At 48.2% G+C, this 60948-nt stretch overlaps 2 protein-coding genes and 1 pseudogene across 3 annotated transcripts; 1 reads left to right on the top strand and 2 right to left on the bottom strand.

Annotated features, from left to right (window-relative positions):
* Positions 1-8925: 8925 nt before the first annotated feature.
* On the top strand, positions 8926-19008 carry LOC136504158 (thiosulfate/3-mercaptopyruvate sulfurtransferase 2-like). Its single transcript, XM_066499024.1, has 12 exons — positions 8926-9147; positions 9223-9441; positions 9907-9966; positions 10288-10350; positions 11931-12055; positions 12239-12401; positions 12588-12647; positions 13011-13069; positions 17405-17486; positions 18084-18147; positions 18517-18584; positions 18663-19008. Exons 1-12 carry the CDS (start codon positions 8989-8991, stop codon positions 18759-18761), a joined length of 1221 nt encoding a protein of 406 aa, XP_066355121.1. The 5' UTR covers positions 8926-8988; the 3' UTR covers positions 18762-19008.
* A 158-nt stretch (positions 19009-19166) lies between these two features.
* LOC136505403 (L-type lectin-domain containing receptor kinase IX.1-like) lies at positions 19167-21181 on the bottom strand (annotated as a pseudogene).
* A 2370-nt stretch (positions 21182-23551) lies between these two features.
* On the bottom strand, positions 23552-26617 carry LOC136505499 (histidine biosynthesis bifunctional protein hisIE, chloroplastic-like). 2 transcript variants are annotated; one of them, XM_066500657.1, is made up of 6 exons: positions 26320-26617; positions 25980-26235; positions 24943-25188; positions 24757-24852; positions 24527-24678; positions 23552-24008 (listed from the first exon to the last, which is right to left on the bottom strand). In XM_066500657.1, the coding sequence occupies exons 2-6, from the start codon at positions 26199-26201 to the stop codon at positions 23807-23809; spliced, it is 918 nt and encodes a 305-aa protein (XP_066356754.1). In that variant the 5' UTR covers positions 26202-26235; positions 26320-26617; the 3' UTR covers positions 23552-23806. The 2 variants fall into 2 exon arrangements, with proteins under 2 accessions (XP_066356754.1, XP_066356753.1); XM_066500656.1 differs by having other exon boundaries at positions 23553-24008; positions 25980-26232.
* Between the last annotated feature and the right edge of the window lie 34331 nt (positions 26618-60948).

The following is a 60948-nucleotide window of genomic DNA, read 5'->3' as shown; positions in this document are numbered from 1 at the left end:
GTAGAAATAAAGCCAAAATTGAGGCTTTCATTGCAGAGGCATATATTCTAGAGGAGGTGTCGAACTTCACAGAGAAATACTACACTGAGAACATTCCTAGCATTTATAATCCACCCCCTCGTTACAATGCTGGCGAAAATAAATCGAACCTTAGCCTTTTCCAAGGGCAACTCGAAAGCGCAAGTGCATCGACCACTAAGCAATTGAAAAATGAAGAGTGGCGCAGTATCATGCTATATGTGTTGACCAACCTTGTCGAGGTGCAGCCGTTCATTGGGTAAGTTCTAAATGAACTTGTTTCATTTCACCGTATGTCCTTGTTTCTTCGTCCAACCCCCCTGTTTCTCGTTGGTACAGGGAATTTCTTCGTCAATCCTGACATGGATCAAGGCAACCTACCCCGCAAGAAAATGATACCCTTCTTTCATAGGGTGTGGGACCAGAGAGCCCCGATTTCATTTGTTGGTTCAAACAGAAAGCCCAAACTGATGCGCCTATAAGTGCCGAGCTGAGACAGGTTACAAACGGCTATGCCGTTAGGGTCAAGTAATTTACCGGTTATGACGTGAATGGATATCATTTTCACACAGCAAGCTACGAGTAGAGTCGGCCCAATCAAAAAACCACAAACAGCGGAGTTGTTACGCCCGACACTGATGGACTCGACTATTATGGAAGAATTGAAGAAATCTATGAACTATCATTCTATGGTTCCAAACCTCTTACTCCTGTCATATTCAAATGCCACTGGTTTCATCCTGGAGTAATGAGACGGACCCCTAAGCTTGGGCTAGTCGAGATTCGACAGGATTCCGTCTATCTAGGAAAAGATGTCTACATTGTGGCTCAACAGGCCGTCCAGGTTTATTATACGTCATACGCGTGCAAAGACGCAGAGCATCTTAAGGGTTGGTCTATTGTGCACAAGGTATCGCCACACGGTAAACTACCTATCCCAAATGATGAAGATTACAACTTCAACCCAAACACATATGATGGAGAGTTCTATCAAGAAGAGGGGCTACAAGGGAGGTTTGACATAGACTTAACCGAAGAGATAGGAATAGAAGTAGACAATGAAAGGGATGATGACGAGGACGCTGGAGACGAGGTGTGAAATCTAAAGGACATACAAATGCTTGAGCGATTACGTTTAGGCAATGACAATGAAGACAACATTCCTCCTTCGGATAGTGTTGATGAGTTGGACAATGTTGATAGTGACGACGAGACCTATGATCCAGCTAATCTCAATCATGAAGATTATTTCTAATACATGTAATACTATGTGTTTTGTAATTATGTTTTGTTCATTTTTGCATATATTTCTAATACATGTATTACTATGTTTTTTGTAATTATGTTTTGTTCATTTTTGCACCTATTTCTAAGTACGTCTTGTTTTTCTTTTTTATTGCAGGTGATTGAACAAAGATGGCGGGCGACCATCATAGGTCCGTGAACTCGATTTACCAAAGACCACGCTGACTACAGGAGGAGGTGGAGGGGGGCGGCGGAGGGATCAGACGGGAGGAGGAGGACCGGCAGCCGTAGGAGGGGGCCGTCTCCTCCCACGCCACGTGAGGAGCTAGAGGAGGAGGTGGTGCCCATGGACGAGTCGGGCAACGAGCTGGTTCAGCAGACGGACAAGGAGGAGGGGCCGCACGAGGACGATGAGGGGGAGGCGGCAGGCACGGGTTTCGCTTCCTCCGACTCCTCTTCGAGTGTCTACTTGCGAGGTCCCGCGAGCCTCCCACAGGTTCCGCTTCCTCACCGACGCCCAGTGATTCGCCCCGAAGGGCAAAAGTAAGTAACTTTATATATTATCACCACTACTTCATATGATATGATGAAAAAAACTAATAATTTTTCTTAATCACTTGTGCAGGAACTGGGTGGTTGTGTCGGGTGGTAGCGCACGGCTAGTCAACGGCATCCTGGGTCTTCTGTGCAGGCAACACTTCCCCTGCATTGTCACGTATGCATCGAAGACAGAGCCGGCCTACTCGTTTGACCACTACGCCGTCGCCATCGATGCGGAGTACCCCAACAAGGCGGCGTGGGTGAAGACCGAGTTTTGGGTAAGTCTCCCTCGCACAATATTGCTCAATACGTCGCATTCATTAGACTTTTCTTGAAATAATGAATGGATACATCGCTTTTGTATGCAGACTTATTACAGATACAAGGAGGGATTTAAGGCCAGGGTGGAGCAGGTGACTACCAAAGCCTGTAAAAAACTCGTCACCGACATGCATCACGAGGTGCGCATCCAGGCCATCGTAACCTACTATGGGTCGAAGCTTGGAGAGAGGAAAACCAAGAAAGACGCAAGAGAGATACAGCTGACCCGGGAGCAGTACCTTGAGGTAAATGAAGAACATCAATATTTATTCGTTTTAAGATTAAGTTGGTTTAATTTGATCTTCTTATATGTCCAATACTTGATGATGTGTAGATGATTCCCTGGTGGTGCCAAGCATATCCCGAGTGCTAGGCGATGATGGTGGAGAGGTGGTTCATGGAGGAGTACCTCAAGATGCATAGGGATACCTAGGACCGTCGTTTGCAGATGCAAGGTCCAGCACACCATCAAGGCAACCGCAGCCTCGCTGGATACAAACAAGCATGGGTACGTGAATTCATTTATCTATTGTGACGCTCAGTTCTGCCTGATTTCTAATCATCATGCTGTCTTTCTCGCAGTTGGCGTCACATAGTGGCTAGGCTTGCTCGGACTTCCAGGCATAGTGTATGGTCCACAAGGGCAAGGCGACGTCCGACGTCTCCTTCAACCTGGAGGACCCGCCCGAGGCATACACGAACCCGAGCGTCCACTCCCGCATTAGTGAGTACACTGAGGTGGCGAGGTCGCTCCATGGGTTAGACCACGATTCGAGCACCCAGGACTTCAATGGAGAGGCTGTCATGAGGGTGGGGCAAGGCAAGAAGCATGGGCAGTTCTGGCTTGGCGACGGCGTCATCGACATGGCCTCTACTCCCTCTCTCTCCCAGATCCGAGCACGGAGCACGAGCGAGAGCCTAGCCATTCGCACACGGCCGACCGCTGCACAGCACCGGGTCGACGCACTCGAGGTTATTCCTGTTTTACTCATCATACATTGATCTTTACACACCTTAATTAGCTTTGCATTACTTAAACATTGGAGTGAAATATTGTAGATCCGACTGGAAGAAGAAATGAGGCAACGTCAGGAGCTGGCGACCCAGTTGGACACCGAGCGGACCGAGCGGCAGACCCAGGCGCAGAGGTTGACGGACATTACGGAGTTCCTACAAGGGCTTGGGCAACATATGGGCTTCTCTCTGCCAGCTGGGCTGTTGGTTCCACCTCCACCTCCGCCTCCGCGTCCTACACTGCAGCTACTCCTATGAGTATAAAAGTTTTTTACTTTCGCTTGTGCTTTGCTTGTATGGCCTCTACCTTCCTAGATTAGCTATCCAAATAATCTTGTCTCACATGCAATCTTTACTTCTTTGTGTAGTCTCCATCTGACGGTAGTTCGAATAATACACCCCATGCACCTCTAAATGATGGAGCTAGGCCTTCACCACAGTCGCAGTGTCCGAGATGAGTGCACATTGTATTTTTTCATTTGTTGTTCACTTGGTGATATACTTGTGATGCACTTGTGGACTTTGATGGACTTGTGGATTTATTTGGATGGACTTGAGCACTTATTATTATATATGTGATATATATTGTGATGGATGTGATATGTGCGGATGGATGTGTGGATGGATGAGATATATATGTGATTGATGAGATATATATGTGATGGATGATATATATATGTGATATATGTTTGTATGAATTTATTTGTCATGATGGAATGTAAAAAAAATCAAAAATTGCTGTTTTGAGTCAATTTGCCGAGTGTTGCACTCTATAAAGGACCCCGTTGCCGAGTGCCATGGTCACAACACTCGGCAAAGCTGGAAAAATGGGCGCTCAGAAAACTGTTTTTCTAGCTTTGCCGAGTGCCATGATCATGGCACTCGGCAAAGAAATTTAAAAAAAATTCAAACTTTGCCGAGTGCCAGCTAGAGGGCGCCCATCAAAGATTTTTTTTAAAAAAAAATCAAACTTTACCGAGTGCCAGCCATAGGGCACACGACAAAGAATTTTTTTAAAAAAAAAATTCAAACTTTGCCGAGCGCCGGCCAGGGGCACTCGACAAAGAATTTTTTTTTAAAAAAATAAAAAATCTTTGCCGAGTGCCTGCAGGGTTAGCACTCGGTAAAGAGACCGTCAACGGGGTCGGCGCCGTGACGGTCACTTTTCTTTGCCGAGTACCCCCGGGGCTCTCGGCAAAGGCTTTGCCGAGAGCCCAATAAAAAACACTCGGCAAAGAGGCCTTTACCGTGTTTTCTATGATTTTTATTATTCTATTAGTTTTTAATTTTTATGTTTATTTTATTTCATTTTTGTTTTCTTTTTTCTTTCCTTTTCTTATTATTTTTTATTTCCTTTCATCGTTTTTTTATTTTTGTTTATTTTTCGTTTTATGTGATTTTCTTTTCTTTTTCTTTTTTTCTTATTCTTCTCATTTCTTTTTCTTTTTCTTTTTCTTTTCTTTTCTTTTTTTCTTTTTTCATGTCATGCTTCATTTTTATTTATATTTCTTTTTTATTTTATGTGATTTTTTATTATTTTTTTATTTTTAATTTTTTATGCGTCTTTTATTCTTTTTTGGTTTTTTTTATTTTCTTTTGTTTTGTTTTTTTTTATTTTCTTTCTTTAATTTTTTTTGTATTGTTCATGTAGTATACATGTGATGCTCTATTTTTTATGATGTTCACGTGTTATACATGTGGTGTTTTTCTGTGTTCACATGGTATACATGTGATGTTCTATGATTTATTTTATGATGTTCGTGTAGTATACATATGATGTTCACCTAGCATACATTGATGTTTTATGATGTATTATGTGATGTTCACATAGTATACATGTGATGTTTATGATGTTTTTTTATGTTCACATGCAATGTTCTATAATGTATTTAGTGATGTTCTATAATGTATTCTGTAATGTTCACATAGTATACATGTGATATTTGCGTAGTATACATGCGATGTTCTATAATGTATTTAGTGGTGCTCTATGGTTTATTTAGTGACGTTCACTCAATATACATGTGATATTCTATAGTATATTTTAGAATGCTTGAAAAGTATCCGAGTGATATTTTTTTAAATGTTTCTCTATTACGTGTTTTTTCTTATGCTTTTTTCTAGATTTTATTGCTTTTTATTTACATTATGTATATATTTATTTTTGTGTATATTATAATACTAATTTCATGAATGTAAAACTAAAATACTGTTCTTCTAAATCGAGAATATTTTTCTTACAAAGACGGAACATTGTTTTCTGAACCTAGAATATTGTCTCTGCTTAATAAAAGAAAATATTCTATCTTTATAAGATAAATATTTGTTAATAAGACTTTATCTAAATATATTCATGTGAGATTCTGTTTTGAAGGATTTATTGTAAAAAATCTGATGGTGTAATGGGAATTTAATTTGGATATTTGGTTTAACAGTTATGACTTTTTTAGTTCGCTATATTTTGGCTACGTGCTGGGCCATCGCGGCTGGGCCCACCTCACCCGCCCATGTCCGGCATGCACCCGTGTGCGTGCTAGTTAAGCTAGGAAAGTTTGCGCGCGATGTGGCCGGCTCAGGATACGGCTAGCGGACGGGGAAAATTGTTCGACGCGCTATTCCCGTCCGGCCGCACGACTGTAGCAGCCCCCGGCTAACTCCAGGGGAGAAGAGATTTTTGCAGTTTGGTAAGGCTGGTCGCAATAACTCTTAGTGTGATTGGTAATGGATGACTTCTCTGATTTGTAATCGATTCCAGCACCGGTGCCGAATGTGAACTTTGGAAGAATCTTGTGTTTGGTGATCAGTTGCGTCCATGTTTTCTTTTTTCTCCAACAAGACGACTATAGATAAAGGGAGAATTATCTATTTAGCACTGAAACACACCGGTGTTTTGTATTTGGCACTTGAAAATTTAAACTTTCTTATCTGGCATTAAGTTAAAATTTTCTTTCGTAAATGATACTGCCGTCCATTTTCATTGATCATTTGTTAGTGGACTGGTTTGACCGTGTCAGTTTTTTTCCCTATGTCTGATGTACCCCTCTGTTAATACACAGAAGACTAAAATTTGGCCCGAAATCCCAGATCCTGCGCCCTTCTTCCCCGACTCTATTGTGCCACTGTGCGTGGCTGCCCTGGCTCCATGGCCGGAGCGCGAGCAGGCCACCTCGTGGGAGGCCGCCCCTGGCCTCTGCTCGACGAGCCGCGTACCCATGCTGGGGCCTGCGCGGTTGCGCCCTCGTGATACTCTGGCGTGGACATCTCCACGGGCGCCATGGCCGCAGCTTGAGGCCTACAGGGTAGGCAGAGTGAGCGCGCCGGAACTCCATCGCTGGAGCTGTGGCCGCAGCGGCGGACGACGAGCAGCTACAGCCAGCCTCACCGCCGTCCAGGTACCTCACCACCTCCTGAATCATGGGTTGCGTCACGCTGGGTGAGAACTCCATGGACGCCACCATCTTCTTCGATTCCGGCCAGCTCCTATGCAGCGCCGTCAATTCTTCTTCGATTCCGGCCGGCTCATGTGGAGCGTCATTGATTCGCTCATCCTCCGTGTGTTGCCTAGACATAGCCGCCGCCTGCGCCAGCTCCAATTGTCGGCAAGGCCGTCCTGGCCCCTGCGCGCGAGATCGGTGGCGGCTCGGCAGCTCGCTCGCGTGCTTGCCTGGTAGCAGCGTGGTGGCCTGCTCGCGCGCGCTCGCCGGCCATGGCGCTGCTGCCTTCTCGTCCGATGGTGGCGCAGCAGCGGCGCAGCAGCACGCAGGCGAGCAGCTTCTTCTTGGTCTTCTCTGCTCTATCTCTCTCTCTCTCCGAGCTCGCGCGAAGCGCCGCCGAGCAGCAGCAGAGCTCCGGCCAGCCGCTGCCATTCTGATCTGCGAGCGCCGCCACAACCCCGGCCCAAGCTCGCCCCCTTGATCCACCTCAACCTGGAGCTCCACCCCACCATGGGCGCATGGGAGCTCCGCCCCGCCATGGCTGTGCAAGAGCTCCGGCGAGGCGCCTTCCCAACTGCAATTTTCACGGAGCTCACCTTCTCATCGGCGCCGCAAGGATATGCACACACCGAGAGGGCAGCAGCGGTGCCAAGACGCCTAGGGGAGGGACGGCCATGTGGGCGCCGTCGTGGGGGTCGTCGTCAGGGAGCGGGCGGCGGACCTGGCGCCGGCGCATCGCGGACTACCTCGCAGACGACCAGACCGACGTGTCGGACAATGAGTTCTTCATCATGGCGCACAACGACGAGTACGTCGCCGCCTCCGCGTCCGCCGCGGACGGGGGAATGCTGCCGGCATTCCTCGCGGACCAGAGCGACCTCGTGGAGGTGATGCTGGAGCTGGACGAGGAGTCCATGGTGGTGCGTAGCGTCACGCCCACCATCGCGGCGCTGTACGAGACGCCCACAACGTCGCTGCCTGGCGTAGGGGCGGCGCCACAGGCGGCGCACACGTCGGACGGCCCACGGAGCCTGAGCCGGTGCTCGTCGACGTCGTCGCGGATCCGCAGGAAGTTCGCGTGGCTACGGTCGCCTTCGCCGTCACTACGCCGTCCCCCTCCCCCGCCCGAGGCCGCGGCCGCCGCGGCGTCCTCGGACCAGCAGGTGGTGCGGGAGGCGGCGCTGGCGGCCCGCGAGCGGCGCGCGTCCAGGCGCGCCTCCTGAACCGATCGTGGTCCAGGGCCCGACGCGTGCTCAAGGGCCTCCGGTTCATCAGCCGCACCACCACCGACGCCGACGGCGGCGCCGCGCTCTGGCGCCCCATGGAGGAGCGCTTCAACGCGCTCGCCACCGATGGCCTCCTCGCCCGCGACGACTTCGGCGACTGCATCGGTACGCACGTTCGTTCGTTCGTTCGCCCGAACTAGCCATGAACTGCTGCAAACAAGGGTAGGGTATTCATATCTTTTTGTCAGTCACTTGACACCATTACTGTCATAAATGGACGGCAGCGCCATTTACGAAAGAAAAATTCAACTTAATGTCAGATAAAAAAAGTTCAAATTTTCGAATGCCAAATACGAAACACTGGTTTGATTCAGTGCCAAATAGATAATTCTCCCATAAATAAATTTGTGTCAATCTTGATGACAATAGAGTGGTCAATAAAGTTATCCCATATACAAGACAGAATCCTGTGTTTTTTCCATAAAAAACCTGGAATTATCCCTGAAATGCTTGGTCATCACTTGAGCACAAATTGTGCTATGATCTATAAAATTAATCAGCTTATAATTGGAAATGTGCTAGACTAGGCATCCGTGCCTAATGTGCAACACTAGTTAACACACACGCCCTCTCTTGCTCTCAGTGAAACTTAGACCTTTTTTTTTTTGCATACACACATCCACGTGTGTTGGAGTATATTAAAGAGATGTTGATACATGTGCACCTAACCATCTAAGCTCTATATTTTGGTCGTTTATTCGTTGAATGGCAGGCGATATGTTTTCTTGATGTAGTCTTAAAAACATTAGCGTCCTATTTGCTTAGCTTACGAGTCGTATTTTTTCAGTCAACGAATAATATTTTTCTCTTATAATAAATTAACCAATAGTACTTTTGGCTCGTTGATTTGTAAAAACAAAATAAATATTATGGACCCGAGTAATTAAGGTACAAATAATAAAATCAGAACAAACATTCGGTAATTTGGTCGGTAATTACGACCCGTGGTTTCTAAATCCAGGAGGAGGCTGCCCACCGGAGCCGCGGATTAACGAGGATTCCATTCACACCTGTCCAGAGCACCATCGCCACGTCGACATCAAAACCCACCCATCCCCACCCATCTGGCCATCTCCACCCCTTCACCTTGCCGAACCTTCCAGAAGCCCCGTCCAGAACCCTACCCATCCATGGCGGCCTCCCTCCTCTCCCGCGCCGCCACCGCCGTCGCGGCGCTGCGCGGCGTGGCTCGGCCGAACCACCTCCTCGCTCGGGCCTCCCTCCCAAAGGAAACCCTCCCACCTCCCCTACTCCTACTACTACTCCTCACCACCTCCACGCCCCTCGCGGTCGTAAACCCCGCCGCTTCGCCGCCGCCTCGATCCTCCCCAATCTGACGTGGTCCTCGGTTCTCGCGCGTGCAGGGTCGGGTCGGGTGGGCGGCGCGCACTGCGGAGGGCGCCGGTGGGTCCCGGTGCGGCCCGTCGCCGCTGCTGGGCGCGTTCGGGATCGCGGCGCGGTGGAACGCCACGTCGTCGTCGTCCGCGGTGTCGGAGGCCGCTGGCGTCCACTCGCTGGCCCGGACGGAGCCCGTGGTGTCGGCCGAGTGGCTGCACGCCAACCTCAAGGACCCCGACGTCAAGGTGCGCACTAGTTCTAGCTGGAGTGTGGCGATCTGTGCTTGGCCTGTGAATCATTACTTGTACATCTTGTAGTAACTTGCAATTCGTCAAGTCAGTCATAGTATCGGTACCTCTTGATTGCTATTTTAGTAATCTTAGCTTAGCTGCCTGATAATCCATGAGAATTGTGTCAATAGATGACGCTGTCTGTGCTGTGAAACCAGCACTTAATTTGTGGATGAATGGATAAATTAATTTGTGGACGAATGGATAAATTGCTTATACTACAACTTAAACAAAGGGAAAACGAAATCTGGGGCTTGTTTGACACTATGGTATATACTAATACTAAGCAGGATTAGTTATATAACATATATCCATGAAGATTCTACTATAACAATGGGATTTATTTACCTGATACACTTTGTTCTGTCAAATGTGCCTTTCTTTTCATTAAGTATTTCTTAAGCTCATACTTCTGTTTAGGTACTTGATGCCTCTTGGTATATGCCTGCAGAACAAAGGAACCCATTACAAGAGTACCAGGTATTCATTCAGCTTGTTTGAGAATTTTAGAATAGATGTGTTACAACTTGCTAGTATGCCATTGAACTTGCATTTCTCTGATGATTTTGTACACATATCAAATCCCTCCGCACCCCTCTTCTCAAATTACACATCTCAACTTCAAATTAATCCATCAGTGTGTCGTTCATTGATCACCACATGGCATCAGTAGGCTTACCTAACCACACCGACCTTGATATACTAGCGACTGTACCTAACTTGTCCATTATGGGAATTGCTAGGCCCATGATTTTGAAACTGTATAATGCAGATATTTTCATGCTTCAATCTTGTTTCTAGGTGGCCCATATTCCTGGTGCCCTGTTCTTTGATGTCGATGGGATATCTGACAGAACATCTAGTGTAAGTTCAGCTCTGTTGCTTGTACATTCTATTGTTAACGACTCAATATCATACAAACTCTTTATGTACTACATATAATTTTGGATTTTAACTGTTATTGTTGATTGCTTGATTCTCTCCTAGTACTATATTTATATTCCTTAGTCCTTGCTATAAATGATAAGTTCAGCTCTGTTGCTTGTACATTCTATTGTTAACGACTCAATATCATACAAACTCTTTATGTACTACATATTATTTTGGATTTTAACTATTGTTATTGTTGATTGCTTGATTCTATCCTAGTACTGTATTTATATTCCTTAGTCCTTGTTATAAATGATAAAAAAAAATTATCTGTGGTGTGTGCTAAGCAAACAAATTAGGTAGGCTAGACAACATCTGACAGTAAAAGTTGAAAACATGTGCACATTAAAACATGGACATCACAGATCTGAACACACACAGGTAGGTGTTAACTTATGTGTTGTGATCTGGCAACTGCATTTTGAGTTCCCCCATAATTAATCATTCAAAGTGTTACCTAGCTACTGCAGTTAGTTTGTGCACTACCACTTAAGTTCCTTTCCCCATTCTTGTTGTCTATATATTTACTTTCCTTGGCAACCCTAATGATATCAAGCTCTCTAGTGGCCTATATTCAATAGCTGTACTAGGCCTGGGCATTCGGTTAACCGAAACCAATCGGTTCAGTTTTTGGTTTTTTAGAAATTTCGATTACCTATAAATCAAGAACCAATCGATTACTTCGCAATACCAGAACCGAGCCAATTCGGTTTCGGTTAGTTCGGTTCGGTTTCGGTTACGACCGAACTAACCGAGCCAACAGATTACACACGAAAGACACAGGGAAGAAAAAGGAAAAAAAAACATACTCGATGCCCTGGAACCGAACTAACCTAGTATATTTGAGTTAATGGGCTTGCATAGATGGGCTGAAAGTCTGGCTGGGCTTGAACTCGGTTATTTCGGTTAACCGAGCCCTGGAACCGAACTAACCTAGTATATTTCAGTTACTTAGAACTGGGAACCGAATTAGGAACCGAAATATTTGGTTTCGGTTAGTTCGGTTTCGGTTCCGGTTATTTCGGTTCGGTTTTCGGTTCTCGGTTACTTTTGCCCAGGCTTAGCTGTACCCTGTGGGTTGTGCTTGTAGAGTTGTAGTATACGAACTTGCTTGCTAATTCCTCTGAACACAGCCTGGGTTCAGCTTGTAACTTTAGGTAGATAAGATGTTGGATGGCACGTGAACCATTCTTTGTAATGATGGTATGAATTGCCATTTTTGTTCTAATAAAGAGTGAAAGAAATACAGAAGTCAGCCATTTTTTTTAACTTCCCAGTCCTTAGACTTGCCACCTTATACTGTACAGACATTATCATTTGCTTTGTCAAGGTGATAGTTTAAGCTGCTAAACATGGCGTGCTATATAGTACTTGCACTTTTTGTATTTCTTGTTTATACTAACAATATCGTCAGATCTGTTTAGTTGCTTTTTTTTTTTTGGGGGGGGGGGGGGGGGGGGGGGTAAGCATCTGCTTTTGGATTTGAGATGTATTGTTTTTTTCCCCTGGTTCAGTTACCACACATGCTGCCATCTGAAAAGGCATTTTCTGCTGCTGTATCCGCTCTTGGCATCTACAACAAAGATGGGATAGTAGTTTATGATGGAAAGGGTCTATTCAGTGCTGCTCGTGTTTGGTGGTAAGCTTCTTTTGTTCACAAAAGTATATAAAAATTGCTAGGGTCGAGGACCAAATTAGTAGTGGTTGAAACAAGATGCAAATCTTATTTGGTGACTACTAAGTACCTCTTGCCATGCAATTCGTTGTTCGTAGTTTTTGATATTTGATAGAAGTTCTTCTATGCTTGTTACCTTGACAACAGGATGTTCCGTGTATTTGGACATGATAAAGTTTGGGTGCTAGATGGAGGTTTGCCCCAATGGCGTGCTTCTGGGTATGATGTTGAATCAAGTGCCTCCAGTGATGCCATCCTAAAGGCCAGTGCTGCTGGTGAAGCAATTGAGAAAGTTTACCAGGGTCAATCGGTAATTTGTTCTATTATTTACCCTTTTTGGCAATACGTCCATTTGAAGTCACAACTGCACAGCAAGAACCTTGCTACTGCTGTTGAGCTATTGGACTCTTAGTTAAGTACGGATATTATTAGCAGATGCTCTAATTGGTGTTTAACCTCAATTTCAGCTAGACATAACCTCAGTGTGTTTCTCCAGGTTGGTCCAGCTACATTTGAAGCAAAGTTGCAGCCTCATCTTCTTTGGAGTCTTGATCAGGTCAGTTCTTAAGGGTCCCAAAAACTGCCTATTGTTGCCTTCGCAACTCACCGAACTTGTTCCACATATTTCATACTACCTTGGTCCCAAAAAGAATGACCTTATAGGTTTAGTGAAAGTCAAACTGTTGTAAGTCTGACCAAATTTATAAAATAAAATGTATCGATATTTATGATACCAAATTAGTACCATTCAATTTGTCATGCAATATAGTTTCATGGTATACCGATTTGGTGTCCTAAATGTTGATACTTCTCTATAAATTAATCAAACTTATTATAGTTTGACTTTACTAAACCTATAAGGTGATTCTTTTTTGGAAGGAGGTAGTAGCAACTAGCAACTAATAGACGATTTTTTCAGGTGAAAGAGAACATCAATACCCAGACACATCAACTAATAGATGCTCGATCAAAACCTAGGTATGTAACTCATATTCGAATTCTTAAGTCTATGAGTACATCTTACATGCATGCAGTAGCAGAGTGTATACAACCTCTGCCTGTATCCATATCGCAGGAATGAGAATATTGTTAGCATATATATTTGCTGAGAACTCAGTCTAGCTTTTGCATTTTGATACTTAAGTATCTATTAGGCAAGTCTATGTGTGTTTAGCCATGATTAGCACCTTCTATGTATACCTGATTGTATTCCTTGTATACCCAGCCATATTGGCTATATATATGAAGGTCACCCCCCCATATTGGGTGTGAGGTGTGTCTCTCTACATGGTATCAGCCTATTAGATCCTGTTTTTCCTCCTCCTTCCTCTCGTGCTCTCTCCCTGCTCGCGCCCGTCCACCCTCACCGGCTGTTCTCCTCTCACCCTCATCTCCGATGGCCTCTTCATCCTCCTCGGCAACCAGTGCAGCAGTCCGGCTGGCGTCCAGGCGTGCTTGGCGCCCCTCCTCAGGCTCATACGGCCTTGGCGCCTCCACAGCCTCCCACGACATTTGCGCCGCTCCACGTCTCTCCACCAACTCCCATGTGGAACCAGGACGGTCTCGTTGCTGCCCTCAATCAGATGCATCTCCAGGGACAACATCCCTGGGTCCTGGATTCCGGCGCCTCCTCCCACATGAGCTCCTCGGATGGTATACTCCTCTCTCGTCACCCTAATTCTTCCATTACAGTCGGCAATGGTGCACATCTTCCTGTTTCCTGTCGTGGCCGGTCTGTTCTTCATACACCATCATCCAATTTTCATCTTAATAATGTCTTAGTTGTCCCATCTCTAGTTTACAATCTTCTATCTGTCCGTCAATTTACTAGGGACAACAACTGCTCTATAGAATTTGATGCTCTTGGTTTTTCTGTCAAGGATATTCCGACCCGATGCGTGATGCTTCGCTGCAATAGTGCTGGTGATCTTTACACCTTCCCTGCTGCATCTTCCGCTCCACACGCCAACATTGCCGCCTCCACCGACCTCTGGCATCACCGTCTTGGTCATCCCGGCTCCGCCACCATTGACATTCTTCGTCGTAATGCGTCCATTAGCTGTAATAAATTAGAGCAGTTGCTATGTCATTCCTGTCAGCTTGGCAAACATGTGCGCCTCCCTTTTTCAGATTCCAGTTCACATACTTCTATGCCATTTGAACTTGTTCACTGTGATGTATGGACATCCCCGGTTGCAAGTGTCTCCGGGTATCAATATTATCTAGTTTTACTTGATGATTATACTCATTTTTGTTGGACTTTTCCACTCATTCGCAAATCTGAAGTCTCCACACATATTGCAAATTTTTGCAATTATGTCCACACTCAATTCAACCTTGCCATCAAGGCTGTCCAAACCGACAATGGCACTGAGTTCGTCAACCACACCCTCCATACTCTCTTTGCTTCTCGTGGTATTCATTTACGCCTCTCGTGTCCATATACCTCCCCACAAAATGGCAAAGCTGAACGTCTTCTTCGCACTTTAAACAACATCAGTCGCACAATGCTCCTCCATGCACACATGCCTCCTCAGTACTGGGCTGAGGCGCTCGCCACAGCCACATATCTTCTGAATAGGCGTCCATGCTCCGCTGTTAGCCACGGCATTCCATATACTCTCCTCCACAACAAACCTCCCGAGTATTCCCACATACGTGTCTTTGGGTGTCTATGTTATCCAAACTTGTCCGCCACGGCTCGCCACAAATTCTCTCCTCGCTCCACAGCATGTGTCTTCCTCGGCTATCCATCTTCCCACAAGGGGTACCGCTGTCTCGACATGGCCACTAAGCGCGTCATCATCTCTCGCCATGTGGTCTTCGATGAGACTTGTTTTCCCTTCGGGCTTTACCCCTCCAGGTCCTCGCACAGCGACCTGGATTTTTTGATTGCAGGAACTGCAGTGCCGGTGCGTCCTGCATCCTTTGCCATCTGCTGCTGGGTCGCCACCTTCCAGTTCCATTGAGGAGCTGACCGACGACCCCGCCATCCTGTTCCACGGCCCTGTACTTCCTGCCGCTCCACCAGCAGCAGCTCCATCACCTGCTACTTCTCCAGCGGCAGCACCTCCGTTTCCAGTGGCTGTCCCGCGGGACATCCGCTTCGTCTACAGCAGGCGTCCCCGGGGGCCTGACGGCTCCTCTACAGCACAAGGCTTGGCTCCAGCACCAGCACCAGCTCCAGCACCTGCTCAGCCGCCTCCTGCCTCTGTCCAGCAGGCTCCTGCTCCTATACAGTCGGCGGCTGCTCCTGTCCAGCAGCCAACGATGTCTGCAGCTCCTTCGGCACCTCCTGTCCAGCCGGAACGCCGCATTACACGGACCCAGTCCGGGGCCATACCGGTTATGCGGTATGTTGGCCTCTGCGACGATCACTCCGTCTCCACTTCCCTCCAGCTACCGTGGTGGTTTGGCTGATCCAAACTGGCGCGCGGCAATGGCTGAGGAGTACCAGACGCTCATCGACAACGGAACATGGCGCCTCGTACCCCGCCCACCCGGCGCCAATGTGGTCACCGACAAGTGGATCTTCAAGCACAAGTACCATTCCGATGGTACCCTCGCTTGTCACAAGGCTCGCTGGGTGGTTCGTGGCTTCTCTCAGCGCCACGGCATCGACTACGACGAAACCTTCAGCCCGGTGGTCAAACCAGCCACCATCCGGACTGTCCTCAGCATTGCTGCCTCCCGCGCCTGGCCCATTCATCAGCTCGATGTCAAGAACGCTTTCCTCCATGGTCATCTGGAGGAGACCGTCTACTGCCAGCAGCCCCCAGGCTTCGTCGATCCTGAGCTTCCTGATCATGTGTGCCTGTTGCAGCGCTCCCTCTACGGCCTGAAGCAGGCTCCCCGAGCCTGGTACCAGCGATTTGCGACATATATTCGCCAGCTCGGCTTCGTCGCCTCGGCCTCCGACACCTCCCTCTTTGTCTACAAAGACGGGACCAGTATCGCCTACCTGCTTCTGTACGTCGACGACATCGTCCTCACTGCGTCCTCGACGGCCCTGCTACAGCAGATCATTCGGCGCCTCCACTCTGAGTTCGCCATGACTGACCTGGGTGCACTCCACTTTCTCGGCATCTCCGTCACTCGCTCCACCGACGGGCTGTTCTTATCACAGCGACAGTACGCCGTTGAGCTCCTTCAACGCGCCGGCATGGCTGAGTGTCACTCTACAACGACACCTGTTGACACTCATGCCAAGCTATCTGCCACCGCTGGTGCCCCTGTTGCTGATCCGTCCGCGTACCGGAGTCTTGCTGGTGCACTCCAGTACCTCACGCTGACCCGTCCTGACTTGGCATACGCCGTCCAACAGGTGTGCCTCTTCATGCATGATCCCCGCGAGCCGCATCTCTCGATGATCAAGCGGATTCTACGCTACCTGAAGGGCACTCTCTCCTCCGGCCTCCACATTGGTGTTGGCCTTGTTCAGTCAGTGGTCGCCTATTCTGATGCTGACTGGGCTGGCTGCCCCAACTCTCGGCGCTCAACCTCCGGCTAATGTGTCTACCTCGGCGACAATCTGATCTCCTGGTCCTCCAAGCGCCAGACCACGGTCTCCCGCTCCAGTGCCGAAGCTGAGTACCGTGCTGTTGCTCATGTGGTGGCCGAGTGTTGCTGGCTGCGCCAGCTCCTGCAGGAGCTCCATGTTCCTCTTGCTTCGGCGACGGTTGTCTACTCCGACAATGTCAGCGTTGTCTACATGACAACCAATCCAGTTCATCATCGCCGAACGAAGCACATTGAGATTGATATTCACTTCGTCCGTGAGAAGGTCGCCTTGGGCCAAGTTCGGGTCCTTCATGTGCCGTCCTCTCACCAGTTCACAGACATTATGACCAAGGGTCTTCCTGTACAGTTATTTACTGAATTTAGATCCAGTCTTTGCGTCCGGGATCCTCCCGCTTAGACTGCGGGCGGGTATTAGGCAAGTCTATGTGTGTTTAGCCATGATTAGCACCTTCTATGTATACCTGATTGTATTCCTTGTATACCCAGCCATATTGGCTATATATATGGTCACCCCCCCATATTGGGTGTGAGGTGTGTCTCTCTACAGTATCTTTTAAGCAGTACACCATAGTAACACTAATACAGTTATGCTATAGAATATAGATATGTTTTTGTAATTCAAGTGTATTTTGATGCACAAGTATATTTTAACCAGTACATAAACACATACTAACACTAATGCAGTAATGTTGTAGATATGCTTTGGTAATTCAAGTTTTGTACCTTTTCTACTTGTTTTATGCTCAACAGCCTGACATTTTCATATTTACCTGATTTGAAACTTCTGTACAGATTTGATGGTGCAGTTCCTGAGCCGCGCAAGGGAATTAGAAGTGGTCATGTGCCTGGGAGCAAATGTGTTCCTTTTCCTCAGGTGGAAATTCTCCACTGCTCCATACTGTGATCAGTTCATTTTTGCATCTGGATGTTTTACCGTGTTTACACTTTACAATGGATGGTAATGGACACTTATCTGATAAATTTCATAGCCGGAGTTAATTTTCAGCATATGATACTTTGCACTTATTCCTCATTTTAACATCATATTTTTCTGCATCCGTCCTTTCATTTTAGTAAGGTGTAAATGTTGTTTTCTAGATTCATTAATTGTCAGCTCAAGTTGGTTGTATGCCAGTGTTATGTTATACTATGATTTGGTTGATTAGGTAGTTAGCATGTTGACATAGTCAGAGATCGTGTTGTTGGTAGATGCATTTGCATTGAAGGCTACTCTTCCTTATACTGATACTTCATCTACCATAATAGGACGGAGAATTGGATGTTCTTTCTGTGCTTGCACTTTCTTTGTACCTGGGCTATGCTCTGTCACTCTGGAACTTGAATGGGTGTTTCAGCTAGAAATTCATATATCATAATCCCTTTTCTCTCCATCCGAGTGTTGCCCAAGATGTTTTTGTATCTCTGGAAGTATTATTTATGTTATTGCTTATTTTTACATGACTTTCTTCAGGTGCTTGACAGTTCACAAAAGCTATTACCTCCAGATGAACTCCGTAAACGATTTGAGCAAGAAGGTAATATTTCATCCATATAGGTTGCAAGTACCTAATTCATGCTCGATGGTAGCATCCAGTAGCCTGGTCTTATCATATTTTATTGGGTATTTCCTCCCAGTTGTGAAAATATTAAACTCCATATCCAGCATAGCTTCCGCGCCCTTAGAAGCCCTCTTGCTACTGTTGATGTACAGTTGTCCATTGCTATTGTGCTGCGTGTCTTTGCGTAATTGTGAGTTAGTGAAGTTTGCACAACATTTGTTGTATGCTGATTACTGGCAGTAGTGGATGGCGGTGTCCATTTTTATGGTACCTAACATAGAACTGCACTAGCCAAGTTTTAACATTAGCAGTATCTATAATTTTTCTAGTGTGATTCATTATCAGGAATCTCTCTTGATCAACCCCTTGTGACCTCTTGCGGCACTGGCGTGACAGCATGTGTATTAGCCTTGGTAAGATTACCTGGGACTTGCGCTTGGTATTTACTTTACAAAATAGCAGTGCTTCTGTAACCATTGCTCTCATTTTAGGGCCTTCATCGCCTTGGCAAAACTGACGTCGCGATATACGATGGATCATGGACCGAATGGGGTGCCCACTCCGACACTCCAGTTGTAACTGCTGTTTAGGCTCATGTGTTCTTCATAGAGGAATCAAGATTGTATTTTCCTTCTGTAATCCTATGGAGAAAGGCGATGTTAAAGTTGGAAAAACTGAAGAGGTTGATCGGAGAAATGCTATGTTAAGGTTGGAAACTGAAGAGGTCGGTTGGGTGTATGGCTGGTGTGAATCGAAGCCTTTTGGCCTTCACTGTAAATGCTGAAACAGAAGAATTGTTACATAAAATGAATTATAAGATAACTTCCCTTGGTCTCTTCTCTTGGTGGAATAATAATAATAATGAAGTTTAGAAAAAAAAATAACTGCCGTCAATGTTGGTTTCTGGTATATGTGAGCTAACTATACTTAACATAATAATGTACATATCTACTTTACATTCAAAATCGTCGGGGTGCAGAAGCGCCGATCTTTGGTCATTTGAGCAGGGTAGATGTCTCTGTCGTGCTTGACCGAGTGGTGCCGGTGCCCGTGCTGCTGCTGCTGCCGCCGCCTGTCGTAACGGAAGATGTGTAGTATAAAGCATCAGGCGGTGGCATGTAGGTTGCCACCGGCATCCTCGCCGGCAGGCTTGGCAGCGGTGCCTCCAGCCGCAGCACGTTGACGGCCTGCCTGATGGACGGCCTCAAGCTCCGGTCAGGGTGCGCGCACCAGAGCCCGACCACCATCACCGTCTCCATCTGCCGGGCGTCGAACTCACCCTTCAGCCGCGTGTCGGCGGCGTCGAGGATGGCTCCTCTGCCGTACCATTCCCAAAGCCACTGCACGATGTGGATCACGTCTTCTTCGCCGTGGCGACGCACCAGGGGCCGCTGGCCGCAGGCGATCTCTAGAAGGACGACGCCAAAACTGTAGACGTCCGACTCGGCGTTGGCCCTGCCGGTGATCATGCACTCCGGGTCCATGTACCCCATTGTGCCGGCGAGCACCGTGGTCTGCGAGCCCCGGCCGTGGTCGACCAGCCTCGCCAGCCCGAAGTCGCCGAGCTTGGCGTGGAAGCAGGCGTCCAGCATCACGTTGCTGGGCTTGATGTCCCTGTGCACCACGCACTGCTCCCACTCCTCGTGCAGGTACAGCAGGGCCGACCCGAGCCCCAGCACGATCTCGTGCCGGACTGGCCATGGAAGCAGAGCGTCGTCGCTGGCTCTGTACAGGTGTGTGTCGAGGCTGCCGTTGGGCATCAGCTCGTAGACGAGGAGCAGCTCGGCGCCGCCGTGGCACCAGCCGATGAGCTGCACCAGGTTGCGGTGCCTCAGCCGGCTGATGATCCTCACCTCCGAGGCGTACTCCTTCCTCCCCTGCTTCGAGCCCTTCGATACCCTCTTGACGGCGACGTGAAGGTCCATGTCCTTGAGGAATCCTCTATACACGGACCCAAACCCACCTTCTCCAAGCTTCTGCTTGTCCGAGAAGTGGTCGGTGGCAGTGGCGAGCTCGCCGTAGCGAAACCGCTTTGGCCCGGTCCCTTTCTCGAACTCGTCCTCCATCTCCAGCTCGTCGCCACCCTCTTCCAGCTCCCGCTCCATCGTCTGCCGGGCGCGCTTTCGCCGTCGGCGCAGGAGGAACCAGACTGACAAGCATAGAACTATCAAGAAAGAGGCAGCACCGGCGGCAGACAAACAGACCACTAAACCCTTGGAGACCGACGGAGAATCCGTCGGCGGCGGTGGCGCCGTCCGGCGCGGCGGCATGGTGATGTCGAAGGCGCCGATACTGTACCTGACGTAGCAGCTGTACCCCTTGAGCGCGCCGCCGGTGTTGTTCGGGAACCTCCCCGGCAGCCGACGGATATACGTGTCGAGGCACCACCGCACCAGCTGCATTCGCTGACCGTCAGGTCCCGCGTGCACTGCGCGAGCCCGTACACCGAGTCCGACGAGCCGGCGAGCGGCGCGCTATCGTTCGCGACGAACAGCAGCGAGCCGGGGGGCCTCCTGAAGAGCCGGTTCATCAGGCTGGAGCGCGCGTCCTCGAGCCTTGCCTGGTCGACGGTGCTGGGCCAGATGACGTAGAACGCCTCGTCGCGGCTGGCCACGGAGAAGAAGTCGGTGTCCGAGTAGCGGAGCACGCACGCGTCGTACGCCGCGCTCACGTTCCGGCTGCCCGGGCACAGCGCGGTGATCCCGGCGGGCGCGCCGGCGAGGCACTCCAGGCACTGCGTCGCGTTGCGGTCGGCGTAGCACATGATGAGGCCGAACACCTGGTCGGCCCCCGTCCCGGCGGTGCCGTTGTAGAACCACCCGTTGTCGCCGGCCGCCGTGGGGAGCGCAGCCAGGAGCTGGTCCAGGTTCTTCTTGTACTGGCTGCCGTCGGTGTAGTTGCCGCGTGTCGAGCAGGAAGGCGCAAACGGCAGCACCGTCTTGGCGCCCTGCCCAGCTGCCGCGACGAATACCAAGGCCAAGGCGGCGAGGAGGAGAAGGCCGGGGGCCATAGCCGCTAGCCGGCCGGCAGCTCTCAGCCGCCCTGTGCTGTGACTGGGACGCCGTTGCTTGCTGGTCTCTGTTGGTCCTCCGAGCTGTGTTGCTCTCTTTATGAACCGTCAGGCGTCAGGCGTCAGGCGTCAGCCGCCGCTGATGAGGAATCGTAGTGGATCAGGTAGGTTTTTGAGCTGTTCAATTCCTGCACGATGCAGGGAGGGACCCGGCGTCATGTGTCTTGGCGTGCAGTTGCGGAAACCAAACTGTCATAATAAAGCAGCTAGGCGAAGTTGCGAGTGTCAACAAGGAGGACCGTTTCGTAGCAGTCCGTTGTGTGACAAATGCCATGCCAGCTTCTTGTAGATTTCAGTGGTGTTTTTCTTTTGGTTCAGAAGAAAAGCTTTCCCTTCTGCGTCAGGAAGTTCAGGAGGATAGAATTCATTTGCAAGTGAAAAGCTTTCCCTTCTGCGTCAGGAAGTGCAGGAAGTTTCGCAAGAGTGGTAAAAAAAGTTTTGTAGTAGGTTAGTACTCAATCCATCCTAAATTATAAGACATTTGACTTTTTCGACACAAGTTTGACCACTCGTCTTATTTAAAATTTTGTGCAAAACATCACTTCTTTTGTCATGGCTTGGTTTATTAAAAAAAGTTCTTTAAAAATGACTTAAATTTAACTATATTTACATAAATTTTTTGAATAAGACGAGTGGTGAACTTGATGTCAAAAAAGTCAAACATCTTATAATTTAGGATGGATGGAGTACTGTAGTACTGAGCTGCTTTGAATATTCCGCAGTTGCCGGCCTGCTTTTAGCAAGCTTGGATCAAGTCTGTTATCAAATCTGCTCCTTTAATCCGATTGTCACCCGGAAAAAACAGGGAGGCCATGCAGAACTACAAATGGTGACAGTGTTGGTTCCTGTCAGAGTTCAGGCACATGCAAGATGGGTCTGCGTGCTCAACCAACGGAAGACCTCGTAATTCAGTCAAGGAGAGAATAGTATTCAAACTCAGCTATGTACGATACAAGAAAAGAACGGTTCCCGGTCATCTTCTCTCTCTCTCTCTTTGAGATTACACCGGTCATCTTGACGTCTGTGTGCTGTCGTTGTTAAGTGAGGTAGCCGTTGGGACGCCGTGGTGTCGTCGGTTTTTTTTGGTCTCTGAACAATGGATACCTCTGAGTCTCTGACTCGGTCGCCAGTAGAAGAGTTAACTGAACTTGAAGCTTCGACATTTAGTTTTTTTATTACTTCTTTACATTTATTATCACCGCAATCTAAGCTCCACGTGGGCAGATTACATCTACAGCTCGACGAGGTTACGTTATTACACATATACACATCTAAGGTTTAGGGTTTGTTTGGCACAAGTCTAGCTTCGAGATTTATGTTGGATCTATAGTTTATAAACTAAATTAAGGTGGTTCAAATATTTTTATTTAATCTAAAGTATAAACAAAATGAGTTATGTAAACATGTTTGTATTACAGATCTAGGATTTTCTAGAAGTACAGGTCGCAAACTCTAAAAAAATCTATGAATTTCCTAGAGCCGGAGCTTTATTAAACACAACCTTATATATAAGGACTCAATTGGCGAGCCTAGGCGCCCCGATGGCAAGACGTTGCCGCGCGATGCACCCAACGGTGCGCATGATCGACGGTGGAACACCCTAAAAGGGCGAGCTCCCGCTCTGTGCGGGGTCTGGGGAAGGGTGTTAGTGGCAAGCCTTACTCACGCATTCGCAATGCGAGGAGACCACGACTCAAACCCGGTACCTTCCGGTCACAGGCGGTAAGACTCTACCGCTTGTACCAGACCCGCCCTTCATTTAAAACATGGACTAAGGAATATAAATACAGTACTAGGATAGAATCAAGCAATCAACAATAACAATAGTTAAAATCCAAAATATATAATATGCAGTACATAAAGAGTTTGTATGATATTATGCTTAGATTGTACGGAACACCCTGATTGCAAAAATTTCCTCTGCCTCTGAATCCTCCCTCCCGCGCACTCGTTCTGTGCCCAGAAGTCGCCGCTGCCAGTCGAGATAACTCGCCGTGGCAAGCAACGGGTGCCTTGCATAGATGGATGAACGAGTTCTCCTTGACACGCTGGTTCTCTGAGCTGTTTTGAGCTGAAATATACGATGGTCTCTACTCTATCAAATTGTGTTAAAATAGGTATATTCCACGTCATGCATGTGTTGCTGATTTTTCGAAAATGTTTGTAGATGAACTCATCATCGAGTGAAGAAGAGGAAGAAGCATTTGAGGTTGCACGGAATCAATTGGATGTCATGCAAGAATAGAATATGGTGCTGTTACAAGCATGTTTGGTATGTACTATGAAGCCACTTTCTTGAACAAATACAAGACGAGAGAAGAATTTGTGCTGATTAATTTCATTTCATTGATTAACTACCAAGCATTTCAGGGATAAAGAATGCATTCCAGTGTTTTTTTAGGAAACAGGATTGTGTATGATTACCACAAATTCATAGTCGTCTTGATGGAGAAAAAAAGAAAACATATCCGAAAATCATCAGACACAAAATTCTTCCATAGTACTCTGCAACGGTGCTGGAATCGATAGCAAATCGGAGAAGCCATCCACCATTTACCAATCACGCTAAGATTTATTGCGACCGGCCTTCTCCTCAATACCAGACTGCGAAAACCTCTTCCTCAGGACCTCAAGGACTTCTTCCATCTTTACATGCTTGACTCTGAGCAGCACCATAGCATGGTACAGCAGATCAGCCATCTCCGAAGCTGCACGAGATTGGCCCTCGTTCTCAAGCAGCGTTTGAATTAGTTCGCCAGCTTCTTCACTGAATTATATGCAAAAATAGCAGCATTGACATTAAGAGAGAAATACATTGCCATTCTCATTAAGAGAAAGTAGGGAGAAGGAGAACAAAACATGGCAATACCAAAAGAAAAAGGTATGAAATGTGCCTGAGTCAGGTAAGAAAAACGTATTCTCTCACACATTTAGTGATGCCAAGTCATAAACTCACTACAAAACCATCAATAAACAAATCCTGACACAGACAAATGAATTTTTATCATTTCTGGTCTCCTGTACGATCAAATCTTGTTGCACCAAATTAACCCATCAGTTCTCCAGTCAAATGCAGTACTATGAAAGCATAAATAAACATAACTGAGGCATTAAGTTAATTCAACATGGATCTATCTATTTTAAAATGCAGAACTTGGTGAACTAGACTCAGAAAAAGAGAGAGAAGACTCAATGCTTTAATACCAGTTCTCTTTCCCATTAAAATTAACAGTTTTCTAATAATACTGTACCGTGATGGCTCAGAAAAAGCATAACATCACATACCGTATTTTCGAGCAAAGTAGCTGGTTATCAAGCAATAGTTTTTTGGTCCATGATGGCTTGCCACCTCCTTCAGTAACTTTCTCCGCCTTTCGTCTACTAATTGTATCTTCAAGTGAGTACAGGGTTGTCACAACCTGCATGCCTTCATTGGGCTGTGAACGGAAATCACATATTAATTTAAATCATGAGTCAAAGTCTATTGCAGGAAAGGGTAACTTGAGAATGAGTACCTTCGAACTTTGTAGAGCATCATAAACTGAAGTATAGTAACAGGTTTCTGCTCCTGTATGGCAGGTAGGTCCATCTGGCTTTCCAAGGTATATTATCTAAGTTGTATGAAAAACAAAACATCTACGCAGTTAGTACCCTCTAAAGCTGAAGTGAAAGTATTTATTCACAACAGAGAACATGCTTACAGAATCACGGTCACAGTCAAGGAAAATGTCATGAACATTAATGAAGTTCATGGATGTCTCCCCTTTTGTCCACAGGGAAGACCTTGAGCGGCTAAAGAATGTAGCTTTCCTGGTTGATATAGTTTTTGCAAGGGCTTCTTTGTTAGCAAAACCCTGCATAAGAATGGCGCCAGTATCCACATTCTGTGCAATAGCAACAGCCAACCCTTTGCTATCCCACTTCACGCTGTCTAGTAACGTGTCAACCTGATTTTTTTATCCAGCACGATAATGAACTTATGTTAGGCTTTATTGCTTTAATGATAGTTTAAACTCAATATTAGGGGAACAATAAAAAAACAGACATTCTGCTTCCATTTAAAACTGATACAAAATTGTAGCAGAGCTACTGCAAAGTCTCAAATGGCTGTAGTTCATACTACTATCAGAGTCTACACTGGAAAGATATTGATATTCAAGAGGTTAGAAGAATATATCTGCATGTACAAGGAAATACGTAAATGAATTCTAAATCCTCCGAATAAACATATATTATATTAGTATATATTGGTATATCAGTCCTGATATATATAGGACGACTAGGACCAACCAACACCCTGGTCAACAACTAATCCCGACTAGTCTTCTGGTTGGTCCCATGGAGACTAGGATTGGCTAGACGACTAGATAACATCGATGGTGCATCAAGAACGTTGGCTGCAAGCAATGCACTAGCACCATAATTTTGTGGTATTCCATCCTATTACAGCATAAACAGAGCAATCTATCCAAGGCAACAGGAAATGTCTTTGCTGCAACTCTCCTTGAGTGGAACAAATAAAACCTTGCACAACACTAGTGGTGGATCCTCATCCAGGGCCTGTAGCCATCATGTGGAAGTGTAGCGGTCCTCACCCTCAACAGCGCACTTAAAGGGTAGGAACCGATTGCATCCCCAGTGGCTTACAGCCCGCTCCAATCCCCCCAACTATTTTGGTCCCGAGGTAATAAGAGAAGCAGATTTCGCGAGAAGAAAAGAAAAAGAAAAAACTCCAAACCTTGGTGTCGACGGCTACAGCTCCTGGCGCAGACTGCGCGGAGCCCGCCGCCACGGAGACTGCCGGGTACGGCTCCCTGCGCCTCCTCCATCCAGGGGCCGAAGCAGCGACGGAGCGAACACTGGGGCGGGATGTCCCCCTCGAGAAGATTCCCGCGCGGCACGCTGAGGAGGAGGAGGACGCGGGCGAATGAGTTGGTGCGGCCGCCGGAGCCGCCGCCATCGGAACCCCGAGTGTGCGGTGTGTGTGAGTTCTTCTTCAGAACAATTGAAGAATGGAATTCAGAATAAAACACGAGTACGACAAACTGCTTGCTTGCTAGCTAGTTGCTAGTACGTACAAAGCCTGTGCAGCTGTACTTGTGCCGTAGTTCGCCCTGCGCCTGCCGTGTGCTGTGGCTGCAGCAGGTCAGGAGCGGGTGCGGCTGGCCGGCTCCGGCTGGCGGCGCCGTCCGCACGACCGCACGCCCCGGCAACCCCTCTTCGATCTGGCGTCGCGCTTCCCCTCTCCCCTCTCCCCGATGCGCCTGCACCGCCGCTCGATTTGGCTGGAGGCCGGCGCTAGGCTCCGATTCGGCTAGCGGTAGCTGTGCGCGAGAGGAGAGCGGGGCAGCAGCCAGCAGGTGCAGGTTTGCTCTGCGCTGGCCGCTGGGGCGCCGAGAATTGGTAGCCCGGCCACATGGATTGGGCCTTCAAATTTGGATGGGCCTAAGCTCATATCCGCAACGGCACGTGGACTCGTTGTCGCCGCCGTGGTGCTGGTGCCAGCCGATCAGCTGCCCGAGACACGGCTGGTTATGATCTTCTATCTAGTACAGTAAGAGCCTAGGCTTTCTGTTTCATTTTACTGGTAAATTTATATGTCTGTCGCGGACTCGTGGTTTGGTGATTTACTGGTAAATTTTACAGGCTCGCCTTTCAGCTTTTGTGGGGTTTCGTCGTCATCTTCCACTTAGCTTGAGTGTTTCATTTCTTATCGGTCACGACGGCGTTGCCAGAAACTCGACTGTGAAGGGCCCAATTGTACTACTCTTTTTTTTTCTTTCAAAATTGAGTAAAATATATCAAATTTTATAATGCAACTTTGGTTCCACGGCACACACCTCCCTCCGTGCATGATATGATTGCCGCTATATCTTCTCTTCACTTCACAGTACTAAAACATTATCATCAACGACAACATACTTAAAACTAATTAATAAGGTCCTGTTTAACGTAACTTCTTCGGTACCTTCAGCAACTGTCTGGGTCTACTTTTTTTTCGAAATAGGTTAAAACGAATTACCTCATCAACTACTGGAGCTGAAAATATCCCTCTCTTAGGTCTACTATGAGAAGTTGTTTTACCAAACGTTTTTTCGACACAGCTTCGGCTCCAACAGAAAGACATGTATAAAACGGGCCTAAACCTAAAGTGAAGTATACCCTCCACCCATACTATATGTATTTATCGGTTTCTCCTAAGTCAAAACTATGTTACGTTTCACCAAATTTATAGGAGAAAATACAGAATTAATATTATTAAATCAGGTGTTCCATAAATTTTTATAATATACTTAACCGTGTGTCATAATAATTACTTTTTCTAGACTTTCAAACTAACCTAGTCATATTAACTTTTATGACGGATGTATGTAGTAGGAAAATTGTGAATCCGGCGTATTGGAGTATTATTAATTCCTGCTTTGTTTGCTTTTTGTTTTTGTTTTTTGCAAAGTTATATAGGGTTGAATTGCTATTTTTATATTATATAGGTTTTTTTATCTTAACTTCTTTCGGGGGGCATTATCTGTGTTGGGATTAGTGGTTTCTTTGTTCAGATGTAATTGGATCGGCCCTCTGCTGAAAATTGTTGAAGGTGTGGCAGCTTAGAGGCAAACTGTGTCAGCCGTAACTCTGCATGCTGGCTTGCAACTCTGCATTGACTGAAACATCTTCCAATCACCGTGTGATTTCATGGCCATTTCAATAACTGAAGCAAATTTTCAGTCAGTGCTTAATTTAGCATTGTCATCATAGTCTTCTGACCTTGATAGAACATACGTAACAAACACATATACACACAGCTCCCTTTTTTTTTTGATAAGTTGACGGGAGGGGAGAGAGTCCCCCACCTGGGTTTTCATTCATATTTGGCTCTTAATAGCCATGAGGTTTACAAATATTGTTTGGAATACATTTTCGTGATTATTTTACATTGCGCTAGCTAAGATTGAGCACCAAGTAGTAGCAACCTCCCTATCATTACGTGGTAAACGAGCACCCCAAAGGTAGGCTTCAGTTTTGCATGCTGCCAATGTTGCGGTCAGTGAAGTCCTGTCAGAGCTGAAGACAAAGCCGTTTCTTCTCTTCCAAATGTGCCAGCATCAAAGCAGGAGGAAAGTGTTGAAGAACTTGCCCGGTATGTGTTCAGGTTGTTGCAGTTCTCTGATTGCTTGCACCGGCCAGTCAGCATTAGTGGTTATCTGAATGGCATTCCAGAATTCTTGAGCTTTTGGGCAGCCTTCCAGGATATGTGCTGTCGTTTCTTCAGGCGCTTGGCAGGCTTCACAGACCGTGTTGTCGACGATGTGCTTCTTTATCAGATTTGTTTTGCATTTGATTCTCTCTTGGGAGAGCAGCCAGGCAAAGAATTTGACTCGTGGTGGAGCCTTGTTCTTCCAAACAAACTTTGTCCAGGCGTTCGGAGCTGATTGCTCACTCTTCAGCGCTCTGTATAGCATGGCTGTGTCGAGGTCTGTAAGGAGTAAGGAAGAACAGGAAGAACAGAAGGTAGTGCACGGCACAATGGCCGGATTACTCAGAGTGATTTTGGTTTTCTGTCATACATGCCCCTTCTCCTCTCTGCCTTCCCCCTACTTATACAATGGACTCAGACATGCCACATTAGGCCAGCTACTCTTGTACTGGGTCGACGGAGCCTTTTGGGCCGAAAGGCCAGAACAGCTTCATCTTTAGCAGCAGGTGAGGATACGGCTTCTATCCCAGGCGTGTTCTCTTCGCTTGTCATGGGCAGGGGCAGGCTGCTAACATTCCCCCCATCGTCAGAACCAGCGTGTCCCCAAGCTGGTGCTCGTGGAAACTGCTGGCGGAGTTGCTCGAGCGGCTCCCAAGTAGATAGCTCCGGAGGTGAATGGGACCACTGGATAAGGCCTTGCTCCACAGGCCGAGCCCCGGACATCCAGCGGCATTGCAGCACACGAAGTGGAAACTGAAACTGCTGCAAGTCAGAAGGTAGAGATGGCGATACCTGCTGATTGCTAGGAGAAGAACGCATCTGCGAGACGTGGAAGACCGGGTGGACGGCAGCGCCCGGTGGAAGTAACAACTTGTAAGCGACTAGACCAATCTTCTGAATGACTGGAAATGGCCCGAAGAACTTGAAAGATAACTTGTTGTTGGAGCGGTGGAACAGGGATGACTGAATATAGGGTTGGAGCTTCAAAAACACCATGTCGCCCACGGCGAAGTGACGCTCAGAACAGCCTTTATCAGCTTGGCGTTTCATGCGAGCCTAGGCACGGAGCAAGTGTTGCTTGACAACAGTGTGCATGAGCTCTCGATCAGCCATCCATTTGTGAAGTTCAGGCACTGGAGCCACATCATCCAAATTCACCGATAATAGGCGTGGAGGAAAGCCATATAATACCTCAAAGGGGGAACGGCCCAACGCTGAGTGTGTGGATGTATTGTACCAGAATTCGGCGAGCGACAGCCAATGACTCCAATGAGCTGGGCAAGTGTGCACGAAGCAGCGAAGGAATGTTTCGATGCACTGGTTGACACGCTATGTCTGACCGTCCGTTTGTGGATGGTAGACGGAGCTGAACTGAAGCACTGAGCCAGTTGCCTTGAACAAAGATTTCCAAAAGTTGCTTGTAAATATGCGATCGCGGTCTGAGACAATAGCTCGAGGAAGACAGTGAAGGCGGTACACTTAGTCCATGAAAACCTTGGCAACAGAGGCTGCTGTAAAAGGATGGCGCAGAGGAATGAAGTGTAAAAACTTGGAGAACTTATCCACCACTACTAAGATTGCATTGAACGAGCCAGACTATGGCAGCCCTTCGATGAAATCCATTGAGATAACTTCCCACGAAGCAGATGGCACTGGAAGTGGCTGCAAGAGGCTTGGATAACGAGATCTGTCCGACTTGGCTTGCAAACAGACAGTACACGACTGAACATAAGCCCAAATGTCAGACTTCATACCAGGCCAGAAGAATAATGCTTTAATCTTGTTGTATGTTGCTGGTGCTTCCGAGTGTCCACCCAAGGGGCTACTATGCAGTGCTGTCATAATTTTAAGCTGCATGAGCTTATTAGAACCCAGCCACAGACAGTTCTTGTATCTGATGACTCCTTGGACTAAGGAAAATGGAGGGTGGCTATCTGGGCTGGCAGCCAGCTGAGATAACAGAGCAATAGCAGCTTTGTCAGAAGAGTAGCCTTGTACAACTTCATCGAGCCAATTGTGGGAGATTGAAGATATAGCATAGCTCTAGTTTTGGTGCACTCGGCGAGATAGGGCGTCTGCAGCGTCATTCTCAGAGTCTTTCTTGTATAGTATCTTATACTGTAACCCAAGCAACTTGGAGAATACTTTCTATTGCCATGCAGTATGTAGCCTCTGTTCATTTAGATGGATTAAGCTGCGATGATCAATGTGAATAAAGAACTCACCCTGAAGCAAGTAGTGACGCCATTGTTCGACATCCATCAATATAGCGAGATATTCCTTCTTGTAGACTGACAAACCTTGATTCCTGGGACTTAGAGCCTTGCTGATGAATGCTATGGGATGCCCATTCTGCTGTAAGACTGTGCCAATGCCTGACCCAGAGGCATCAGTTTCAATGTGGAAGGGCAAGCTGAAATCTGGCAACGCCAATATAGGGGCAGTACATAGAACTTGTTTCAGCACAGAGAACGTAGAATCATGGTTTGAGGTCCATATGAACAACTGATCCTTCTTCAGGAGATCTATGAGTGGCTTGACAATGATGCTGAAATTACGCACAAATTTCCAGTAATAACCGGCAAGGCCCAGAAAACCTTGGAGCTCCCGAACTGAGGATGGAACGGGCCATTCAAGCACTGCTTGCACCTTTGCTAGGTCTGTGGAAAGGCCGTGGCTGCTGATGATATGACCCAAGTAGGAGATAGACTCCCTAGCGAAGGTACATTTTGAGAGTTTGAGCTTCCACTGATCGGCGCATAGCCACTGGAAAAACTTGCCACAAGTGGTCGACATGGGCTTCAAAGGTGGGGTTGTAGACGAGAATATTGTCTAAGAAGACCAACATGAAGCGGCGTAAACCCAGAGCCAAAGTACCATTCATGGCACCTGAAATGTGTCTGGTGCGCCAGTAAGGCCGAATGCCATCACTCTGAACTCGTACTGACCCAAGTGAGTTTGGAAAGCGGTCTTGAATTCTTCACCTTGCTGCAATAGAATCTGGTGAAAACCCGCTCGAAGATCCAGTGTTGAGAACCACTTAGCATTTGCTAGCTCATCCATCAACTGGTCAAACACCGAAACAGGAAACTTAGATTTCTTTGTAAGAGCATTGAGGTGTCTGAAGTCAACATAGAATCTGTACGAGCCATCTTTGTTTTTTACAAGTAGGACCGGCGAGGAAAAAGAGCTGGAACTCGGCTGAATTAGCCCTTGTGACAACATCTCCTGAACCTGGGCTTCAATTTCATCTTTCAGTAGGGCCTGATGAAGACCGGTGGAGCACTAGGCAACAGAGGAATCTCATGGTTACAAGCATGGGAAGGCGGAAGAGATGTTGGTGGCTTGAACAAGTCAGAAAACTCGTCAATTAACTGACTGATGGGGGCTGGTACAGTGATTACCTCATGATCTGAAGAGAAAGCAGGTGTGGTATCTTCAATTTGCAATAGAAGCTGTTCTGGTTCATCAGGCAGTAAACCTTGCAACACCTGAGTCTTGCCATCATACGGAATTGCCAACCACTTCAAGGCCCAATGAACTTGCATTGGACTATAGGCCTCTAACCAATCCATGCCCAAAATTGCATCGAAGTTTCCCAAAGATAGCACCCAGAAATCAGTGTGAAAGGAGCATGTGGGGGGTACGACCCCAGATACCCATGGCAGACTACATGGGCTACGCCAGGAATCGAGCTCGTTGACTATAGGCCTCTAACCAATCGGTGTGCCGCTTTCTGATCGAAGTTTCCCAAAGACAGCACCCAGAAATCGAGCTCGTTGACTATAGGCCTCTAACCAATCCATGCCCAAAATTGCTCGTTGAGTATGGATGCGATTAAATCATCATTGTTGATTTGCCATGCTTAAAGCGGCACACTACCAGGTCAACGAGATCCGCCAGGATCAGAGACCTTCATACTCAACGAGCTCGATTCGCCAATCCACCACCCTTAGATCTAATCGCCGCCCCAGCAGGAGCCGCTTTGCCGACCAGCATCTTGATGATGCACAATCCCTCCAGGGGGAGCTAGGGAGCACCGCATCGACTACCCTTGCCAACATGATCAAGAAGTCAACCAAGACACCCGAGCGCACCTCAACAACCTCCGGGACGCGCGACATCAAATCGACGGGTGCTGTTTCTCCCGCCATGAAGAGGAAGTACGCCAGCGTCAAGAGTATGAGCAAGAGTTCGGTGACCCGGACGCAACCCTCCAGCCACTCAACGCCGGCAACGCCACAGATCATGATGGAGATGATCCCAAAGGGCCCCGAGCATTCATAAGGGCACTTCAAACATTCTAGTGGCCCTGTGGTTTCAAAATCACCGGGGTCGAGCCGTACGAGGGACGGATGAACCCCACACAGTGGCTACAAGCTTATGCCACTGTTGTGCACGCTGCCGGGGGAGATACCAATGTCATGGCGAACTATCTTCCCATCATGCTCATGCCAACTGCGATGAACTGGTTCACAAGCCTCACCCTGGACTCCATCAAATCCTGGAAAGAGCTGAAGAAGGTCTTCACCGACAACTACATGGCTACGTGTACTCGGCCTGACACTAAGCATGGTCTAAATCGCATCTACCAGAAGCCATCCGAGCTCCTCCATAGCTACATCAGGCGTTTTTCCGAGATGAGGAATTCTATTACTAACATCATGGAAGCTGAGGTCATCACCGCCTTCGTCCGAGGACTCCATCACTGTGACCTCCGCTCCAAGTTTAATCGCAAGCCGCCAAAGGGGATCGGAGAGATGATTACGACCACCGATCAACACACCGATGTCGAAGAGGCTGAAGTGTGCTTCAACGAGGATGCAGGCACTCATCGCCCAACTCGCTGTGGCGACGAGTGACCCAACGATCGACACCGCAGCGACCGTTGCTACGACGACCACAGTCACCATTGGGACAGTGGCATGATCGGCCAGAAGGATCCAAATCTGGTCAATATCGCCACCGTAGACCAGACCACATCATCGCCACCATTGAAGAACCTCGAGCCAAGTGCAACTACAATGAGCAGTACAAGAATATCCTCGAAGGCCCATGCCCTCTCCACAAGAACATCAGCACAAGATGAAGGACTGCCTCGGCTTGGCTAAGTAGTTTCAGGCTAAAAAGCCCGACGACGACAACAACGACAGAGCCAGAGGCTGCTGACCACCTGGGGACAACAACAATGCCTTCTAGGATCATGACAAAGTGGTCGCCACCATCTTCGGGGGCCTTGCCGCCACTGAGAGCCGAAGGGATCGGAAGCTCATCGCCCGCCGGGTGCTCGCCGTCAATGTAGAAGATGCCATCACCAACCCCAGCTATTGCCCCTGGTTCGAGGTCCCCATTACCTTTAGCAGGGCCGACAAGTGGGTGGACATCCCCTATACAGGGCATTTCCCCCTTGTTCTTGATGCAACTGTCTAGAAAGTGCTTTTTAGGAAAGTACTCGTCGACGGTGGAAGTGCTCTGAACCTCGTCTTCGCTAGAGCCCTAAAGGAGCTGGGCCTTGGAATAGGAGACCTCACACCCTCTGACTCCTCCTTCTGGGGTGTCATGCCTGGCAGGGCATCCAAATCGCTTGGAGAGATCACCCTCCTAGTATAGTTCGGCACGGCTAGCAACAACCGCATTGAGCACATCAACTTCTACATCACCGACTTCCACATCTCCTACCACGCCATACTTGGTTGGCTAGCTCTGGCCAAGTTCATGGCCGTACCACACTATGCCTATCTGGTGTTGAAGATGCCTTTGCCTACAGGAGTCCTGGCCCTACGGGCCAACCTCTCCATCGCCTATGCATGCGAGACAGAAAGTCTCGCCCTCACCGAAGCCACCGACCTCTCCATCCAGATGGCTAGCATGGTCACCGACACCAAGACGGTGCTCGCCAACGACCTAGAGATCCCAGCGCTGGAGCCTCCACGTGCCTCCGCTAAGTCCAAGGAAACAAAGGAGGTCAGCCTTGGCCTCGACGACCCCTCCAAGACCATCAATATTGGGGCTCACCTCGACCCCAAATAGGAAAGCACGCTCGTCTCCTTCCTATGTGCCAACACCGACATGTTTGCTTGGAAACCTGCAGACATGCCGGGGGTACCACGGGAGAAGATCGAGCACTCCTTGAATGTCTCGCCGACCGCCAAACCGATCAAGCAGAAACTCCGACGATTCATGCCAGACAAGAAGGAGGCTATTAGGGTAGAAATAAAATGGCTCCTAGCTACCGGATTTATTAAAGAAGTGTATCATTCTGAGTGGTTAGCAAACCCTATTCTCGTTCAAAAAAAGAATAAAGAATGGAGAATGTGCGTTGATTACACTGATCTTAACAAACACTGCCCTAAAGACCCCTTCGGTCTACCTTGGATAGACGAGTTTGTAGACTCCACCGCCGGCTGCGAACTGCTCTCCTTCCTCGATTGTTACTCCAGCTATCACCAAATATCCCTCAAGGAAGACGACCAGATCAAGACATCATTCATCACGTCTTTTGGTGCGTACTACTATACCACCATGTCCTTCAGACTCAAGAACGATGGGGCGACCTACCAAAGGGCCATCCAGATATGCCTCGATCAACAGATCGTCCGCAACATCGAAGCATACATCAACGATGTGGTCATCAAGTCCAAGACCGTCGATAATCTCATCACCGACCTCAAAGAAATGTCCGTCAACCTAAAAAGGTACAGATGGAAGTTGTACCTTTCAAAGTGCATCTTTGGAGTTCCATTTGGCATACTCCTGGGCTACACCATCAGCGCTCGTGGCATCGAGCCCAACCCCGACAAGGTCTCCGCCATCACCAACATGAAACGGCCAACTTGTGTAAAGGACATACAGAAGCTTACAGGCTACATGGCTGCTCTCAGCCGCTTTATATCGCGCCTCGGCGAAAAGGGACTACCATTTTTCAAACTCCTCAAGGCCTCTGAGCGCTTCTCCTGGTCAGATGAGGCAGACACAGCTTTCGAGCAGCTCAAGTTGTTTGTAACAAAGCCTCCGATCATGACGGCGCCTCGACCAGACGAAACACTACTGATCTACATCGCCGCCACTTCTCGTGTCATTAGCATAGCTATTGTCATCGAATGCGAGGAGGCCAGGCACACCTATAAGGTGCAACATCTGGTCTACTTCATCAGCGAGGTCCTTAATGAGCCCAAAACTCGTTATCCTCAAGTTCATAAACTACTATACGCTATATTGATCACGTCACGCAAGCTCCGCCATTACTTCGAGTATTATAAGATCACCGTGGTCACCGAGTTCCCTCTGGGGGACATCCTCCACAACAAAGAGGCCAATGGCTGCATCATCAAGTGGGCTATTGAGCTTAGCACTTACTCCATTGAGTTCAGAAGCATGCCTACCATCAAGTCACAGGCGCCCGCTGACTTCATCGCTGAGTGGACCGAGGTCCAAGAGCCCATCCCCGCTACTTACCCTGAGCACTGGGTGATGTGCTTTGACGGCGCTCTCAACATCAACGGTGCTAGTGTTGGCATCTTATTCATTACTCTGACCAACAAGCTTCGATACGTCCTCCAAATACATTTTCTAGCCTCCAACAACGCCGCGCGAATACGAAGCATGTCTCCACGGAATCCATATAGCCATCGAGCTCAGAGTCAAATGCCTCATGGTATACGGAGACTCCATGCTGGTCATCAACCAGCTCAACAAAGACTAGCCCTGTTCTAGTGAGAAGATAGATGCATATTGTGCCGAAATTAGGAAACTCAAAGGGAAGTTCTACGGTATCGAGTACCACCATGTGGTACGAGATCAAAATCAGCTCGCCGACCACCTATCTAAGATAGGTTCTTCTCACGCCACAATTCTACCTAGGGTTTTCGTTCAAGACCTCTTTACACCATCTACTAAGGAAGAGAAGGAAGTTCAAGAAACTCCCCCGCCGAGCAGCTGGTACTTACAGTACCCTCGCCGGCCGCCGATTGGAGGGAACAGTTCATCAAGTACCTCACCAGCACCGATGTACCCACTGACAAGACTAAAACCAAATGCCTAATCCATCGAAGCAAGCATTACGTGATGGTGGATGGGAACTTGATGAGGAAAAGTGCAAAAGAAGGGATACTGCAGAAATGCATCACCCAAGAAGAGGGAGTGAAACTACTTCTCGAAATTCACTCTGGTTCCTGCGACAACCACGTGGCCTCGAGAGACCTGGTCGGCAAAGCTTTCCGAGCTGGTTTTTACTGGCCCACGGCCATCACCGATGCAGAAGACCTCATCCGATGTTGTGAATGATGCTAATTTTTCGCCAAGCAGATACACATGCCAGCACAGGAATTGCTGACCATTCTAGCTTCTTGGCCTTTTGCATGCTGAGGATTGGACATGATTGGACCTTTCAAGCTAGTGCCAGGTGGTTTCCGGTATGTGTACATCGCCATTGACAAGTTCTCTAAGTGGATCGAATACAAACCGTTTGTTTCGGCCACTACAAAGAAGGTAGTTGTGCTCTTCGAAGATATCATCCAGAGATTCGGTCTCCCGAACAGCATTATCACCGACCTCAGGACGACATTCACTGGTCATCATTTTTAGGACTTCTACGAAGACCGATGCATCTCCATCAAATATGTCTCTGTTGCCCATCCTAGAGCCAATGGCCAGGTCAAACGGGCGAACGACATGATCCTTGATGCCCTTAAAAAGAGGTTATATCAGAAAAAGAGGAAAAGCATCCGGACAGATGGCTCATTGAGCTCCTAGCTGTGGTCTGGGGACTGCACACTCAAGCTAGTCGCAGCACCGGTGTGTCTCCATATTTCTTGGTCTATGGCTCAGAAGCCATACTTCCAGCGAACATTGCCTTCCGAGCACCTACGGTGGAACATTATAATGAAGAGCAAGCCACAGCTGTTTGGATAGTGGACATTGATAGGGCCGAGGAAGAATGCCTGATCACTTGCATTCGCACAGCCAAATGTCTAGAAGGCTTATGAAGATACTACAACCGCAACATCAAAGGTCATTCATTTGTTGTCGGTGACCTCGTTCTCCATAGAAAACAGAAAACCAAAGGGATTCACAAGCTCTCCTCCCCTTGGGAAGGGCCTTATGTGGTCAAAGAGATTACCCGACCAGGGTCTTACCGGCTATGTGACTTGGACGGAATCAATATCCCCAATTCTTGGCACATCGAGCACCTTATATGTTCCTATCCTTGAAACGCTCCAGATATGTACTCTCCACTCCATAATGAATGAAGTTTTTGTTGCCATAATTTATCTCTATTATTTCTCCACTATGGTTTAATCTCCATTTGCGGTCGCCAGCTCTAAGCTGTTCCTTAACAAACTCCAATACATGATCTCCGTAAACGCTCCGTCACGTTTCTCCATATCTCCAAGATATTTCACCAACCGTTGAGCAGCACACGTTCCGCTCTGTGTTCTTTGGAGAAGACCTAGTCTCCGATCTCTCCTTACACGTGCTACGGGCTCTGCGCTCTGCGTTATGGGTGGTCGGTTGCAGTTCCTCGATCATGCATGTTCCTCCTACACGTGCATGGGCTCCACGCTCGACTTTATGGAATACGGGCTAGCCGAGGCCTAGAGCTCAGTAATGAACTCACTGCTTGGATGCTACTTATACCATGTACAATCGTGTTAGGGTTAACACTACAACAATTTTACACTGAAATACTGGCAAACTGCATAAACATGCACATGTCACTTTACAATATTTATACACATACATAAATGTTTGTCTGCGGCCTCGTGTGTTTTAACTGTCTTCTCCAGCCGTTACAGATTACTCTCCGAGCAGGTCATTGGGCTTGGCCATTGCCGTCCATCTCGCCGAACAGGTCGACGTCACCGATTAGTTTCTTTGCCACATCCTCCACCTCATCTTCTAGCTGCTGATGCTTCGTTGCGCCCATCCCTCTAGCGAATCTGGCCCCTATCGCTTGAAGGTCAATGATAGGGTAGCGGGACCGGACCACTGCTAGGGCGTGTGTAACGGCGGTGATGGTGGCATCACGGTTGAAGCTTTTGAAGTTCTCCCACACCACCTTGCCCCTGTCGATGATGGTGTCCAGACGCGGCGGCCTACCATCGGGCTGAGGAGCCACCTCCATGTCGACATAGTCGAGCACCGGCTTGACTCCGGCAACTATGGCATCAAGTTTGCTCCTCTAGGTTCTGGCCTCCTGCTCCAGCACATCAAACTATGCCTTGGCCCTCCGATGGTAGTCTGTAGGCATCACAAGGATCCGTCAAACAAAAGAAATCACTCTAGCAACAACTCTGACCATGAGCTACTCACCTTTTAGCTCCTCGGCTAGTTTCTCCGCTCGCCCTGACGCCTTCTCCTTCTCCTCTTGGAGTTGCCTGACGGCTTGGCGTAGCTGGCCAAGCTCCACATCTTGCTCTACAAGCATAACGGCCGTCAGCAACAATATGGCTGTTCAACAATGCAAAGCAAATTCACCAATCCACCATACCTTTTCTTTGCTCGGAAACATTTATCAGCTGCTCGGATTGGCACTCCAGCTGCTCGGAAAGACTCGTCAGCTGCTTGGAGCTATGTTCCAGCTACTCGAAGCTGCCTCGCAACTGCTCAGACACGGTCGTCGGCTGCTCAGATAGGACGCCCTTCTGGTACTCTAGGTCCTTGGCGTTGGACTCAGCAAGATCTCGCTCGTGCTGGGCCCTCTGGACGTTCTTCTCCATAAGCTTCACTGCCTCCTTTAGCTTTGCATTCTCCTCGGCGAGGGGCTCCATCCTATTGATTAGCTACCACTGTTGTTTGGCAGTCCGAGCTATCCCCTGCAAAAGCACCAAGGTTATGAAGAACTCCAATCTCCAACGATAAAGACAAACATTGCAGACGCAGTACTAACCTTGATCTGCTTCATTGCTGTGGAAAGGGTGGACTCTAGCCTCCTAAGCTCCCTGGTGGTGTCCTCTTCCACAACCACCACTTCATCGCCCCGCTTGTGGAGGATCCGAACAGCTTGAGGTCGTGATTCCTCACGCTCAATCTCTTCCACCTCGTCCTCTTCCTCCGCAGCTGGTGGTGCCACCTAGGGGCTCGGTGGCCGCACAACGTGTCCGACCACTCCCTCCGACGTCTCGGGGAGTGTCGCCTACTCTTCTGGCACCACTGGTTTCTCCGCCCCCGACTCCGGCATGGCATCGGCAACTCCAGCATCCGCATTTGAAGACCCGATAGCTCCCGCCGTTACCCTAGGCATCGCCGCTAACTCGTTCGCCGTCAGCGCCAACTGTTCGCCACCGCCAAGTCCATCAGCAGCAGCGGTCGACTCTTCCGCAGGCCGCCAAGCGCCTGGGGACTCTTGGATGGGGTCTACCGGCATTGCTTCCACGCCAAGACCAGCCCCCAGCTGCTCGTCAGTCTAGACGGACGGATTCAAATCCTCTGTATGCCTCGCTCTGCATCAAATTAACTCGTTAATCGCCACAGTGATAAGGATCCAACAACAAAAAGAATTCAAGGCAAGGATACTTACACGTCGGCGTCCCGGTACACTTTTCTAAACCAGCGCTACCTACCCGAGCCCCCAGGCGTGGCCCTGGGGTCGAATCGTGCACCCTGGGGTGGAGGTCTCGCGGCCTCCGCCGTCGGCCTCTCTTTCGCTTGTTGCTCGGGGACTCCTTTCACTTGTTGCTCAGGGACTCCCTTCGCGTGCTACTCAGGGACACCCTTCGCCTGCTGCTTGGGGACTCCCTCCCCTCCCTTTGATTGCACCTCCGCGCACGTGTTGCGTGGAGGCGCTTTAGTGCTCGGAGGAGGAGCTACTGGAGCCCCATCATCATCTGACCACTCGGACATCGCCGCAGTCTGCATCCGAGTGGTCTGGTCACCGCCAAGCGAGATGCCGCTCGGCTTGCGGGGAGCTACACCCACTATCTTCCTCTTCTTCTGGGCCGTCTCATCTGGCGCCGCCCTTTTCCCTCGGACTTTCTCCGACACCGGGGGGGGGACTCTCCGTCCGACCAGCGTCTGTGCCTCCGGACTCCGATGAGGCGCTAACGGCACCTTCCTCCGACTGAGTTGTTGGCCGGGCGTCCACTGCCTTCGGCCAATCGCTCCTTGGCATGCCCGAGAAGTACGCTGCTTGTTCCTGTGAATGGATCTTCCCACAAGTGAATCAGCTCACTGCTCGGCAATGGTACATAATAAAAAGCATCGGGAACAAACATTTGAGACTTTTACCTGAGGTGGTGGATTCATGCAGTTGAAGGCTCTCGTATGCCCTATCACGCTGAACGAGGCATTTGGAGCGAATAGCTCTGTGGCCTGCTCTAGCACATCATTCCTCGTTAGCCTCTCCGTCCTCTCTCGGGTGCCGTCAGTGTCCCCCTTGAAGTCAAAGCCCGCATGGGCCCTCTCCTTGCAGGGCTGGGCGCGACGCACTATGAAGCTCGCCGCCAACAGTGAGCTGTTCATTTTTACGCCCTTTATCAGGCCGAGGAGCTCCTTCACTTGCTCCATATCAGCACTGCTCGGCTTCTCTAACCAGCTCCTTTGGTTCTCTGGAATGTGGTCGACGTCGCAGTGGATGGCGGGATGGCTCTGCTTCATGTAGAACCACCTGGCATTCCACCCCTTCAGTGAGGTGTTCAGCGGTATAGTAATGTATTCGCCCGCCATCCCATCGCGCAGTTGTAGATACACGCCACCGACCACTTTTGAACTATCGTCGCCCTTCTTCTTTAGCCAGAATAGGTGTCGGAAGAGGTTGAAGTGGGAAAGGATTCCGAGATACGCCTCACAGAAATGGATAAAAATCGAGATGTGCAAGATAGTGTTTGGGTGGAGATTGCACAGACTAACTCTCTAGAGCTCCAACAGGTCCCTCAAGAAAGGATGAACAGGAAATCCTAACCTACGCCAGAAATAATCTTCAAAAACTACTACTTCGTCAGTATGCGGCATCACGAAGGGCTCACCGCTGGCTGGCTGCCATCCGGTGGTGACATGGTCAGAAAGAACGCCTGCCTCCACCATCCTATTGATCTCCACCTCCCCCATTTTTGATGGCACCCACTCATTGTCACGGTTGGCTCCGTCGGTCGCCTTCTTCAGGTTTCTAGCTCCCCTCTTCGGCGCCATCTCTCAGATCTGGTTTGGAATTAGCGGCGGAAGCGCGTGTGAATATGAATCTAGAAGCATGAGGGCTGAGGAGGAAGGCGAAGGGGCGAAGGTGGTAGCACGGAGTGCGGCAGTGCAGTTATAAAGCACTCCCCCCACCTTTCGCATTCGAGGGTTTTTGGAAAACCGCTCCACGATTTGCGCCCCTCTGAATTCTCCAAAATAGCATGGTGGGCCATTACCTGGGCTTTCGCGCAACTGCAGCCCATATCGCCCATTTATCGCCACAATTTGTTACTGCTCACTAAATATTCGCCGACTTCTCCACCATCTGTTACGGCTCAGTAATTACTATTGTACATCCATTACTCTAGTTTTTTCTCCACGATTTGATTTCTCCATGGTTTCCACTTGTGGCTCAGGGACTACCTCATCAATACGACTTGGTTCCTCACCACACTGGGGACTTTCTTCTAGTTGCTGTTGTTTCTGACCCTGGCACCACGTGACTACGTCACCTACTGTCAGGCTCGGGGACTAAGTGGGCATACTTCACCTTGCTGTGAATGTGTATTTTTTTATTCAAGGCTCCGCCCGGGGACTGGCTGCCTGCTCGACTGGTCTTCTGCTTTTCTTTTACTTTGGACCCTGGCACCACGTGATTGCGTCACCTACTATCAGGCTCGGGGACTAAGTGGGCACACTTCACCTTGCAGTGAGTGTGTCTGCTTTAATCTGGAAGACTCTGCGCCTCCTGAAGTTGAAGAAGATTATCTCCCTTTCTCGTGGTCGGACTCTAAGTGGGCACACTTGGTCCACTGCGAGGAATTTTTTGATTTTGAACTTGAGCTCCTTACATCCTTATGGCAAGCCTTACTTGGCATACACTGCTCGGCGACAGTTCACACTGCTCGACGACGGTTCACAACTGCTCGACAACTCATCACGATGGTCGGACCATGAGTCTGACTGCTCGGCTTTGTTCACGCCTGCTTGGCCAAGCTCAAGATGGCGTTGCACAACGGATACAAGACGCTTGGGGACTAGCTGTGGGGGGCACGACCCTAGATATCCACGGCAGACTACATGGGCTATGCCCCTAGGGGTGGCCCAGCCCATGAGATGAAGCCTTGCGGAGCACAGCGCTACTCGGCGCGTCCCGTAAGACACCGGGAAGATATCCTGAAGATACTATGAGATCTGTTAGGATACGTATGATCCCATGATTCCTGTAATCTGTTATTACTTTTTGGTTATCTCCTAGATCTAACCAACTTGTAACCCTGCTCCCTAGACTATATAAGGCGGGCAGGGACCCCCTCCAAACACACACAATGTCATACGATAGCCAATACAATCCAACAGACCACAGGAGTGGGGTATTACGTCGCGCTGACGGCCCAAACCTGTCTAACTCTTGTGTCTCTGTTGCCTTCTTATTCTCGGTTACATGCATCTCTGCCGATCAATCTACCTTCGTAGGATACCCCTCGGAGGACTGCCAATGATATTCTATCGATAGAGCATGAGCCAACTATCCAATGAACTTGGCGAAGCAGCAAGGAGCTTTGCAACACACCACCATCAGCAACTTGTACACAGCTAGACAGAGATACTGAATCTTGGTGATGTAACTTAGCAGCCGTTGTGTTACTGATAAATGAAGTGGAGCTCCCGAAATCCACCAAGACATGCACTAGAATACCTGACATCGAGCCCAACAATCGGATAGTACGAGCAGCAGGTACCCCAGAAACGGCAGATTTTGAGATGGCCAAAAACACTTGTTCAGTTGGCAGATCATCAGATGATTCCATAGCCAGCACAACATCAGGGTCCAACGACTCCCAAAGAGCTTCGACTGCATGCAGGACTTTCGGTGCGCACCAGTGATCCTTACTCCACTTGGCGTTGCACTTGTAGCATAATCCCAAGGCACGACAGTACGCTTTGACAGCAGCCAGAGCACCAGTCGCCAAAGATGTTGCCGTGGGCTCGGCGGCTGCAGGCGTCGCCATGGGCTTCTCAACACGGGGCGGAGGTGATGGTAGCGGCAGCGCGGTCCGTGGTGTGGGCTTAGGAGACCACCCAACACGTGCCGATGAGCGGAACGAAGACTGGCCGCCAGATTGGCCAGCCACCTCCTCCTGTGCAAGAGCCATGCAAATAGCAGCATCGAGTGTTTGTGGCCGAGAAACCAGTATCATAGCTTTGAGGTCGGGCCGAAGGCCATCGATAAATCTTATTGTATAAAACAGTGGATCAGTAGAAGCAGAATATGATTTGAGGCGATCAATTAAGATGGAGAAGTGCTCGACATAATCTGACATCGTAGAAGTTTGTTTGATGTGGAACAATTGATGAATTAAAGCTTCCTTCTGATCATGATCAAATCGATCGTGCAAAGCTTGACAGAAGGCTGTCCAATTTGCAGTGGCTGGAGTGTTTTCGATGGACTCATACCAGCCAGCTGCGGCGCCTTCCACATACATGGTTGCGACGCTAACCCAAAGTGAGGGATCCACGGCGTACATGTTGAAATAGCGTTCGCAGCGAGAATGCCAGAGGCGTGGGTTTTCGCCATCAAATTTAGAGAATGGAAGTTTAGGGAGGCGTCCAGTTGGATGTTGGAGTTGAACTCATGGGTGTCGTGAGGAGTTGGGTGGCGAGGAGTTGAAATTGGTGGACGAGGGGGTATGTAGAGTGGTGGGGGACGCGGCGGAGGGTGGGTAGACGGATGCGGAGGAGGGTGTGGAGAAGGGTATGGTGGAGCTGGTGGACGGTGCGGAAGCGGCGGTGTCGAGCACGGAGGAAGGGGAGGAAGAGGAGGGGAAGGGGAGGGGGAGGAGGGTCGGATTGTCTACCCATGTCTGGGACGTGAGTCCAGACCGCCCTGGTCCCGAACTCACCATCCTGGTGAGACGATGCATAGCCGTGCCCAATGGGCGCACAGGAAGAAGAGGCGGCGACGTTGGGCCATTGAGGCGAAACGTCAAACACCTTAGGGTCGCGACCTTGCGACGGCTTCTTCACCTCGATCCGCAGGTCGTCGACGAGCGCTTCCACCTCCGGGAGCCAAGTACCGAGGTCCATGGCGGCCACCTCGAGGGCGGTGACGCGGTCGTCGCGCTCGTCGTGGAGGGGGTCAATGCGGACGGCCTCCAGATCGGCAACGCGCCTGCCGATGGTGTACGCCGTGTCGGCGCCGGCGAGCTCGATGGCGTAGAGGCGTTTGTCGACGGCGACGTCGCGGGCGGCGCGGGCAAGATCGAGATCAGCAAAGCGCCGCTCCCACTGCTTGTTGTGCTGGTCGAAACGACCCCCGAACTCTTCCTTCGACTTCTGGATTTCTTCCAGCACCAGCTTGAGGTTCGGTTCCATGGCTCCCAGAGAGCGTTGCAGACGAGTGAAGTGGGTACGAGGGGGATCGGAGGCCAGGACTCGAACTGATCTCTGATACCAATTGTAAGGAGTAAATACTTGGAAAAGAAGAACAGGAAGAACAGAAGGTAGTGCACGGCACAATGGCCGGATTACTCAGAGTAAATAATTGGGCAAAGCCGAATCGTTTTACGTTTCGGAATGAGAGAACGGTCAGCCCAGGGGGTTGACGGTTTTTTTTTTGCGTCCTGTTGAACAAATGTTCAGTAAGTTGCGAATTAACAACTTCAGTAGCTCGGCTATGAACTGTAGAAACAGCGGTTATCAGGCCCGTAGGTAGCAACTGGCATCTTCGCGGGGAGGGTCGGCGGCGGCGCCTCGAACCGCAGCACGTTGACGGCCTGCCTGACGGTGGGCTGCAGTCCGCGGTCCGGGTGCGCGCACCAGAGCCCGACGAGCATCGCGCACGCCATCTCCCGGCCGTCGAACTGGCTCCGGAGCCGCGCGTCGGCCGCATCGAGGATGGTCCCGCCGACGTACGAGTCCCAGACCCACTGCACCAGGTGGACGAAGTACTCCTCCGGCCTCGTCGGAAGTTATTATTATCTATGTAGATGTAAGAACAGGACCTGTAGAACTGGTCTAGCATTGCAATTTGCAACCTGTTTGGAAAGTGATTTTTTTTCGAATTATACAGTAACGGTACAGAAGAAATTTAGCGTGATGAATATGGAGCAGATTGATAGATCATCGATGAGAAAACCTCTCAGAATTTAAAGGACTACAATAACTCATCAACAGGCAATTTCCATCATTCCTATTTCCTAAACAGCTGAAAAGTAGTTGAAAAATGGAATTGACATTCGTGTCCTTGCATTTGCACGAGACCCTTTCTACAGCTTCAGCTTAGGTCGATCATAATAACATGAAAAAGGACCCGTAAAAATAGTGCATGTTGAAAAAAAGGCACCGTTGAATCAAATTCAAGGACGTTGTTGACTGCTGTGTTGTTGACTTAAAGAGTGATGACGACTGCTCAAAGGGATTTCTTGGCCATCCCATATGAAGAACTTGTCGTTGTCGCTTTTCTTGACGTTTTTTTTAATACGCAAAAAAATTATCATCTTTATATTAAAAATAAAATTAAAAAATAGTGAAAGTTACAACGACGCGTCATGAACATGGCACACTAGGCTGGGGCGTTAGTGTTATACAATCGGCTCTGCCCTGCCTAGCACAAGGAGATCATGGGTTATTACTCGCTAATCATACTACGTAGCCATCATCGGCGTTCAGACGTGCTGGCGTGCGCAGCGCCTCGGTCGCTCTCCTTGTGGGTCTAGGAAGAGCTATCGCATTGCCTCAGCATGCGAGGGGTTGAGCTGGTCGACGAAGATACTGTCGTAGGCGTCCTTGACGCCGTGGAAGGCCTCGTCTGCCCGTCGAGATAGCCCATCCGCTTCATCACCAGCACCTCTCCACGCTTAGAAGCCGGGACGCGTGACAGCGCCTGAGCAACAATCCTCCTGCTGCGAGTCGGCAACTTTGGTTGTGCCTCGACATCTGGCTGAGGCAGCAGCGGCGACGACATCTTACGCAGGATCTTTGCGGTGAACCGCTTTAACCTCTTCATGGTGGAGCTCCCGTGTTCGGCTGGCCAGGGAGGTGTTGTCATGTCCGCTGCTGGGGGCATGGCCCTGGGGTTCGTGGGCGCGCCTCGTCGTCCACGACGGCGGGCTGTCCCCCTCGCGGTGGTAGGGAGGGGGTGGCCGCGTCCTTGCCTAGGGGTACGTTGTTGGAGCACGCCTCGGCCTCCATGGCGTGTGCCGCCCAATTTCTTACGTTGTCAATGGTGGAGAGAAGTTTCTATACAGAGAACTCTCTCGTGAAGGTCTTATCCTTGGGGACATTGTTTCTCTGAAATGGCCGTGAGAGGTCAGTGTCCACGGTGTTCCGGGATGTTTGTCAAACAATATTATTTTAATAAGTAATTGCAAATCTAGATGGTGTTATGAAAAATTTCCAAGAATAAATGCCTATCGGCACTTGGAAAGCCGATTGTACACTTATCGGCTATTGGTCAGCCCATATGGTCATATCGGCGCCTTGGAGGCCGATTAGTGGCGCCATGTAAATGTAAGAATAGCCACGTCAAAGTCAGGCATATCGGCATCCCAAGGGCCGACTAGACATTGAACAACCCTCTCTGCCTTCCTGTAGCTGATAAGCCGTAGGCTCGGCCACAGCAGGTACTCTGGGTCCAGTCATTCCTTTCGATCCCATTTACATTTACAATGTTGGTTTATTTATTTACCTTTGCATTTACCAGTACGATTGTTGCATGCGCTTTTTGGCATTTAGACACCTCCATTGGAATCCAGCAAAGAGAAGGCAGTTGAGTACTGATAGAACTGGACATCGGGTCACGCACACTCACACCTATGAATGCACGCACGCAAGCCTAAGGTGTTATTGAGGCTCTTGAAACCACTAGCCTAAAGGCCCTTTCACAGACGTCGAGTATTTCAATTTCCAAGAATTCATTTCTAATAAAATTTGAATATGGATATATGTATTCATATTCATATTAATATTCAGTTTATAATATAGTGGGAGATTTAAAACATTGCAAATGATTAATGACTATTGAAATAAAAACTAATATTTTAAAAAGAGCATGTCACAACTAAAATTTTAGTAACTCGCGTTTTAGTCACGCCAAATGTCGTAGTGCAACTCGTCACTACAGTCAAGCTAAATAAATTGGCGTGACTAACTAACCGTGCTAGCGCATCCAGACAACACTTTACGTGTCCAGGAGTAGTGGAGCTGACGAAGTCCAAGGTTGAGCGAAAGGACCGGGAGGGCAGCTCGAATAGATGGCGATCTACTGCGGCGTCAGAGTCCTCGTGGCGGGATCAAGGGCTGCCCATCGAGTTGATCAGTTGTGAAAGCATCTAGGCCCCTAGTTGGGTTTCGGTAATTAATGACAATGCGAGATTACTATGACTAAAGTGTGTTTTGCAGAGGCAATTAAGTTAGGTCATGGTAATGGCAATTGATTGGGCAATCATGATGGTCATGCCCCTGATGATGGAAATCATTTTGGTTTTCAAAGGATGGACGACAAGGTTAAGGATGGACTAGTTCTAAGTGTCGTTTGGTGTTGAAGAGACACTTAGAGAAGTTTAGGACTTTGTTTTTCCTTTGACCGTACTATTAAGGGGGTATGGACTAGTAGCTTGACCTAGGTGAGTCAAGTGGGTTAGGTGTGGTGCACACTTGTCAAATCTAGCACTAGGTAGCTCCGGAGTAGCCCTAAGATCAATTAGAGCAAACTTCATTCACATATGATTTCGAGTTGGAAGTTAATGGAGGGTTAAATGACTGATCAGACGCTGGTCTGGTTGTGACTGGACGCTGAAGGGTGAGTCTGGTCAGTTCATTTGATCAACTGGAGCCGTCTGATTGCAACCAGACGCTGAGCGAGAAGTTACCGGACGCTGGGTGCCAGAGTCTGGTCAACTCCAGAGAGGTTCTAGAGGGGGAGATTCCTGATCGGACGTGTCTGGTCAGTGCTGACCGGACGCTGGTCAGGATCCGATAACTGACCGGATGCTGAACAACGAAGTGACCGGACTCTGGGTACCAGCGTCTGGTCAACATCAGTAAGGTTCCAGAGAGCAGTTTTTGTGACCGGACGTAGGTCAGAGTCCGGTTAGAACTTAACGGCTCTTTCTGACACAGTGGCGGGGATAACTGACTTGAGCGTCCGGTCACCCTGACCGTAGCGTCCGGTCACCCCGTAGAGTGATGACTCAACCTCCAAACATTACGTTTTGAATGAGGGGGTATAAATACTTACTCCACTCGTCCATAGGAAGTCTTTTGCCCATTTGTTCAGCTAAGAAACACCCTTGAGAGTGCAAAGGAGAGCAAGAGCCTAGTGAGGTGATTGAGATTTGAGAATCCAAGATTAAGGCCTCAATAGTGCAAGGAGAGTAGCAAGTGTGTATCCACCCTTCTCATTAGGCTTGTTGTGGTTAAGTGAGAGTTTGTGCTTGTTACTATTGGTGATCGCCATCACCTAGACGGCTTGGTGGTGATCGGGAGTTTGGTGATCATCCGACGGAGCTTGTGGATGACCCAACTCAAGTTGTGAGTGGTTGTGGGTGATTGACCGCGATGGAGTGTCAAAGAATTAGCCCGTAGAGAGCACTTGATCCTTGCGCGGATCAAGGGGGAGCTACACCCTTGCGCGGGTGCTCCAACAAGGACTAGTGGGGAGTGGCGACTCTCTGATACCTCGGCAAAACATCGCCGCGTTCCTTTCCCTCCCTTTACTTTAAGCATTTACTTTTGAGCAATTCATTTCATATCATTACATTCCTAGAATTGCCATGCTAGAGTAGTATTGGAACTTAGGTTGCAAAACTTCTGTGCGGTAGAACAATAGAAACACATACTAGGCACAAGGGGTGAAGTGGGCTAAGTGTAGGGTTTAATTATTGCAAAGAATTTTAGAATTAGCCCAATTCACCGTCCCCCTTGGGCATCTTGATCCTTTCAATTGGTATCAGAGCCTCATGCTCACTAAATTAGGCTTAACTGCCTAGAGAAAGATGTCTCATGGGATTGACCTCCTCCTATCTTTCAAGGAGATGATTTTCCTTATTAGAAAATCCGCATGGAGGCTTATTTAGAAGCTTTAGATATTGGAATTCTTAGAGCCGCCTCACAAGGATCCCAAAACCTAAGGAACCCACAAACCTTCAAGGCAATGAAGTTAATTATGAGAAATGGAATGCAAAGTCTAGAAACACCATCTTTAGAGGCCTTTGCAAAGATGTGTTTAATCGTGTGCAGAACCACAAGGACGCCCAAGCACTATGGTCGGACATTTGTGCACTCCATGAGGGAACAAAGAGTGAGCGTGAGGAACGCTATCATCTTGTCATGAAAAAGCTTAATTCTTTTGAGATGCTTCCTAAAAAAAGTGCTAATGAGATGTACTTACGCTTAAATGTTCTTGTAGAGGAAGTCAATGGGCTTGGACTTACATAAATTCAACCATCCGATGTTATAAGAAAGATCTTGAGTGTCCTCCCCATTGACAAATATGGGCACATTGTGATCATGCTTCATCAAGGTGATCTTTCCACCGCTACACCAACTCAAATATTGGGAAAGATCAACGCACATGAGATGTATATGCACATCACACCACAAGATGGCTCTTCTTCCACCAAGAAGAAAGACTTGGCATTCAAGGCTAGCCAAGAGAAGGGAAAGCAAGAGTTGAATATGAGAGCTCAAGTGATGATAAAATTGATGATGCAAGTCTTGCTCTCATGGTGAGAAGAACCGCCAAGATGCTTAAGAAGCTCAACAAGAACGGTGTCGAATTTGATGGCAAGAAGAAGAAATTCTTCACTAGCAATAGAAGGAAGCCCATCTCAGAGATGGATTGCTATAATTGTGGAGAACTTGGTCATCTAGCACATCAATGCCCCAAGCCAAAGAAAGATAAATACAAGAAGAAGTACAAGGGCAAGAAAGATGACTCAAGTAATGAAGATGATGATGAGAAGAAGAAAAACAAGCCATACAAGAAGAAGGATGGCAAGAAGAAGGATTTCCACAACAAGAAGAAAAATAGCAAGGCATACATCGTCGGTGATTGGCTCACGGATATTGATTCATCAAGTTGCTCATCCAATGATGATAGTGAGAACGAGAAGGTGGCCGCTATTGTGATTGACTCTTCACCATCTTCACCGACACCACCGCCGTCATCCTCTACACACCTATGCCTTATGGCCAAGGGTGAACAAAAGGTATCAAATGATGATGATAGTAGTGGTGATAATCATACTAGAAATGATGATAGTGATAGTGATGATGAATTTGAATCACCTTCCTATGATGATCTTATCAAGTTGCTTAACCAATATACTAAAATTATTAGGAAGACAAGAGCTAAAAATGAAAAGCTAGAACTTGAGAATGACTCACTCTTAGCTAAATATGATTTAGCAGAAAAAGCTAGTGTTGAGCTTAGAGAAAATCATAAAACTATGTCATCCAAACTCAAGGAGCTAAAATCATCTAAAAAGGAGCTTAAAGAAAAATATGATAAACTTGAGGGGATACATAATGAGCTCATCACTAGCTACAATATGCTAAAAGAAGAGTATACCAACCTCAAAGTTAATCATGATAATCTTGTTGTCTCTCATGAGTTTTTATCCAATGAGCCATATGATGCTACTAACGATGTTGTTAAGATTGATATAGCTACATCATGTGATGATTTGATTATTGAGAGCATTGAACAAGGTTCTAGTAGCAAAGGCAAGGAAGTGGTTGAGTCTGACAACTATGATGAGTATGTCAAGATCAAGAATAAGAATGAGAAGCTCAAGAAAGATCTTGAAAAGCTATCAACCACCAACACCATTGTGATAGAGAACCTTGAGCATGATAGTGATCTAGCTCTTGAGAATGAGATGCTCAAAGAAGAGAACAAGAGACTAAAGAAGGAGAAAAATCATGATGAACTCAAAGAAGAGAACAAGAAGCTCAAGTTAGAAAAAGAACATCTCAAAACCGGCTTGAGCAAGTTTACAAGAGGTCAACATCTTCAAAGTGAGCTACTCATGAACACCGTCATGAAGATGGATAGAAGTGGAATTGGGTATTTGGCAAATCAAGAGAAGAAGGCTCAAGATCAACAACAACAACAACAACACAAGTCAAAGCCAAAGCTAAAGAGGTGTTTTGAGTGTGGACAAGAAGGTCACTTTGCCCATGAATGTCAAACTCCACCACCACAACCCTTGCCCAAGCATGCTAGACCCTTTGCTTTCAATGCTCATTATATGCTTAGAAAGGACTCTAGTGGAAAAATGAAAGTCATGTTCTTAGGACCTCCCAACAAGAATAGGCCTAAGAAAATTTGGATTGTAAAGTCACTTGTTGAGAAAGTCAAGGACCCTCAACAAGTTTGGGTCCCTAAACAAGCTTGATCTCTTGTCTATAGGTGAACTACAAGACCGGTGGAAGTCATTGGGTAATTGATAGTGATTGCACTCAACATATGACCGGTGATCCTCGTATGTTCACCTCACTAGATGAAGAAGTTGATGGTCAAGAAAGAATTACATTTGGTGATAATTCAAAGGGCAAAGTGGCAATATCAAATGATCATTCAATCTCAAACGTGCTATATGTTGCTTCATTGAGCTTCAACTTGCTATCCGTTGGTCAATTGTGTGATCTTGGCTTTCAATGCTTGTTTACCGAGAAGGAAATGGTTGTATCTAAGGAAGATGATGATCAAGTTATATTCAAGGAATTTAGATACAACAACCTATATCTAGTTGATTTCACCTCCGAAGATGCCAACTTGAAGACATGCCTATTCACCAAAACATCACTTGGGTGGCTATGACATAGAAGACTTGCTCATGTTGGGATGAGCTCACTCAAGAAGCTTATGAAGAATAAATTGGTGAGAGGGTTGAAGGATGTGAAATTTGAGAAGGACAAGCTTTGTAGTGCATCTCAAGCCAGCAAGCAAGTTGCAAACACTCATCCTACAAAAGCTTTCATGTCAACAACAAGAGTGCTAGAGCTCCTTCACATGGACTTATTTGGACCAACAACTTACAAGAGTTTGGGAGGAAATCTTTATTGTTTTGTGATTGTTGATGACTACTCTAGATATACATGGGTGTTCTTCCTTTATGACAAGACCGAGGTTGCATTATGTTTCAAGAAGTTTGCCAAGAGAGCACAAAATGAGTTTGAAGTGAAGCTCAAGAAGATAAGAAGTGATAATGGAAAAGAGTTTGACAACACAAACATTGAAGCTTATTGTGATGAAGTTGGAATCAAGCATGAGGTCTCCGCAACATATACTCCTCAACAAAATAGTATAGTTAAGAGAAAGAACTGGACACTTATCGCACTTGCAAGAACAATGCTTGATGAGTACAATACACCCGAAGCTCTATAGGCGAAAGCTATCAACACCGCATGTTATGCGTCTAATCACCTGTTCCTTCAAAAGTTTCTTGGCAAGACACCTTATGAGTTGCTCAATAGGAAGAAGCCGGGCGTCTTCTTCTTCTGGGTGTTTGGTTGCAAATGCTACATCTACAAGAAGCGGTAACACCTATGGAAGTTTCAAAGACGTTGTGATATTGGCTTTCTTGTTGGTTACTCATCAAAGTCCAAAGCATATCGAGTATTTAATCATGTCACCAGCGTGGTTGAAGAAACATATAATGTGGAATTTGATGAATCTAATGGCTCCCAAGAAGCACATGAGAATCTTGATGATGTAGGTGATGAACCATTGAGGGAGGCTATGAAGAACATTCCGGTTGGAGACATCAAGCCTAAAGATGATGAAGATGATGTACAAGTGATTGATCCACCTTCTTCATCAAATGTGCCACAAGATGGCGATAAAGATGGGAGAGTAGAAAATGAAGATACTCATGTCTCTCATGATCAAATGGTGGCACAAGCTCAAGATGTTGATGTTCCACAACCTCCCCCTCAAGTGGTTGATAGAAGAAATTCACCTCTACTACAAGCTCATCCACAAGATCTCATCATAGAGAGTCCTACAAATGGTGTAATGACTTGCTCTCAAAAACTTACTTCATTTATTGAACATCACGCTTTTGTCTCTTGTGTTCAACCTAAGAATGTAGAAGAAGCTCTTCAAGATTCCAATTGGATAAATGCCATGCATGAAGAGTTGAACAACTTCACTCGCAATGAAGTTTGGACTCTTGAAGAGCGACCATAAGGTGCAAGACTCACTGAAACAAAGTGGGTGTTCTGAAACAAGCAAGATGATCAAGGCATTGTAGTGAGGAATAAGGCAAGACTAGATGTAAAGGGGTTCTCTCAAGTTGAAGGGTTGGATTTTGGAGAGACCTTTGCACCGGTTGTAAGACTTGAAGCCATATGTATCCTCCTTGCATATGTGTCGATAGAATATCGTCGGCAGTCCACCGAGGGGTATCCTATGATGGTAGATTTGTCGGTGGAGGTGTGCGTAATCAGGAACCAGATGGTGACACAAGGCGCAGAGACAGCGATTTAGACAGGTTCGGGCCGTCTGATCGACGTAATACCCTACGTCATGTGTCTTTGGTGTATTGTATTGAGATGCAGTAGATAGATCTTGTCCACTAGAGACCCCTACCTCTCCTTATATACTCTGGAGGGGTAGGGTTACAAGTAAAGCATCCTATTTGGTACTATACAATAGTTTGCGGTGCACACCGAGCAGCGCCGTGCACGCCTTGATCTTGTGGGCTGGGCCACCTCTGATGGTGCGGCCCATGTCTTGTCTTATGGATATCGGGGGCCATACCCCCATAGCTAGTCCCCGAGCATGACAGTAGGTGACGTAGTCACGTGGTGCTAGGGTCAGAAAGTAGAAGACCAGCCGAGCAGGTAGCCAGTCCCCGGACGTAGCCTCAAGATAAGAAAAGCACACATTCACCACAAGGTGAAGTGTGCCCACTTAGTCCCCGAGCCTGCTGGAAGATGAAGAATGAATCTTGTAGCAGGATCAAAGAAAAAGAAGTCTGAAAGCTTGCTGATGTCGTCTGACATGAGCGTATCAAGACCCTAGACGTGCTGCCCAAGATCAGCACCCTGATCCGAACAGCATGGAGCAGCTTGATAGCACACCGATGAGACGTAGCAAGATTCGATGTTCGAGCATCAAGGAGCGAGGAGTTCCCGACGTCACTGGCGATGTCTAAGCACCGAGGAGCAAGGAGTCCCCAGCATCGCTGGCGATGTTCGAGCACCGAGGAGCGAGGAGTTCCTGGCGTCGCTGGCGATGTCTGAGCGCCGAGGAGCGAGGAGTCCCCGACGTTGCTGGTGATGTCTGAGCAAAGAGGAGCGAGGAGTCCCTAGTGTCGCTGGTGATGTCCAAGCACCAAGGAGTCCCCGACATCGTTGGTGATGTCTGAGCACCGAGGAGCGAGGAATCCCCAGCATCGCTGGCGATGTCCGAGCGCTGAGGAGTACCCGACAAAGGTGGCAATGTCTGAGCACCGAGGAGCGAGGAGTCCCCGGCGTTGCTAGCGATGTCTGAGCACCGAGGAGCGAGGAGTCCCCGGTGTTGCTGGCGATGTCCGAGCACCGAGGAGCGAGGAGTCCCCAGTGTCGCTGGTGATGTCCGAGCACCGAGGAGTCCCCGGCGTCGCTGGCGATGTCCGAGCACCAAGGAGCGAGGAATCCCCAGTGTCGCTGGCGATGTCCGAGCGCCGAGGAGTCCCCGGCATAGGTGGCGATGTTCGAGCACCGAGGAGCGAGGAGTTCCTGGCGTTGCTAGCGATGTCTGAGCACCGGCATAGCTGGCGATGTCCGTGCGGTGAAGTGTGCCCACTTAGTCCTCGAGCACGAAGAATCTGAGCACCGAGGACTTCTCGACGTAGCTGGCGATGAAGCACGAGCAACGAATAGTCTGGTCAACTGGTCGGCAGCAAAGTGAGCATTGAGTAGAAGCGAATGGCGAACAGTCCGATCAACTGGTCGGCGACGGAGTCCATGAACCAAGCGGTCCGACCAGTTGATCGGTGGAGAAGTCTGAGCACCAGGTGGTCCGATCACCTGGATGATAATCCTGCAATACAAATATGTAGAACGGGTAGTACATGATGTAAAAATATATGAGCTCCGGAGAAAAATCAGCAATGGTGATGAAACGGCGTATGCAGTCCGGCGATCAGTTGGTGTGAAAATGTATTTAATATAAACTGCCTGACTAGTTAGTGTGTAGCTGAGTCTCCAGCCCTAGCTAGCTCGTTAACCATAACGCGGAGCACGGAGCTCGTGCATGTGTAGGAGGAACAGGCGTGACCAAGGAGCCGCTGCCGACCACCCATAACGCAGAGCACGGAGCCCGTAGCATGTGTAGGGAGGAGCCGGAGATAGGGCCGTCTCTGGAGGCGTCCGAGCACCAACATGACTGTTCGGGGGTTTGGAAAATCGTTTGGAGAGCAAACATGAAGAAAACAGCTCGGAGAAACATCATGGCGATATACGGAGATTGGAGAATATTTAGAAAAATATTAAAGCGTGACTTAGCTTTAGACAGAATGTCTGGTCGGCGATGTATGGCGTTATCTAGTCGGCGCTGACGAAGTTGCCTGGCCCTCGAGCTTTTCGGCCTGTCATCATGGCGATGGTCATCATTGCGACGTGGCAGTTGGTCAGAGTAAGTAGTCCGGATGGCTTGATTGCTCGGGCGGCTCGGATGGCTCGGGTGATGGCTTGATGCAGTCGGATGCCAAGAATGCGATATGTGCGTGCGCCTTGCACGGCTCAGGCACATGCACGTACATGCAGGCCTAATTTGCGTGTTAGCTTGCATGGCTTTTGGTCTTGCTTGCGTCATCTTCATGGTGCTATAGATCGTACGTCCTCATTGTTTGCCTGGTGATTGCGACACTCTGATAATCTAATAATCTGCTGCTCTGGATGATCCAATATTGGCTCGTGCGGGTGACTTGAAGCATCCGCGTAGCCTGTATAGGCCGTAGATTTCTAATTGGAGCAAATCTTCATGATCGTGTCGCTCGTGCTTGTAAGATGTAAGCATACATACAAGAAGCCAAGATTGGTTTGGCTTGCATGTTGCTGCACGTCTTCATGTTGTCGGATTGACTTCTTGATTGCTGAGAGACGGAGAAGGCGGCATTGCAGATCGGCTTGCCCTCTGGCTCTGCATGAGGTCTTGGATTGGATCTAAAACATGCTGCAACGGCTAAAATCATCGTGCCTTTCCCCGCTGAGTCACTCTGATCTCAACAAAACCCAAGGAGCCTCGGCAAGGATCGCTTGGTGTTGTCGTGCTACTCGTGCGTTGCTGCGGTGAATTCATGGCGAGTTGCACCGTGATGTCATGTCGCCGCCGTGACGTCGTGCCACCACGGATGATGTTGAACTTGAGATACGCCATCTGGTTTGCCATGGGATAAAGCGCACACCCCTACCTGGTGCTCCAACTGTCAACAGAATATCGTCGGCAGTCCACCGAGGGGTGTCCCACGATGGTAGATTTGTTGGTGGAGGTGCGCATAATCAGGAACCAGATGGTGACACAAGGCGCAGAGATAGCGATTTAGACAGGTTCGGGCCGTTTGATCGACGTAATACCCTACGTCTTGTGTCTTTGGTGTATTGTATTGAGATGCAGTAGATAGATCTTGTCCACTAGAGGACCCCTGCCTCTCCTTATATACTCTGGAGGGGTAGGGTTACAAGTAAAGTATCCTATTTGGTACTATACAATAGCTTGCGGTGCACGCCGAGCAGCGCCGTGCACGCCTTGATCTTGTGGGCTGGGCCACCTCTGATGGTGCGGCCCATGTCTCGTCTTGTGGATACCGGGGGCCATACCCCCACAATATGCATCGCATCATAAAATGAAATTATATCAAATGGATGTTAAAAGTACATTTTTAAATGGCTTTATAAATGAACTAGTCTATGTTGATCAACCTCCTGAGTTTGAAGACCCTAGATATCCTAATCATGTTTATAGGTTGTCCAAGGTGCTATATGGGCTTAAGCAAGCCCCAAGAGCGTGGTATGAGCGCCTTCGGGATTTCCTCATTGAGAAGGGCTTCACCATTGGGAAGGTCGACACAATACTATTCACCAAGAAGCTTGATGGAGAAATCTTCATTTGTCAAGTATATGTTGATGATATCACATTTGGATCATCAAATGAAGATTATTGCAAAGAGTTTGGTGAATTGATGTCGAAGGAGTTCGAGATGTCAATGATTGGAGAGCTTACATTCTTCCTTGGTTTTCAAGTCAAGCAAATGAGAGAAGGGATTTTCATCTCTCAAGAGAAATATACAAATGATCTTCTCAAGAGGTTCAAAATGGATGAATGTAAACCAATCAAGACACCAATGCCATCTAATGGACATCTCGACCTAGATGAGGGAGGTAAAATAGTTGATCATACTCTCTACCACTCTATGATTGGTAGCTTGTTATATTTGACCGCATCTAGGCCCGACATCATGTTTAGTGTGTGTATGTGCGCTAGATTTCAAACTAATCCTAAGGAAGCTCACTTGATTGCCGTTAAAAGAATCCTTAGGTACCTTAAGCACACACCAAGCATTGGCCTTTGGTATCCCAAAGGAGCTAGATTTCAACTAGTTGGCTATTCCGATTTGGATTATGGCGGTTGTAAAATTGATAGAAAAAGCACATCCAGAGGATGCCATTTGCTTGGTAGATCACTAGTGTCTTGGTCCTCCAAGAGGCAAAATAGTGTGGCTTTGTCCACCGCTGAAGCGGAATACATTGCCACGGGTGCTTGTTGTGCACAAATACTTTACATGAAACAAACTTTGCTAGACTATGGTGTAGTTCTAGAAAAGGTACCTCTTTTGTGTGACAATGAGAGTGCGGTCAAACTTGCTAATAATCTGGTTCAACACTCTTGCACCAAGCACATAGTATCCACCATCACTTTCTTAGAGATCATGTTGCTAAAAATGATATATCACTAGAAGGTGTAAGGACCGAGGATCAATTGGTGGATATCTTCACTAAACCGCTAGATGAGGCGACATTTTGTCGATTGAGGAATGAACTCAATATGCTTGATTTTAGTAACTTCACTAGAAAATGAGCTTGTGTTGTCCTTTGCATTGCATTGTAATATACAACATGTTTAATTTTTGGTAATGCATTTAGCGCTTGTCTAACATGGTTAACCTTGCATTTAGCGCTTGTCCCTTGCATTGCATTGCATTGTAATATACAACATGTTTCACTAGAAAAGCGTGTGAAGAAGCTTAACCTTGGATCAAACTTGACAAGCAACTAGAATTACTTTCAAGTATTGCATATGCATGTGTGTTGCTTTGTCGTTTCCTTTCGACTACCCTTTTTTATTGCCTATTTTCTTAAAAAGAATTATAGCCTAAGGCAAAATATTTTGAAAAAAATCGAGGGTTTGAGAGAGGTCACTCACATCAGTCCCAATTGGTGTTTATTTGGGTCTTATTGAAGTAGGGACTTGATTGGGAACAGCAGCACGAAGGAACATCGAAGAATCGCTGAAAACGGCGATCGGACGCTGCACCGGACTCTGGATTCCAGCGTTTGGTCAGTTCACTGGAGGTGAATAGAAGCACACAGGAGTGACTAGACGCTGAAACAGTGATCTTCATGTGTCCGATCAGATGATGTCCCTACGTCCGGTCAAGCGAAGAAGATGGTCTCAGGACTGACCGGACTCTAGCTGTGTCCGGTCAAGGGTAACCAGACGTGTCCGGTCATGACTTGAGGGGATTTTGACCTCTCTGTAGTCGACCGGACTCTGGATGGTAGCGTCCGATCGTTGCGACCAGTGTGTCCAGTCAGTAGAAAACGTGTGGATTATGATCTCTTTTCGTTTCCTTTTCTAATCCAACATGGGGGGGCACCATATTAACTCCATATGCCACGCCGCTCGATTACCCTAATCTCGTAGCCACCACACCTCTACCACCATGACCGTGCCCATGCCCTAACCACGCCGCCTGCCCATGCCTGCACCACCACCGCGCCGCGTCCGCCGCAGCTGCGCTGCTCTACCCCGCTCACCCGCGCCAGCTATGGCATCCTCGCCTGTGCCGCGCCCACATCGTGCCTCCACAGCCACCATGCCCACTCCACACCTCTATGCCCGTGTAGCCTCCCTCGCCACAATAGCGCAGCAGCGCCGTCGCCGTCGTGCTCCTTGCCGTGCACCAGTGCTAGCACCCACTGCCTCGTAGCGATTGCGCTGCCGCTTGCCCTAGCCATGTCTACATTGCATTGCTCAATCGCCGCACCACTTTGCGCCTATACCCTAACCCTAGGCATTTGATTGTCGATCCCGGTGGTGCACCGTGGTTTGTTCCTCTGCTAATCGGTCACCGGTTCATCAAGTCGCAAGCCATCGCTTCCAATTTCGTATCTACTGCTTGCTTCTTAGGGTTTCGCATCTCTAGATGTATATTGTGATTATTTATATATCATATCTATTCTATCGTGCAGCGAGTCGATGCTTTTGTGGTTCTCTTTGTAGTTGTCAGTGAACTCAGGGCCAAGCCCACGAGTACGGATCGAGGCCAAGCCTCATGAGTGTCAGTTGGCAGTTGATTCTTGTCCATGGCAGTAGTTCTTTTCAGCTCTAGCAATGGCATGAGTCAAGAATGTCGGAGGTGGTCCCGGTGATGAGGATCCAAGGCCTCCGCCTTGCCTGTCTGCTCAGGAGAAAGGCAAGGCAAAGAAGACTATGATGAAGAAGCACAAGTTTGCAGATGCTGATACTGAGAGAGCAGCAGCAGTGGTAGCCGCCGCAGAGCGTGCAGAGAGAGGTGGAGCTCGGAGTGGTGTCCGTATTGCAGATCAGCTATCTCTAGCATAGAGGGCCACCATTGAGAGGGTTGAGAGTCGTCATGGTAGTCCAGCTAGGACTATCATGCTTGGAGGATGATGTGTCACTTAAGAGGAGAGTCAGCCTCAGGGTGAGACCATTGAGTAGTAGGCACAGCCAGCAGAGCAGTCAGAGGATACTTAGCAGGCAGAGTAGATCAAGGAGACAGAGCAGGCACCTCAGCCACAGCTTCGATGCTCTGGTCGTACACATACTCAGGTGTCGCCAAGGCCTGAGACACAGAGGAGGGGCTCTCGTCCTCCTCCCAGACCACAGGGTCTACCTCTGGTGATTCACCTTGACCTAAGGGCAGCCACAGCCAAGCAGGTGTAGCAGCTCTGTTTTGTGCAGTTTGAGGACTGGTTTTCGCCAAGGCAGGATAAGCGTGCTTCAGAGCACTTCTATACACCACTGCATGAGGATTTCTATCATGCATATCTTAACAGTGGAGTTGCCTTCAGATCATAGAGCATAGGACTAGTAGCTTGACCTAGGTGAGTCTAGTGGGTTAGGTGTGGTGCACACTTGTCAAATCTAGCACTAGGTAGCTTC

This window comes from Miscanthus floridulus, chromosome 14 (assembly GCF_019320115.1).
Source record: "Miscanthus floridulus cultivar M001 chromosome 14, ASM1932011v1, whole genome shotgun sequence".
Classification (NCBI taxonomy): Eukaryota; Viridiplantae; Streptophyta; class Magnoliopsida; order Poales; family Poaceae; genus Miscanthus; species Miscanthus floridulus.
This window is presented reverse-complemented; position numbering and strand designations above follow the sequence as displayed.

Coding starts and splice junctions, on each gene's coding strand:
- LOC136504158 (XM_066499024.1), top strand. CDS start 8,989: ATGGCGGCCTCCCTCCTCTCCCGCGCCGCCACCGCCGTCGCGGCGCTG. Junction 9,148..9,222: donor CCACCTCCACGCCCCTCGCG/GTCGTAAACCCC, acceptor TCGCGCGTGCAG/GGTCGGGTCGGGTGGGCGGC. Junction 17,487..18,083: donor AATGTGTTCCTTTTCCTCAG/GTGGAAATTCTC, acceptor GACTTTCTTCAG/GTGCTTGACAGTTCACAAAA.
- LOC136505499 (XM_066500657.1), bottom strand. CDS start 26,201: ATGGCGGCGGCTCCGGCGGCCGCACCAACTCATTCGCCCGCGTCCTCC. Junction 25,189..25,979: donor CTGTAGCCGTCGACACCAAG/GTTTGGAGTTTT, acceptor TAAAAAAATCAG/GTTGACACGTTACTAGACAG. Junction 24,679..24,756: donor ATGCTCTACAAAGTTCGAAG/GTACTCATTCTC, acceptor TTCCGTTCACAG/CCCAATGAAGGCATGCAGGT.